The 68,347-nt window shown below is 48.0% G+C and overlaps 16 protein-coding genes across 16 annotated transcripts; 8 read left to right on the top strand and 8 right to left on the bottom strand.

The window, feature by feature from the left end:
• Positions 1-11,255: 11,255 nt before the first annotated feature.
• MYCFIDRAFT_64950 (uncharacterized protein) lies at positions 11,256-12,215 on the top strand (the record flags this gene model as incomplete). The annotated part of the gene is made up of 1 exon (XM_007924504.1): positions 11,256-12,215. One exon carries the CDS (start codon positions 11,256-11,258, stop codon positions 12,213-12,215), a length of 960 nt encoding a protein of 319 aa, XP_007922695.1.
• A 405-nt stretch (positions 12,216-12,620) lies between these two features.
• Positions 12,621-15,560, top strand: MYCFIDRAFT_90454 (uncharacterized protein; the record flags this gene model as incomplete). The annotated part of the gene is made up of 7 exons (XM_007924999.1): positions 12,621-12,968; positions 13,177-13,662; positions 13,726-13,795; positions 13,848-14,969; positions 15,019-15,136; positions 15,186-15,277; positions 15,475-15,560. 7 exons carry the CDS (start codon positions 12,621-12,623, stop codon positions 15,558-15,560), a joined length of 2,322 nt encoding a protein of 773 aa, XP_007923190.1.
• A 281-nt stretch (positions 15,561-15,841) lies between these two features.
• MYCFIDRAFT_41313 (uncharacterized protein) lies at positions 15,842-17,525 on the bottom strand (the record flags this gene model as incomplete). Its single annotated transcript, XM_007924281.1, has 5 exons — positions 15,842-15,959; positions 16,011-16,119; positions 16,171-16,553; positions 16,629-16,689; positions 16,739-17,525. 5 exons carry the CDS (start codon positions 17,523-17,525, stop codon positions 15,842-15,844), a joined length of 1,458 nt encoding a protein of 485 aa, XP_007922472.1.
• MYCFIDRAFT_52889 (Ca2+-binding protein Regucalcin/SMP30) lies at positions 17,495-19,384 on the top strand. Its single transcript, XM_007924380.1, has 4 exons — positions 17,495-18,626; positions 18,681-18,813; positions 18,864-18,948; positions 19,007-19,384. The coding sequence occupies exons 1-4, from the start codon at positions 17,894-17,896 to the stop codon at positions 19,184-19,186; spliced, it is 1,131 nt and encodes a 376-aa protein (XP_007922571.1). The 5' UTR covers positions 17,495-17,893; the 3' UTR covers positions 19,187-19,384.
• Positions 19,376-20,380, top strand: MYCFIDRAFT_82612 (uncharacterized protein; the record flags this gene model as incomplete). The annotated part of the gene is made up of 1 exon (XM_007924671.1): positions 19,376-20,380. One exon carries the CDS (start codon positions 19,376-19,378, stop codon positions 20,378-20,380), a length of 1,005 nt encoding a protein of 334 aa, XP_007922862.1.
• Positions 20,381-20,490: 110 nt separating this feature from the next.
• MYCFIDRAFT_202214 (uncharacterized protein) lies at positions 20,491-21,627 on the bottom strand (the record flags this gene model as incomplete). The annotated part of the gene is made up of 3 exons (XM_007924998.1): positions 21,307-21,627; positions 20,682-21,252; positions 20,491-20,609 (listed from the first exon to the last, which is right to left on the bottom strand). Exons 1-3 carry the CDS (start codon positions 21,394-21,396, stop codon positions 20,491-20,493), a joined length of 780 nt encoding a protein of 259 aa, XP_007923189.1. The 5' UTR covers positions 21,397-21,627.
• A 246-nt stretch (positions 21,628-21,873) lies between these two features.
• MYCFIDRAFT_59730 (uncharacterized protein) lies at positions 21,874-23,978 on the top strand. Its single transcript, XM_007924454.1, has 4 exons — positions 21,874-22,195; positions 22,255-22,458; positions 22,510-23,559; positions 23,610-23,978. The coding sequence occupies exons 1-4, from the start codon at positions 22,121-22,123 to the stop codon at positions 23,913-23,915; spliced, it is 1,635 nt and encodes a 544-aa protein (XP_007922645.1). The 5' UTR covers positions 21,874-22,120; the 3' UTR covers positions 23,916-23,978.
• Positions 23,952-26,913, top strand: MYCFIDRAFT_171536 (uncharacterized protein; the record flags this gene model as incomplete). The annotated part of the gene is made up of 11 exons (XM_007924997.1): positions 23,952-24,133; positions 24,170-24,180; positions 24,205-24,918; positions 24,972-25,045; positions 25,072-25,106; positions 25,148-25,269; positions 25,306-25,452; positions 25,494-26,528; positions 26,567-26,739; positions 26,774-26,828; positions 26,849-26,913. The coding sequence occupies 11 exons, from the start codon at positions 23,952-23,954 to the stop codon at positions 26,911-26,913; spliced, it is 2,613 nt and encodes an 870-aa protein (XP_007923188.1).
• A 30-nt stretch (positions 26,914-26,943) lies between these two features.
• MYCFIDRAFT_41110 (uncharacterized protein) lies at positions 26,944-27,810 on the bottom strand (the record flags this gene model as incomplete). Its single annotated transcript, XM_007924271.1, has 1 exon — positions 26,944-27,810. One exon carries the CDS (start codon positions 27,808-27,810, stop codon positions 26,944-26,946), a length of 867 nt encoding a protein of 288 aa, XP_007922462.1.
• A 763-nt stretch (positions 27,811-28,573) lies between these two features.
• On the bottom strand, positions 28,574-30,695 carry MYCFIDRAFT_11240 (glycoside hydrolase family 16 protein; the record flags this gene model as incomplete). Its single annotated transcript, XM_007924119.1, has 3 exons — positions 28,574-29,586; positions 29,636-30,208; positions 30,389-30,695. Coding segments are annotated over 3 exons (1,893 nt in total), but the record flags the coding sequence as incomplete, so codon positions are not given.
• A 1,441-nt stretch (positions 30,696-32,136) lies between these two features.
• MYCFIDRAFT_82619 (uncharacterized protein) lies at positions 32,137-33,199 on the bottom strand (the record flags this gene model as incomplete). Its single annotated transcript, XM_007924672.1, has 2 exons — positions 32,137-32,988; positions 33,056-33,199. The coding sequence occupies 2 exons, from the start codon at positions 33,197-33,199 to the stop codon at positions 32,137-32,139; spliced, it is 996 nt and encodes a 331-aa protein (XP_007922863.1).
• A 214-nt stretch (positions 33,200-33,413) lies between these two features.
• On the bottom strand, positions 33,414-37,460 carry MYCFIDRAFT_161290 (uncharacterized protein). The gene has a single exon (XM_007924996.1). It carries the CDS (start codon positions 36,831-36,833, stop codon positions 33,465-33,467), a length of 3,369 nt encoding a protein of 1,122 aa, XP_007923187.1. The 5' UTR covers positions 36,834-37,460; the 3' UTR covers positions 33,414-33,464.
• Positions 37,461-38,103: 643 nt separating this feature from the next.
• On the top strand, positions 38,104-44,352 carry MYCFIDRAFT_213939 (uncharacterized protein; the record flags this gene model as incomplete). Its single annotated transcript, XM_007924995.1, has 1 exon — positions 38,104-44,352. The coding sequence occupies one exon, from the start codon at positions 38,104-38,106 to the stop codon at positions 44,104-44,106; it is 6,003 nt and encodes a 2,000-aa protein (XP_007923186.1). The 3' UTR covers positions 44,107-44,352.
• Positions 44,353-44,623: 271 nt separating this feature from the next.
• Positions 44,624-47,128, bottom strand: MYCFIDRAFT_186180 (uncharacterized protein; the record flags this gene model as incomplete). The annotated part of the gene is made up of 2 exons (XM_007924994.1): positions 44,624-44,751; positions 44,890-47,128. 2 exons carry the CDS (start codon positions 47,126-47,128, stop codon positions 44,624-44,626), a joined length of 2,367 nt encoding a protein of 788 aa, XP_007923185.1.
• A 1,123-nt stretch (positions 47,129-48,251) lies between these two features.
• Positions 48,252-49,579, top strand: MYCFIDRAFT_131842 (uncharacterized protein; the record flags this gene model as incomplete). Its single annotated transcript, XM_007924993.1, has 2 exons — positions 48,252-48,577; positions 48,643-49,579. The coding sequence occupies 2 exons, from the start codon at positions 48,252-48,254 to the stop codon at positions 49,577-49,579; spliced, it is 1,263 nt and encodes a 420-aa protein (XP_007923184.1).
• Positions 49,580-49,612: 33 nt separating this feature from the next.
• On the bottom strand, positions 49,613-51,063 carry MYCFIDRAFT_150701 (glycoside hydrolase family 43 protein). Its single transcript, XM_007924992.1, has one exon. It carries the CDS (start codon positions 50,402-50,404, stop codon positions 49,658-49,660), a length of 747 nt encoding a protein of 248 aa, XP_007923183.1. The 5' UTR covers positions 50,405-51,063; the 3' UTR covers positions 49,613-49,657.
• Positions 51,064-68,347: the final 17,284 nt, after the last annotated feature.

The following is a 68,347-nucleotide window of genomic DNA, read 5'->3' as shown; positions in this document are numbered from 1 at the left end:
AGTCCTTACGGCTTACGCGTATCTGCTTTCGCCCTACGGTATACTACGTAGTTCTTAACGAATCGGTCGATATCTCGGTATAGATTAGGCTAGTAGTACTACTTCCGGAGCTAAGACAATATCTTAGCTCGACCGGGATATGCTATTCTAAGAGGGTTGTAAGCGGAACGCATAATCTAGTCGCGTAAATCTTCGAAGTCCGGGACGTAGAGGGCATTTCTAAATGTTGTATAGGGTACTCGCGGTAGAGTTCTACGGAGCTCGTACTCCGAGAGAGAAACGTTCTCGTATAACCGCTCCTCGTTCTATAAAGCTTAAATTAGACCTTTAGTAAAAGCGTCTTCGGCGTATACTGTCGTAAGCTACTATTCGAGCTAGGTAGGTTCGAGGAGGTCCTATGCTTCCTCTTCGCTTTCCTAGTCGCTATCTAAGCTTTCTAAACTCGTGTCTTCGTCGTCCGAGCTATCGTCGTCTCCGAGAAAGGTAGGAGCGGCTATTAGTATAAAGGATGCTACGAGAGGCTCTAGGCTAGTAAAGTCGTCTCCGAGGAGCTCGTATAGTTCCTAGCTAAGGTTATACTCCTTAAGGATAGACTATTCTTTACGCTATAGACCTCGATCTAAAGGCGAGTCTCCGTTACGCCTCGTAAGTACGTCGGCCTATAAGTTTGCTTTACCGGGCGTATACTAAATAACGAAGTTAAACCGGGAAAGAAACTTACTCTAGCGTACCTGCCTACGGCTAAGGATTTTGCTCTTAAGAAAGTAGATAAGGTTCTTATAATCCGAGCTAACCTAGATCGGTAACTTAGAACCTTCGAGTTCCGGACGCTATTCTTCGAAAGCCTTAACGATTGCGAGGAGCTCCTTATCGTAGATATCGTAATTATATTCCGCGGAGGACATTTTCTTAGAGAGGTAGGCTATAGGCAGCTACGCATCTTCTAGGGTCGTTCGTTAAAGGAGAACGGCGCTAGTTATACCGTCGGAAGCATCGGTTTCTAGGCGCGTTTCTTTATCGAAGTCGAAGTACTATAGGATCGGTACGGTCGTAAAACTTTGCCGTAACTAGTCGAAGGCTTCTTAATAGGCCGGTAACTATTCAAATTTAACGTCTTTCCGCGTAAGTGCTGTAAGTAGACGGGCGATTCCGCTAAAATTCTATATAAATCTCCGATAGAAGTTAGCAAAACCGAGGAAGCCCTAGACTTCTTTTACGTTTTATAGCACTCCCTAGTTTAGAACGGCTTCGATCTTACCGGGATCCATTCGAATACCTTCTAAAGAGACAATAAGGCCGAGGAATTTTACCTCTTACTTATAGAATTCGTACTTATCGATATCGATATACAGTCCGGCTTCTATAAGCTTCTTAAGTACCTTTTCGATATGTTCGTAGTGTTCCGCTTTCGTTTTGCTATAAATTAGGATGTCGTCTATATACGCCGAGACGAAGGCGTCTAGGAATTCTTTAAGCGTATCGTTAATATATAATTAGAACGTACTAGGTCCGTTACAGAGTCCGAACGGCAAGACTAGGTATTTAAAAAGGCCGTAACGGGTTCGGAAGGCTATTAACTATTCGTCTCCCTCGGCAATACGGATTGCGTTAAAGGCAGCGATTACGTCGAGCTTAGTAAACTAGCGAGCCTTCGAAAGGCGTTCGAGCGTTTCGTTTACGAGAGGGATTAGGTAGCGGTTCTTTTTCGTTAACGCGTTAAGGCCCCGGTAGTCTATATAGAAACGGAGACCTCCGCCAGGTTTCTAGGCAAATATAACTAGCGCGGCTACTTCGGAGGAACTAGGGCGGATAAAGCCCTTTTATAGGTTATCTTCTAGGTATTTCTTTAGTACGAGGAGCTTATCTCGAGATATCGAGTAGAGAGGGCCGTACGGCGGCGGCTTACCGTCGATTAGCTCGATTTTATAGTCGATACCTAGCCGGTACGGTAGTAGAATATCGGCGTTCTTCTTCGAAAACTAGTAGAGTCGGTATTAATACTCCTTCGGTAGTTTCGTTCTTAGATCCGTTAGTTCTTCGTCGAACTTTCGAATAGCCTTCTCGATATCCTATATTATTATAGCGAAGATCTAAGTACGTTTATCGCGGGCAAGACGCGAGAAGGCAGCCGCGCTAATAGCGAACACGGTACGATCTCGGGGAGTATCGGAGGTAGAACTGGATTCGTTAAAGCAGTGCTTAGCGTAATACTTGCTCGTAAAGGACAGAGATTCGGAGGCCTAGTCGATAACCGGGTTATACTTTTTAAGCTAAGGAAGACTAAGAATAACGGGGTAAGTCTTCGGGAGTTTCGTAAGGAAAAATATAATATGTTCGGTATACGGGCCGATAGTAATAGATAAGTAGCAGATCTAGGTTACCTTACCGGCGGCCGCGATCGTACCGTTAAACATTTCTAACTCCCGAGCGTACGTAAGGTCTTAGAACGTTAAGCCGAGCTCTCTCGCATAGTCGTAATCTATAAACAAGTAGCCGGTTGCGCCGTTGTTAATAAGAGCTATAGTTTTTAATAATTTCTTTTAATTTCCTATTAACGTTTCTACTACGAAAGGCTAGTAGACTAACTCTTTCTCTATAGCCGAGCTAGAGAAAGGGAAGGTAGCAGCAGATACTCTTAGTTTTAGAACGAATAAACCTTATAAGCGACTATATATAAGGTTCAAGCTTTTCCCTAGCTACTCGGAGCAGCGCTAGCCGGTAAAGGCGTATCTAGAGTCGTAACATTCGCAGCGGCGACTCGCTATATCGTTAGCGTATTTAGCCGGCCGACGAGAGACGGGTAGAGGCGAGCAATATATCCTTTTACTCCGTAGTAGATGCATTCTCCTACCGTACGGCGACGCTACTTCTCTTCTTCCGAAAGCTTGCTATTTACTAGGGGTGCGCGTAGACGGGCGCCGAGCGAGGCAGCGCTTAAATCTATCGGATCGGCGGTAGGCTAGGCGCCTAGCGGTATTAGGGCTATAGCCGGAGCTAGTGCTAAAGCCGGCGTCTAAGCTGTCTATAACTTCGACAGTAGCGTAGCGAACAGCGACGTAAAGCGACCGGTATTCGTACGGGCGCCTCCGCGGTTAGCGATAATTTTCGCGAAGTTTCGAGTCGTATTATCGATACGTATAAGCAAGGCGTATAGTTCGGTAATGTTTAGATTCTCCGTATCCTTATCGCGGACTTATAGTATTATTTCTTCGCTAAGGCCGCGCACTAAGATCTACTTAGCGACGTCCGGGGGGTATTCGGCGTACCTAATCTTATATTAGAAGGCGGCATAATACTCTTAGTAGGTCTTGTTTGCTTACTTAAGTTTGTCTAAGTTTAGGCGCGTAGTTTGCTTACGGTCGGGGTCGCCGAAACTAGCGTCGAGGGCCTTCTAGATAGTAGCCGTTATAGTTGTTTCTACATTTTCTAAGAGGCTGCGGCAGGAATCGAGGGCAGAGCTACCGAGCAGAGAAAATATAAATCCGGTCTTTAAAGCTTTAGTCGGATAGTAGTCGGCGTTAGCGAGAAAGCGGATCTTAACCTATATCTTAAATTCTTCGTATACTTTACGCTTGCCGGTAAAGCGTTCGGGGTCGCTTAGCTTCTTACTCTTATTCGAAGTAGGTATAAATAGGTAAGAAGCGGGTGCCGCGGCGCCTAGGCGAGCAGAAGCGAGCTACGACTAGAGGCGGCCTACCTTGTCTTCTTTTTCCGCGATAGAAGCATTCGCGTCGCTAAGAGCCGTACTAAGGCTAGTACGGGAGACCGAGAGGAAACGAGTAGCATCTTTATAAGCCTTAAGCAGGTTAACGAGCAGTTCCGGGTCGGTAGCGTAGGCGTAATCTAGCTGTTCGCGCGTAGCGGGGATTTTATTCTATACTAAGCTTGAAAAATCGGGTACGTCGTTAGGTCTTGTATTTTGAATCTATTCGTCGGGCGTATCTATCTTAATAGAGGCGTTTTTTAAGGCAGTTCGTAATATAAGGGTTAGTAGCTAAGCAGTAAGAATGTATACGAAACTTTGAACTAAACTAAAGGGAGCACTAAATTAATATAGCTACTATCTATATAAGACGAACTACGAAGAAAGGAAGAAGGGTGCCTTAGAGGGAGAGCCCCTTCCTTAGTATTCCGCCCTACGGCCGTCTAGCGCGTCCGACGCGTAAGCGCAAGCACGTATATCCTGCTTGTCCGCTATCTCGTAGCGCCTTTATCTCCTAGCTAACTAGCGTAGCGCGCGTATACGAACTCGTTTAACTGCTCTTAAGCAAACATGTTTCTCCTAGCTCTTCCCTACCTTCCGGTTCCTTCCTACTACTCGGATCTGTCCTACGACTCTATATATCTCGCTTACTGTCGTCCGTATATACGTACGCGTAGTTTAGTGCAGTCCCGTCGTTCGTGTATTAATATATAACGTATTGTTCTACTATATACGGCCTCCGCGGGAGTCCCTAAGATGTTACGTTATACGGCTAAGTAGGCGACCTAGGCGTACTAGGCGTACTAGGCGTACTAGGCGTACTAGGCGTACTAGGCGTACTAGGCGTACTAGGCGTACTAGGCGTACTAGGCGTACTAGGCGACCTAGGCTAACTAGGCGACCTGCTTCGCTAGGGGCCCCTACTGCTAAGGCAACTCAAATCCGACATTACTTTATAGCATAGCGGCTAGCTTATAGGACTTATCGGTGCTTTCTAGGCAGCTACTATAATAGCTAGTTACTATAGTATAGAGAGGTCGCACGAGCTACTATTGCGTATATACTACTAGCTAAATAGTAAACGGTATATAAAGGAGTATATACAGACCTATATAGTATACTAGCGAGTTAAAGCACTAAAGCACTTACTATTTAGCGAGTTGTCTTTACTTCCTATTCCTAGGAAGCTATTTGCTAAGCTTATAATAGACTTTATTATAGGCCTTCCTCCTACTAAGCGTAGGGGTAGCAAGGATGTATATAATGCTATCCTTATTGTAGTAGATCGATTTACTAAAGGCGCTCGATATATCCCGGCGCGTAAGGATTAGACTGCTATTAATATAGTAGAGGCGCTATAGACTAACATCTTCTATACCTATTAGGGAACCCCTAAGGGGATCGTGTCCGATCGTAGATCGATACTAACGTCCTACTATTAGAGCGAGATTTGCTTATAGCCAAGACTGAAGCATCGGCTATTAATAGCCTTCTATCTATAGACTAACGGTCAAACAGAGAGGTAGAATGCTACCCTGTAGCAGTACCTGCGTAGTTACATTAACGAGAACCCTAACGACTAGGTTAACCTCCTATAACTAGCTAAATTCGTATATAATAACAGTATCTACTTATCGACTAAGGTATTACTATATATAGCTATAATAGGCTAGAACGCTACTATACTACAAGACCTACTATCGCTCGAGGCCGAGCGTAAGGAAAGGGAAGCGCGTTAAGTACCGGAAACACTAGCGGCAATAGAATATGTCTAGAAGATACGAGAAATCTATACTAAGATAGCCGAGAAGTTGACAAAGGCTTAAGAGTACTAAAAGACCTACTATAACAAACACTACCTTCTAATAACCTTTAAGTAAGGCGATATAGTTATGCTTAGTACAAAGAACCTCCGTATCCGCAAACACCTATTACCCGATAGCAAAACAAGGCCTAAGCTCGCACTAAGATACATTAGCCTATTCCGCATTCGAGAACCGAAGAGTATATAGGCCTACTAGTTATAGCTTCTACCCTATTACACTATCTATAACACCTTCTATATATCCCTCCTTAAGCTATACTATTAACGCGAAGGCGATAAAGCGCCTACTAAGTTAGAAGAAGTCTTAGCTAATAGTGAAGAACTGTAGTCTATAGAACGCATCCTACAGTACCGGACTAGGAAAGGCAAGAAGGAATACCTCCTAAGGTAGTAAGGCTATTTACCTAAATAGGACTCGTAGGAAGCTAAAGGATCCTTTAAGGACATAACCGAGTTGTTAGATAAGTATTAGACTAGCGTAAAGAACAAGAAGAAGGCTAAAAGCTCGTAATGTTACTATTAAGGCCTAGAATAATGCTACCCCCGGGGTGCTATTAGCTAACTAATTAGAGGCAAGCAATTGTTAGTAACGAAGGACAATAAGACTATACTATTATAGAATCCACCTCTTTACTAGCGTACCCTATAAGACCCTTCTCTTAGCGCCCCTTTTGCTCTTTTATTCTGTCGAGGCCCTAAGGCCTAAGCGATCGACAAGGGCGCGCGCGCGCGTACGAATAATAGTAATAAAAACGATAGCGTCGCGCTACGAGCTAGCGAAGGACAGTGCGGCCGGCGCGGCTATATTAGTAATAGTATTGCGGAGTGTATTGCTATTTAAGAAAGGAAGGACACCGCTATGTTAGTAACAGTATTACTAAGTTGTTGTTAGTTAAAGAAGGAAATTAGAAGTAAGGTAAAGTTAGCGCTAAGACGGCTAGTACCGCTATTATTAACATTACTTGCTATTGTTACTGCGCCTACGGGCATAACCTTACCTATACTACAAGCCTAAGGCACCTTTAATTAAAACTTTAATTAAAAACTTTAAGCCGCCTAAAAGATTAAGCGACTAATAGACTAACTAAGGGCAAAACTATAGAGCTAAGCTAGCCGGGGTCGATCTTGCGGACAATAGGTTACTCCTCGATCTATCTAACCCTTTAAGCGAGGCGAACCTCTACTACTGCACTTATAATAGCCTTTACCTATAGAAACTAGACGAGCTGTGTTTTTAAAAAGATAAAATAAGATTAATACTTAAAGGCTGCCAAACCTAGCTAATTAGGGCTAGCGAAACTACGAACAATAAGAACAATAACCCTCGGAAGCGGACAAACCCTCGGAAGCGGACATTGCTAGGTCTTTTAAGAGTAGACGCAAAGAACTCGGTACGACATTACTTAGAGCGGAGGCAGGGCTGCAATACCTCGTACGTCTACCTGTTATAGTAGGGAAGATGCGCTCGTATTGTAATTAGTCGAAGGCCCTCAATTCTTGTAGATATATATTACTTTATAGTTTATTATATATAGGGATAGCGCAGTTAGAAGTTAGATATTGTATTAGAAGGTAAGGTTTGACATAGTTACATAATTAGGTAGTTAAGTATTTAATTTAGCGCGGGCTAAGCAGCTTATTAGACTTGCTAAGTTAGCGGCAATAGAGGTCGTAGAACATAGATAGGCTACAAGGGCGCGGCCTTTAGAAGGGAAGCGTATATTAGAGCTAAAGAGGCTATACGTAATTAGCATGTAATTAGGCCGAGTGAAGCTAGGGTCTTAGTGCCTTAGGTAGGGCTTGGCGCTTAGCGTTAGGCTAACTCTCCTACCTTCCTCCCTCTCCTCCTAGATCCTTATCGAATACTACCTATACCCGCTACTACCCTATCTACCTACTAACATAACCCTTCTTACAATGCATTTCTATCGATATACTACATTATCGTCGCGTTTTAAAACTAAAGTTAACGTATAGAAGTGCTATACTATTAAATCTAAGGTATTGTTAGTTGTTTTAGCCTTAGGTAGCTATCTACCGGGCGCAATTTGCCTATATCCGCTAGGCGCAATTTGCCTCTTCTACTACTATACTACTACTATCGCTATAGCGATAATTATTAGTATCTTGCCCGCTTATTTAGTCTATTAGAAGGTAACTAAGGTATACGAGGTAGAGTATCTTACTAAGCGTATTATATAGCCTCGAATTCCTCTCTTACTAGTCTACCTCCTACCTATATCGCTATAGGTACTAGCGCCTACCTTAGAGCTACTAATTTTAATAGTATAATACCCTACTTAGTATAATAACTACTAGCAACGTAACCTTCTACTAAAGGACCTTAGCCGAGTTATACCTAAGGGATAGTAACGTCGCGACCGCGTTCCTTAGTATCCTTAATTAGCTAAGAAATAGCGTAATTTAGGTAAGGATTTAAGGCCTTCGCGATACGCTTAAACTATAGGTTTATAATAGTATCCTTAACCTACGGCTCTTCCTCGTTTAGCGCCTTATCGTCTTCTAGGCTATAGTACTGCTCTCGTAGGTAGAATAGCCGCTCCTTTATTATCGCTATATACTTATATATACTAACTAGCTCTTGCTCTTCCGTAGCAGAAGACTTATTAGGAATAAGGACCTTCTTATTACTATAATATAGCTCGAAGCCGTTATCGCGCTAAAGCGACGTCTAGGCGTTAAAATCCTCGTTAGTAAGGTCTTTAATAAGTAGGTAGCGTACCTATAGGTAGCGATATAGAATATACTATTTATAGTAGAATTAATAGTCGCACTCGTTATCGGCGACCTTATCGCTACGCTATCGAAGGTCGCTATTAAACGCGTCGTTAGCGCTAGTATCGATCTCGGGCGTAATTAAGTTGTAGGCGGCGTACAGAAGTAAGGCTATCTAGCGATAAGTTATCGTATATAGATAAAGCGAATAGCTATATTTCTGCGCTATAATAGCGGCGCGTCGATCGAGTACGTTAACGACTAAGTTAAGGTAGATTATACTGCCCTTTAAAGAATAGTAATTTATCTATTGTTTAATGCCGGCGCTACGCTTTAATAAGCTATAGAAATTCTCGAGATTGCTAGTCGTCTTAATCTAAAGAAGAATAGGTAAGTAATTACGTATAAAATAGGCCTATAACCGCCTATTATTATATATCGTAACCTCGATATATTTAAGCCGTTTCGCCTTGTCTTTAGTAGGCAATTCTATTACTAGAAGGATGTCGGCGGCGCGGTTTAAACTATCGATATAACTAGCCTTAGTATAGCGATATTTAAGCGCTTTAAGTAGGTAATTAAGCACCCTTATAAACTTCCTGCCTTTCTAGTACTTATTTAGTAACTTCTCGTAGTAGAATTAGCATAAGAAATAGTCTACCTCTTGCTTACTATCTATTAACCCTCGGAAAGCCGTTTTAACTACAAGCTATTCCGCGCCGCTATCGTCGGTTATAAAGTATCTTGCCTTCTATAGTTTTCGCCGATTTCGACACTATTCCTTAATTTACTTAAAGGCCTCTATAATTATTATACCGTCCTCTCTTAGCGAGTAAAAATAAGCGCAGACGCGGTATGTATTAGAGGAATCGCGGACTATAATCGAGAATAGCTTCTACTTAAGGGAATTCGTTTTATAGGTAGAATCGACGATAGAAACCTAACTAAATTTATATAAGAGGTCTAGACTAGATTCTTTAGCAAATACGAGGTAGCGAGAAGGATTGCTATTAGTAGAACGCTTAATATCGATATGTTAGTAATAATAATTGTTTGTAAACATATAAATTAGTTATTTTGAAAAATAAGGTATCGCGCTAAGATTTGTTCGAAGCCTAATTAGAAGCCGCGGATTGCGGAGATCGGAGGTACGCTAGGGTTCCGAGTACTTGCTAAGTTTGTAGGGTTAACGTATAATCTTGCCGAATTAGGTAAATAGCGAGGCTATACTATTAATAAGGTTTGCTAAGCAAGGTATAAGGCAGGTGCGAGAAATTCGACTTACTTCTTTCTAACTACTCTCTCGCTTCTTCTACCTATATACTCCTACTTAAATCGTTACTACGATATCGTAGATTTAGATGCGCTTTTAACTAACTACGCGCTACGTTATATACGGTCTAGATGTTAAATTTAGCACCGCTAGTAGCAAGAAGGCGCCTACTTCTACCTTCGAGATTGTCGCTAGTAATAAGCTATCGAATAGTAGCCGTTAAGTGCCCTCTCTAAACCTCGGCTTCTACTAACTTTAGAAGGAATATAGGTATCTTCCGCTAGTTAACAACCTTAATAGTATAGTTATATAGTAATAGATTCTTCTTATCCTTAAATATCTTATATCGCAGAGGCCGTACGCGGTATAGCCTTCCCTTGTAATTACTTATTACTTGCGTACTAGGCTAACCTTCTTCCGCCTCCTCGTAATAGATATAAATATTAAGTACAGCTAGATAATACAAAGTCGCTATTATATTGCGCTTCCGCCTCTTTAATAAATTATTACTCGTCTTATTTATTATAAGATCGCGCCGCCGACTATACTAATAGATAAACCTATATTCGCGCCGCTTCTTTTAAGGCATATAATACCGATAGCTATCGCTTACTTATACGTTATCGATAAAGGGCTAATAAGTCGCTTTCTCTTCCGGCGTTATAATAAAGGCTTCTACTAATAGTTAGAATAGCTTCTATCGCTATTCTTCTAGGTTTAGCGGCAACCTAAGCGATATAGACTTGCTATTAAAATAGAGTCTGCTCTAATTAGTCTTAAACTTATTAAATCTACCTTTGCCCTTTTTACGCGCTAGCGGTCTATTATCCTCGCTATTAGTCTTACTAGGCGCGTCTTCTTTATTACCTTCTTTACTACTAAGCGCTTTACTACCGAGCGCTTTACTACCGAGCGCTTTACTACCTTCTTTATTACCTTCTTTACTACCGAGCGCTTTACCGCTAAATCTAGCATTACTAAGCAACTAATTATTATTAAAGTTAAGGTTATATTAGTTTTATAGCAACTAGATATTAATCGAGGTCTCGTCGACTAGTATAGGCACTATATTACTAGCAATCTCCGCCTATAGAGCGGCTATTTAGGCGGTAGTAAGGAGGCCCTCGGCGGCGTCTATTGTCGCGATATAGAGGTCGAGAAAGAGCACGAATTTAGTAGGTTTCGAGGGATATTGCGACGACTAAATCGACCGAGCGGACGAGTAAGATAGCGATAGCGAGGTAGTAATAGTAAGGTAGCGACAGCGAGGTCTAGAAGAGATAGAATCTATAACACCTACTAGCGGGACAATAATGGCTAACTGCATCTAATTTGCGGTAGGAATTGGTGGGTGGCTATGCACCTTGGCAAGCCTATCCCTACTCGGTGTGGCTTGGGTTCTGCCTCATTATAAGGGCAGCCCAAGGCGGCCCGTAACGTTAAACTCTCCCGAATTCTAATCGGCATTGCATTGGATCGATCTGACGCGAGCGCCGAATACTGTAGCTGACAGCTTGAAAATATTCCCATACCACCATCTCTCGCGTCTCACTTCTGATGACTTAATTATTCTTTCGCCCCGGCTCTGGTGTCGCCAATCCTCAGAACGAATATTCAAGATCTTAAGACCCGTATGACTTTGCGATAGCACGACCTGCGCTCGGAGAAGCGGAAGGAGAAGAGATTGAACGACCTATTATTCATACACCTCGGCCAACATGTCGACGACGATAGGCTCCTTCATAGCAGGAGGGATAGCGGCTTGCGGAGCTGTCACGGTCACACACTCCTTCGAGACGGTCAAAATTCGATTACAATTGCAAGGAGAACTGCAGGCGAAGCAAGATGCGCCCAAACTGTACAAAGGTGTTCTGCACGGAGTGCGGGTCATCTACTCGAATGAAGGCCTGAAGGGTCTATTAAGAGGATTGAATTGCGCGTACATATACCAAATGACCCTCAATGGCTGTCGTCTCGGCTTCTACGACCCCATACGGACGACCTTGAATTCTTTGGTCTTGACGCGGAGTCCTTTGAATGCAGCAGACCCGCAAGTCAAGGCCATGCAGTCAGTGCCGATAAACATCGCGTCGGGTGCCAGCTCGGGCATCCTGGGTGCTTTCTTGGGTTCTCCATTCTTCTTGGTCAAGACCCGGTTACAATCATTTTCTCCTTTCTTGCCTGTCGGAACACAACACCAGTACCGAGGTGCTGTAGACGGCCTGAGACAAATCTACGGAGCCGAGGGAATTAAGGGTCTCTGGCGAGGAGTAGGTCCTGCCATGGTCCGCACAGGGTTTGGTTCTTCGGTGCAACTCCCGACCTATTTCCTCGCGAAACGAGTCTTGCAAAGGAACTTCGACATCAAAGACGGCACTCCTTTACATCTGATGTCCTCCACCGCCTCAGGGTTCGTGGTATGCGTAGTCATGCATCCTCCTGACACTGTCATGAGCCGCATGTACAACCAGACCGGCAATCTCTACAACGGCGCATTCGACTGTCTGTACAATACAGTCAAGATCGAGGGTGTGCTTGCGGTCTACAAGGGCTTCTTTGCGCATTTGGCAAGAATATTGCCGCACACCATTCTGACTTTGACTCTGGCCGAGCAGACGAATAAGCTGATGAGGAGATTTGAGGACCGGATAGGAGTGGGCAAGAGGGAGAAGATTTGATATCTCTAGCTTGGCTTGGATCGAGGCCAGCTTGTATGATGAGGAGAGCATTGAGGCAACTGAGCTTCTAAGTACATAGCATGAGCCTGTGAATCTGAGCGGTGACACGCTGACGTATCGCAGAATGTCGCCATCACGCAACATTGTAAGCGCCACGAATTATTTCCGAAATAGTCTTACCATGTGAGGTCATTCATTCATTTAAAATGTCTGAAGATCCTCACAAGCAACTCACTTCAGTTCGTCATTTCCGCTTATGGCTTTACATGTGCAAGGGGTGACCAAATCTGCTGACCTTCCTGGATTTCATACTCTTCACTGAGTCTCAACAATCATCAACATCTTGATGCCCATCGGTGGACAACCAAAACACTATCATATCGCGGCCTACAGTGACCGGGGATCATGGAGTACGGCGCGTCGAGAAAGCGGAAGCGCTATGCCCGCGATGAAGAAGACGCTTGGCTGGAGGACGAGCTTGCGATTCAAAATGCGCATACAGCCACCGCCGTGGATCACGAAAATAGCGAAATGCTAGACGACAGTAGTAGCAGCGATGGCTTCAGCGACACGCAAAGCGACTACGAGTACACCGAGGCGCAAGAGACATTGCCCGCATGTGCGCTGTATGATTCGAAAGTGCCATCTGTCAAGTCTCGCCTCGAAAAGCTTGCAAAGACCGCGAGAAAGATTCTTCGTGAGTCTGATGTTACAACCAAAGAGGTCGAAGTACTCCGCAGAAAAGTGAAGGAGGTTTGTCATGTGCCTCACAGTACCACAAAGGTGATCGGACTAGTGGGAAACGCAGGACAGGGTAAGAAATTCGTTCTCCTCAGGGCAGCAGTCGCTAACGCAAAGCAGGGAAGAGTTCACTCGTAAATTCGATCACGGACATTCCGCGACTGGCAAAAGCGGTAAGGAAACCATCTGAATATGAAAAAACTTCACTGACATGGACCAGCTGGATTTAGGAGAATCTGTGACCTGGGTCGCCACGATCTACAGAGCACCTTTCCATTGGCAAAAGAAACGCTTTGCAGTTCAGTTGAAGTACTTCGATCTTGAAACTATCGGGAAATTACTCGTAGAAGCGGTTGGCGACTGGAAAGCCTACCATTTTGAGGAACACGAAGACATCACTCCGCAAGAGGAAGATCGACTTAGGAATCGCGCGAACACGGCACTGGCCATCTTCCGGACTGTTTTCTGCGAATACCCAGAATTTGAGACTGATGAGGCTGGTGTACAGTCTTTGAATCGCATTTGCTCTGGGACCGCTTCTATCAAGCAACAGACAAAGTCGTTCGTCGATCACGCGGCACAAATCATGCGAACGATCAATGCAGGAGAAGATGCGTTGCTTGAGGCCGATGAGTTCTCGGAGCTGGAGGGACTTCACCAGTGGCTAAGCGATCACTTGGACGAGGATGAAGGACGCGGAGGCCCGGTACTTTGGCCTTTTGTTCAGCTAGTAGAGTGAGTCCAGGAATGCTCCCTGAAGGTAGCTCAGCTAACGATTATCAGAATCGGAGTGAGAGGATCACGCGTTCTCGATCGCTGGAAGATTGCCGATCTTCCCGGTAAGTAGGGACTCTTTTAGAACATATTGGAAGATACTAATGCATTCTACAGGCCTCACAGATAGCAATCTGGTTCGTGTGAACGCTACACTGAGATCTATCAATCAATGCGATTTCCTCTGGGCTTTTGATCACGTTGGTCGCATTGCTACCAATGGAGTCATTGAAGGACTTGCGCAAAGATATGGCAGGGCTTTCAAGGGCAATGTTGTGGCCATAGGAACAAGATCCGCTGAAAATGTGCAAGCAGAATTGGTACGCGCATATGCCAAGAAAGGAATCAAGATCGAAGGCCTGCAGGAGTGGAGAGCTTCCAACCGCGCTTTGACCAAACAGATTAAGGAATTGCAGTCATCTGTCCAGAAGAAGACGAAAGCAGCCAATCGCAACGAAGGGTCAAGAGATGCGCACAGCGAGATTGCGATTTTGGAAAAGGTGAGAGACGACCAAGACGACGAATGGTGGGCCAAGGTCGTTGAAGGACGCAATACTTTCGTCACCCGAGAGCTCCAGCGAAAGTGCCAGCCTCACCTACCCGTTGCCAGTACACTTCGGGTATTCTGCGTCTCGAACGCCCATTACGCCGCGCGCAAGCTCAACAAGCGCAAGGAAAACTTCACTTTATCCGCGGAGGCTACCGGGATCCCAGCACTGCGAAGGCACGCCTTGGCTCTGGCTGCGCCTGAAGCATTTCGCGAAGTGGCATATTTTGTGGATCACCAATACACAGTCTTCATTCGGGGTCTAGAGCTATGGGCAAGCAACCGACTCAGCAAAGGCAGGACAGACCTGATCAAAGTCATCCATCGGCCGCAGAAGGCTATCCCAGGATCTTTTGAGCTGATCTCCGAGGAGATCAAAGAGAAATGCACCGAAAAAGTCATACACAAGCTGCGTCGGAACCAGTTTACCTTCGCTTCCGCAGCTCAGAAGGCTCTCGACACCAAGATTACACGAAAGCGCTGGGCGACTCTGCGTGCATTCATCGTCCGAAATGGGAATCACAAGACTGCCGCAATATCTGAATCGTGGAACGAACTCTTCACGACTGAGGTTCGCAAAGTCATGGAGGACGACCTTTGGTACCCTTTTGTCGACGAGACTTCAAGTCAGATCGACGAGCTATGCCGACAGGTGAATACTACCATTGCGAGTATCAAAGAACAGCTTGAGCGTAAGTTTTGACGTTTATGCGATCATTGCATACGCTGACCGACCGATAGGTGAACCTGCAGCAGTGGGATTACCAATGGGTCCATTCGACGCTGCGCTCCAAGCTCACATAGCAGGCCTACGTCAAGCTTTTGTCACAACCAAAGACAATCTGACAAGAGGTCTACGGTGAGTTCACACTCGTCATTCTGCTGATTCAGTCTGCTGACCGAGATAGATCAATCATTCTCAACGTGATCAACGACGGTCCAGACAACTACTTCGCCCATGCCCTGGCGCCAGCTTACACAAATTGCCAGAACGATAGTGGTAAGGCCTGCTGTCCTGCAGAGATTGCTGTGCTACTTGCTGATTGCTGACGTGATATAGGCAATGGTGTATGTGCTCGTTGGCTCCAGTGCTTAAGCATCCACATCAACCTTCCTGGCGAACAATCTCCTTTTCATCTCATGGCAGAGGCCATCGAAAGTGCTGTCTACGAAGCGGTCGATAACTGCATGGCTCAGCTGCAATCCCAGGTCGACGATGCGTTCGTAGAGATTACGACAGACTGCGACGCTATGATCAAGCGGAGAAGCGACACATTTTCTGAGCAACCGCTGAGGCGAGCGATCACGGAATTCCTGGAGACGGCGATGCCTGAATTCGACGGTATTAAAGCAGAGCTGCAGGCGATCAAAAAGAGATACCCTGCTGAATCAGTAGAGTGGGAGCAGTGGGGCTTGCGATCGATCCTGTGACGCTCGAGCATGACGCATGGAGCAGAAAATGGGATGTATCATGTTCTGAAGCAAGCTGCGTACGTACTCGGTCAAGGGTGGCAACCACCACTCAGGAGGGCCAAGAGCTTTGCAAATGCCACTGGACCAGGGCTCAGTCGGCCACTTTGTTCGGAATGGCCTGAAGCGCGACATGGTGCTCCTCGGTTGTATCTCCAATCCTCTTGTGAATCAGATACAGCACCAAAAGCATTGATCCAGATAACAAGCCCCTAGGGAATTCGAATTAGCTCAACCCAACATGCACTCATCAGGAATCTCACCAATAGGAACCAAACATTGCGTTATACGATGTATTATGGTTATCCATGCTGAAAACGATCGCACAGCCCGTCGCTCCAAACACCTTATAAAACGAGGAGTAGATTGAGACTGCGTATTGTAAGCACTGCCATATTCCATCAAAATCGATCTCACACTCACGAACGACAGGATCATTCGACAAAGCGCCCATAATCCACCACGCAAAAGTCTGCCACGCGCCATCGATACATCCGTAAAATGTCAACAGCGCGATGTAGCCTCCCGCTTTGGCTTGTCCAACGCTCAAGAGCTTCGCGGGTGGCACGCCTCGGTGCGATGCTCGAACGGGCCAGATGCCTCCAATCAGGACAGCGTTCAGGAAAACGAAGAGAAACGTCCAGTTGAGGAAGGCTCGTGTTCTGCGGCCAAAGTATTTGAGATCCAGAGTTTGTCCCATTAGGAGGGACATGCATAGTTGGCCGAAATTGTACCAGAGACTGGCGAAGCCGCGGGTGCGGAGGTCGAAGAAGTAGCCGTTGAAGTCGTTGGATTGGTAGGGTATGCTGATTTGCTCGGTCAGACATCATTTTTCTCAAGTTTTTTTTTTTGCTTTTTTTACTTTCTGGAGATTGACTTACTACCACAGGCCCGCGAAGCTGAATGGGAAGAAGAGGAAGATGAGAGGCTCTTTCTGCACGGCTATCACGACCTGAGAGGTTTCGTTTCGGTCAGCAAGATCATCATGCACGAGGAATCATCTCACTTACATTCTTCAATTCCTGCACAAACGTCGTCTCACGCGGAACCTGTACCCTCGACCCATCATTCCGAATAACCGTCTGAGGACTCACAACAAACAACGCAACAATACTGCCACTAAACATGAGAATAAAAAGCGCAATATACGTCCCATCATTCACCGTCCCCGCCGTCGTCACGGACCAATTCTCCACCGTCGGAATAATCGCACCCACCACCGAGCCCACGAATTGCAACCCGTAAAAAATCGAGATATATCGCCCTTTGTCTTTTTCAAGCGGTAAACTCATCACCAAAGACCCGGCCGCAGTCCACAAGAACGCCGCGGAAATCCCACACGTCGCTCCACCTAGATACACGAAGCCTCGGTTCTTCGTATGGTTGTAGCACCAGAATGATGCGGCGAGGAGGGAATAGCCTACGCCACCTGTCGCCAAAGTCCATTTGGGACCGAGATAGTTCGTTACGGAGCCGGCGACTAAACTGAACGCTGCGAAAAGTGAATACAAGATTGTGTTGGCGTTGTTGCTGGTTTTTGGATTCACTTGGCCGCCTCCGCCCAGTGCTGAGAGGACGTTGAAGATTCCGACGACGAGGAGTTGGACGAAGGAGACTAGGAGGGTTTGCACGATGGGGGAGCGGTATGCGGGGAGATGGACCCCACAGACTGTGCAGCCTGGAGGAGGAGTTGCATATTCAGTCACAGTGGTCGTTGTCTTTGGATCTTCGGTCGTGCTTTGCTGGTCGAATACGGTGGGGGTCTTTTTATCGTCCATGTTGCTGGTAGTCGATGCCATCTGATCGTTGCGCCGTAGTCAGCACGCTGTGCCAAGATTCTTTGACTGTGTTCCAGTCCTCGGGCAAGAGAAAGAGCTATGAAGGATTTCATTCTCCTCCTCATTAAAAAGATCGTCGCTAAATGAGGTGTTGGTGTGCCTGCGGCGGCCGGCGATACGAAGAACCTTGCCTACAGTATCTCCAGCTTTCTCCTCAAGCAGGAAGTTCAAGAAGCTTTTGACCCCCCACACAGATGCTTGTCATATCTTCTTTGCCGGGCGGGCACTGGGCAGGCGAGGTCGGGTGTTTTCATTCACTTCCGAGCAAGTGAGAGCGATACATATCCGATGAAGTGGCCAGTCCATTGATGCACAGAGAGCTGCATACGAAGAGCACGTTGGCTGACAGAGGAAAGAGAGAAAGCACGAACCCGGACGCGGGAGTCTTCCCTACCATCTTCAACGCGGGACTCTTAAGTCTTCAACGCAAGGCTTTTAGCCTCAGGCAAGCAACAAGCAAAATGTCAACCTCACCAGGCCTCCAAGTCTACACCGCACCACCCGACCCCTTCTACGAATGCACCCCTCCCATGGTCCTAGGTGAAGCGCCAATCTATCGAGCCTCCGACTCAACCCTACACTGGGTAGACTGTCTGGCCTCACCAGCAGAATTCCACATCCTAAAAATCTCCCCGGAAAGCGAAAAACCGCTGGGCCCAATAAAACGTCTAATCCTCTCGGACAGCGTGACAGTCCACTTCTTCCGGAAAAACCACCCGGGTTCTTACATCTGTGCATATTACCAAGGCATCGCATTCTTGGACGAAGAGACCGGACGTTTAGATGTGATCAAGGAAATCATCCCGAAAGAGGATCGAAACATTCGAAGGTTTAACGATGGGGGTGTGGATGCGAAGGGCAGGTTTTGGGCGACGGAGATTGATTTGAAGGCTGCGAGTTATGGGGCGAATAAGTTGCCGAAGGATTATGGGGAGCTGTTGGGGAGGCTGTGGAGGTATGATCCGGATGGGAGCTTGCACTTGATGGAGAAGGGGGTGATTTGTGGGAATGGACTTGGGTGGAGTCCTGATAATAGGACGAGTGAGTTTTTTTGCGTGGTCTTGTTGTGATGAGGTTGTGGCTGATTCATCTCAGTGTACTTTCATGATTCTGTCGCGATGGTTGTTTTTGCTTATGACTTTGATCTTGAATCTGGGAGTATCTCCAACAAGAGGTTGTTGATCGACCGACGGAACTCCTATGGGGAGCCAGATGGCATGGTGGTTGAGTATGAGATTGATTGACATGGTGACTATATCAATGCTGACTTTGTGATAGCACGAATGGCAATTTATGGATCGCGATGTATTCCTCGTGGCGAGTGATGGCATTTGATCCAACCGGCAAGCATCTTGCTGAAATTGTAAGGCGTTGTCCAGTATTTTCGACACCAGTCTTAGCGACTAACTATCCTTCTCCAGATCCTCCCTTCTTATAATCCGGCGTGTACAACTTGGGGTGGTCCCAACTTCGATACCTTATATATCGTCTGTGGCAAGGATCGAAGTGCTGATCCCAAGGACAACGACAAAGGAGGCCACATCTACGCATTCAAACCTCCTAATGCCAAGGGCTCTCCGAAGCACGAATTTGCAGGATAATCGCATCGCCGTGTCTTCCGGGTAGGCCAGTTTCGGCAAATCGTTCGAGGTGGATAGACTTTTGGGGCTGTGTTGGGGTGCCTCGTGGATCTTCCGGGGGAGTGCAGCGGTTGCTCTTGGCCGACGGCCAAGCTCGCATACAGACTTCAGCACTGGGTTCGTAGTTCGTAGTCCTGGTCTGCTAGAGAAATGTCTTCAACACCACAACCTCCTTATCCTCTCCACGAATCTGTCCGTGACAAACTAGATCCAGAATATGTCGAGTTCTACAACAAGCATATTATCAACAATCAGCAAGTCCAGTACCAGCCGGTGGAAGCATCTCGCTCTTCTGGTATATTGATTCCTGGCGCAGGCCCGCAGCTTCCCGTTGGAGATATCAAGGACCTCACGTTCCAGCGCGTCGAGAGCGTTGGCCCAGATGTGCAGGTTCGGGTATTCACTCCCGAAGGACCTAAGCCCAGCAAAGGGTGGCCGGTGTGCCTTTGGTTTCACGGCGGTGGCTGGGTCCTTGGAAACATTAATACCGAGAATGTCGTTTGCTCGCATATCTGTTCCAGAGTCGAAGCTGTAGTCGTATTTGTCGATTACCGCACGGCGCCCGAAGATCCGTTTCCTGCTCAGGTCAATGACTGCTGGGAGACGGTACAATGGATTTTGAGAAGCGGGAAAGACGTGCTGCAGGTTGATGTTTCGAGATTCGCAGTTGCTGGGTCGTCGGCAGGAGGCAACTTAGCAGCGGTCATGTCGCAGCGAGCAGTTGAGCGAGGTGGGCCAAAGTTCGCCGCTCAGGTTCTTGTCGTGCCTGTGATGGATAACACGGCTTCTCCGGAAACGAAAGCATCCTGGAAAGAAAACGAATTCACTGCTGCGTTGCCTGCCGAAAAAATGATGTGGTACAGAGTCCGATATCTGCCCAATGAAGGAGACTGGTCCAGCGCCGAAGCATCGCCGTTGCTCTGGAGCGGAGACTGGAGTCGACTCCCACCAAGCAGGGTTATCGTCGGAGAGCTGGACGTCCTACGCTCCGAGGGAGAAGAGTTCGCGGCAAAGACCAACAAGGCAGGAGTCTCGAGCGAATGTTTCGTGATGTCGGGAATGCCGCATCCATTCTTGGCAATGGATGGTGTATTGACGAAAGGCAAGGAAGCCATCACGCTAGTGTGTGAAGGGCTGAAGAAGACGCTGCATTAGTACATTTTGATATCTGTCTGTGGAACCTTTCCCTGGGTATCGAAGTTATGAGTTAAAACGCCGTACTGCCACGCTGCAAAAGTGCAAGAATGCGCTATCCTGTAGCCACATCATCTTCTGACACTGCCTGTATCCTGTCGCTGCTGTCTTGTGTCCAACTTATGCTCACGCCGACTGCCTGCACGACGAGGAGCTTGCTGACTTCTGCCACCACCAGAGAACCATCCACCTCTCCTGTCCTCCGCAGCCCTAGTGGGTCTCGGCTCTTGAACATGCGATTCTTGGTTGTCGACGCGCCTACGCTCCTCTTCTGTATCGCTGTCTTCGAAGGCTGTAGCTGGCGGAGGGTCATTCGGCATATAAATGCCTGACTTCCGATTCGATCGTCTCTTCTCTCCATCGATGCCCTGAAAGTCTCGCTCGTCCTTTCGAAGGGCTTGAGGCTTGTACTTTTCATCGAGGTGTCTCTCAAGGAGGCGAAGGTTCTTGGTGTTGCATTTGAATGCGGCGTCTGCGAGATCACCGACAAAGGGGACGAGTCCAATTGCAAAATCGAGGACGATATTGATCAGCATGCGAGCTTTCAGGCCGTTCGAAAGACCACCTTCAACTTGCAAGCACTTCTTGACGACGAGCAGTGCAAGTACAGCTCCGATTGCATCACCTGCGGCGGGTATGAGGCCAATGACGGACTCCCAGCCGAATCTTATACCGAAGAGGCTGAAGAGACAGCAATCCAGGCGATATGCTCGTCGACGAACGGCTGCTAGGACTTCGGCGTCGCGTTCGGGAATGTAGTCTGGAATCTGCTTCTTGACCTTCTTGAGTTTGCCAGGCCTCCGGGGATCTTCAATCATTGCAAAGTACGGGTCCTGAGGAGCGTTATTAGCTGGAGCCATATGCAAAGATGTATTGGAATCGCTTACCGCTCCGCTCTCGACAGCCTTGTTCTCATACTGCTTCATGTGCTTCTGGAGAAACTTGTTGGCCGCATATTTGCCCACTACCGCGGCCATTGTTGCTGCTGTTCGTAATGCTCTCAGAAGTAAGAATGATGCGACAAGCACGCAGAGGGCGATGGATCTAAATAGCGAATTGAGGGCGGGCGTGCAGACGCGGTGAATGGTGACAGTAGAAATGTTTGGGATGGACGGGGATGGATTGGTATGCGGCGCGTGTTTCACTCTCGCTTGAAACGTTTGCCGCGGCGTCGATGTGGGCGCGGCGCTTGACGGGTCGACGACTGGGCGGCAGTTGCTAAGAATGGCAGATTAGAAGTAACAGGAGCAGGCGCGAGCGGATAACTTATGGGCTTCGTCTCATTATTATGTGTCGGTGCCATGATGTCGGCGAGTGTCACCCGATCTTGTTTTGCTGCAGTGATCGACGTCACATGGCCTCGACAGCTCCCTGTTTCATGCACATGCACATGCCCATTGCAGCATAGCGACGGCTTCAGCAGTGCCAGTGCCATTGCCATTGCCATTGCCATTGCCGGTGTCAGTAGACCCTGTGTGCGCGTGCATGTGAGAGTTGGGAGGGAAGAAGAAGCTCTTCGGAGTCCAGCAACAATTTCATCACGCGCGGAACGAGCCGGCTAGGCATCGTCGCCTGAGTGAAGCGTGGCTCTTGCGCAGCTGCAAGTCCTACTACGCGACCCCGAATCCATAGCCCGCCCGCGCCTTGTCCTCGATACTCTTCCTCGACACCAACACCCTTTTGGGAGAAGAGCTTGGAGACATGGAGGGACGGCTGCGCATGGCGGCAATGCTGCTATTGCAGCTTGTCGGCACATTGGCTGCTGAGATGAAAATCGTTCGTGCACTGCACTGCCAGCTTGACCAGCTGCACACTATGCTGAACCTTGCACACAGGACCAGACAGACGCCAGCAGACAAGTATGCTCCGGCATGTACTCGCGCAAGTCGTGGGGTGGCAGCATCGATCCCTTCATAATGGTCAAATTCATACATCCCGAGAACCTCCCCGACGACCAAGATCCCATAGTCAGCCTGGTCATATTCGAATGGGCCGACAAACCTCTCATTGGAAGACCTGATCCAAATGATTCGACTATTGTGAGTGGAAAGAGCCTCCCTTGACAGATGAAGCCTGACAATTCTTCGCAGGACGACTATCTATGCGATGAAGGCGCCAGAGACGCAGGCCTATGCAAAGAAGCCGATCTCGGATCCTTCATTCTTGCCTCGAATGCCACTGGCATGTCCAAATCCCTAATACGCACCGAAGCCATTCATCTGAAAGAGCCGGGCGCTGTCAATTACCCCATCAAGAGGACGGGATACTACTGCGTGAGCACAGCTGCATACAGTGCTGCCGACTATACTGGCATTGTGGAGTTCCGCAACGCATTCGGAGAGCTTCCTGCTGCCCAAATCGCGAAGCTACCATTCTATGCCGCTTTCACAATTGTCTACGCCTTCCTCGCCATGGGCTGGGCCGTGCTCTACTGGATGAACAGACGCGATATTCTTGCTGTCCAAAACTACATCACAGCCATCGTCGTCTTCCTGGTCATCGAGATGTTCATGACTTGGCTCTTCTACGATTACCAGAATCGACATGGACTCAACGCAGGCGCCAAGGCTCTCCTCATCGTCGTTTCCATCTTGAGTGCTGCTAGGAACAGCTTCTCATTCTTCCTGCTGCTGATCGTGTGCATGGGTTACGGTGTGGTCAAGCCTACATTGGGCAAGACCATGATTTATGTGCGATGGCTGGCGATCACCCATTTCGTCTTTGGAGTCATCTATGCTATTGCATCACTTGCAGTAACGCCCGAGAACGCTGGTCCGCTCGTGCTCCTCGTCGTTCTTCCGCTAGCAGGAACGCTGACCGCCTTCTACATCTGGACATTGAACAGCCTCAACTATACCATGAAGGATCTTATGGAGCGCAAGCAGACCATCAAAGCCGCAATGTACCGCAAGCTCTGGTGGTGCATCCTGATTAGCATCGTCGTCATCTTTGCCTTCTTTTTCGTCAACAGCTGGACCTTTGCGGGGCAGAGCAATGCCGACTTTGTGCCAAACCACTGGCAGACGCGATGGTTCATCTTGGATGGCTGGCTGAATCTTGTCTATTTCTTCGACGTGGCTTTCGTCGCGTACGTGTGGAGACCGACGGCAAACAACAGGAGATTTGCAATGTCGGACGAGGTAGGTGCCTATCTGACGCGACTGCCTCAATATGCTGACAAACATTTCAGATTGCGCAAGACGACGACGGCTTTGAGATTGCCTCGATACGAGATTCCATGGACATGGAAGACGACCTCGAAGCTATGGAAGCTAATGGCAACAAAGCACCGCCCCCATACGATGCACCGAGAAGCGGCTCCAGCTCGCACAGAGATGCATCACCGCTGCCGGCTCCTACCCCTAAGAAGCCCGCTACCTTGCCACGTGAATCATTGGACGGGGAGACCATTTTCGCGCTGGGCGACGAAGACAAGCTCACTGACGACGAAGACGACGAATCGGAAAACAAGCGGCTCACTGGTAAGAGTAGCTAGGAATTTGTCTCGCCTACGACGCTTGATCCCTAGCGTATGTATGAAAGTTCAATTGCTACCTCCATGATCGCTGCCTTGCATATTCTTTGTCCTGGGCCACGGTATACACACTCCCTTTGTCCCACGATTGGCATTCAGCAGGTTCGAGAAGAATGCCTTGTTCCGCATAAATTCAACGGAGAACCCATTGTCCAGCTTCGCACTTCACGGCTGCACTGGTGAATATACGTGTATACAGGACGTCGCAGTATAAGCATCACTCGCCGTGGAACATTCACTTGCTCAATAGGCGACACTCGCAACCTTGTTTATAAACATGGCCTCCCTCTTTCATCCTTCATCACCACTCGACGAGACTGCTACCACTCAGAGCACCAGCACCCTCGAAGTCGTACTACAGAACATCCGATAGCAACCGCTTCTCCTCGAACAGACGTGCAGCTAGCAACCATCACCATGTCGTCCGCCAGCGAGGACTTCGACGCCGAAAACATCTTTCGAGGAAACTCGGCCTTGGGTGCTGAGAACCCGGCCTTTGGCGATCAGCGCAAGGCTGGAAAGAATGCGATTGCGATTGCTGATATCGAGGACGCCTTGCTCTTGTCATCAAAGTATACTAACGCGGAGCTGTCCCGCATGACCGAACGCAGCGAGACCCAGATCGACGGCATGATTAAGCTCTCGATCACTAAGGTGGCTAAATTTCGTGGTGTCGATCGCGCTGAAGTCAAGGGTGCTTTCGACGATGCCCGACTGTCCAACGGAGTCAACTTGCGCCGCTCCCGCGAGATTTCGGTCGTTGGCGCCGTTGGCGACAGCAAGGGTAGATCGCTCTCACCAGCTTCTCAGGGTGGCATGACCGACCGCGTGCAGGAGGACGAGGACATGGGAGGTATGGAGGATGCGGTCGAGGAAGATCCGGTGCAGCAAGAACCAGAAGCAAGCATCGTGACCGCCGAACATACCGTCACGGCGGTGTCCCAGAGCGAGGGCGAGCAAGCTGGTGCTGCCGACCGACTACGCCCTACGATTCCTAGCTACTCGAGCGGCATTCAGCAAGAACTCACCGAGGAGGAGGACGCAGCCTTCACTATGCTGAAGCTGGCTGGCGTGCTCAAGATGGCTTGACGGTATTGCGTGTGGATTGTGTTCAAAGCGAGAGGTTACACAAGGCATTGGCCTGCGCACGGCGTTCGGATTCACAGATGACATTGGCTCCCCGGCTGGCAGAGCGCTCCTTGGAAGCGCGGGCAGGGCAGATTTGAGCTTCAGAATCGAAGAATAAAACTTCTATGGGTACGTTGTCCCACTTCTCCTGCCATGTTCATGAGCTGGTCTGTGCTTCTCCATTCATGTGAAAATGCTGATTCTTGGCACTTGCCTGCTCCAGGGTCTCGCAGCACGCGTTTGCAGCCTTCTTCCCGAAAAGTCGCACTTCTTCGGAAGAAAGGCCTTGCCCCAAACAATTCGACTCGAGACACAAACTTCGTACTTTCAGCGAGACACGCGTTTGCAGCCTTCTTCCCAAAAGTCGCACGTCTTTAGGAAAAAGCCCTTTCTCCAAACATTCAACTCGAGACACAGCCCTCGTACTTTCAACAAGGCACACGACCATGTCTCAGACCAACGCCCGCAGCCTTGCAGACCGAGGCGCGACCCAAGGCGACACATTCGCGAGTCTGATCAATGTCACTAGCAGCCCAGCACCTGTTGCACCTGTTGCCGCCGATGGCGATACCAGCAACGAGAACGCATCTCATGCCATGGATGGCTCGACTGCACTCGATTCTCTCTTCGCCCGTAACCCAACCGCACCTGTGAGCCAGATGTCCCTGATCAACACTGGAGGGTCTATCCGTCGATTCTCGGATGAGGAACACGAGAACTGGCTCCTCCTGGCCGCCGAGAACACATTCGAGGAGCTGATGCTCGAAGGCAATTTGGGAGCGTCCGATGACAAGTCCAAGCGCCTCAAGGTCCGCAACCTGACTGAACGCGCCATCAGACATGTCGCCGAGAAGCTTGGCGTCAATCAACACAGTGTCAGAAATGCGCTCAACCAAGCGCAGATTGCCAATGAGGTTCCACAGCGTAGACATGCTCTGAGTCAGCAGAGAAAGAAGGAAACTCTTAAGAAGAAGGAGGAAGAAAGCAGCGGAAATCAGGCGATGGCTTCGGCACAGTGTCTGAAACCACCTATGGCCACAAACAATGCGACCTCGAATATCCCGATGCTATCACTGCCTGCACTAAACAGCGCTGCGTCGGGCAGCGCTTCTCCCAACCTGCCATATTATGGCCAAGGTCTGGGTCCGCTGTTCTCGACTCCGACTCCGAGCTTGGCAGGTCTGATTCCATCGTATCAGCCTGATCAAATGACTACAACTCAAGGTGCTTGGAGGCCAGTCGAGACCACCTCAGCCCAAACTCCAGCTTCTTTTTCTTCTTCTTCCTCTTCAATGTCGGCGGACACTGAACTGGAGCTGTTTGGTGAGATTGTGGAGGAGGAGGAGGAGGAGGAGGAGGAGGAGCAGCGCGAGGACGTCATCGGACCAGGTCAAGAGCCATTGACGGCGGAAGAGGACTGTGCAATGTCCATGATGAAGCTGGCTGGTGTTCTTCGTATCAATCATTGGTGTGGAGATGGCAAGTGAGGTACATGTCTCGCTCTCCTTGTTCTGCTTGGAAGTCCGATGCTGAGATTCGCACATCCGCGCTCTTGCTCTTGCCTTCGGTAGCTCCCGCATCAAAGCGCGTAACACTTATTATATACATGATAGAATTGCCAGCAGCCAATCAAGTCAGACTGCTCAAAATTGGACGCGTCCCCCTGAGAGTTGCTTGACCACATTTCGGAGTGGGGTTCGTTTGGATTTGGTCCTTCTTCGATGAACTTCGGTTCTAGAGGACTGGGTGGCTTTGATGGTCATGAGAGCTGGGAGTGCGGCTTCTCTTTTGTCGTTTTGTGGGACTGTTGAACGATCCTTCCCATCGATGATGTTCCAGCATAGCAGCTGCTTCGGGCAGCTCACGGCCTCGCAATCACCTCCCCATGCATCATCGCAAACACGCCATTCTCATCATTCGTCCACTTCGTCCAAGCCAAAGCATACGCATCCAACTCCTCCTGTGTAACCCCAAGCGCCCTCGCCCTCTCGGCAAACGCCCCATGCGTACACCGTCCCGGCCAATGCCCCCCATAATCCCTCCTCCCCTCAGGAGTGTGATAACTCCACGCCGAATGCGAAGCCCAAATCCTCTCTCGCGGCACACCGGCCATCACCGTCCAATGCTGCAACCTCCTCCCGGCATCCGTCGCACCACCATTAGCCGCATGAACCCGGATAATCGTCTCAAAACACCTCTCCAACATCGGATACTCGGGATAAAATCTCGCGCTATGCAAATCCCCTTCTCGCATACAGAGCACGCCGCATTTCTTCTTCGTCACCCGAATCAATTCGCGGATGGCTGTGACACGATCGGGAAAATGCGCCACAGCCTGATGCGTGTGTACGACATCGAACGTCTCGTCTTCGAAAGGCAACGCACACACATCGCCTTTCACGAATGCAACATTTTCCACCCCGCGCTGCGCAGCGTACACTTTGCCGCTCTCCAGCACCGCGCCCGAAACATCGTAGCCCGTGACATGGCCTTCGGGCATCATTTCTGCGAAATCCACCGTTATCGAGCCTGCGCCACAGCCGACGTCTAGCACTTGCAATTTCGCATTCTCCTGCAGCATCGCGCGCAATGTGGGCATCATGTAGGCACATTGCGCGCTGGCTTTTCCTGTGGCGTGCCCGGAAATTCCGCTTGGGGCTGGATTGACGCCGAAGCCATCCTCGCCGACGAAGCACTGGTCGGAGGAGGCTTTTGATGAGGCGGCCATGATGATTTTGGGCTTGGGCGGAGGAGTACAGATGTTTCCCATGATTATTGATAGAGGGGGCTTATAACTATCATGATCCCTTCGGAGCTGAAGTGGTTGTTGGAGGCGGCAACGTAGCGACACCGACTAAGCAGCTCAAACCAAATACGCTTTCCTGTGACGGCAGATTTTCGTGCGAGATTTCGCCGGGCGGAGAGCCATGTCTCTCCTATTTGTCTGTAACATTTTCTACAGTAGTGAAGAGGTGATCAATAATAATCGTCCGGTACTACTTACTGCAGGTGGATGTTTTTGATTGAGCGGGTCAGCGGAGTATTCTAGTCGTTGCGAGCCGAACTTGGCGAAATTGGCAATTCTCTTCCAACCGCTCATCATCGTCGTCATCATCATCGACCTTTGTCTTCGAGGAGCAGATTAGAAATTAACCTTTGTCGGCTTCTCCGTTCAGGATCAGAGCTCTTTGAATAGCAACATGCATATCTTTTTTTTTTTTGAGTGCGCTGACTCAGTCGGTTGTTCTGCGGGATGTATAGAAATAATCTTTTGACACTACACGTTACGGCCAAGCCCGAAACGCCATAAATACACAAAGCCTATAATTATAATATTATATCAATGTTTTCGACGATGATGCCCTTGCATTCTTCCCTCGAATGGATCTTGTGAGCATAGCATATATACCTTACAGATATGTACACTTCCACACACGGCCCGCGCTAGTCAAGCCTGATATCCAATCTGGATCCGATCAAGACTGTTCAGACGAGCATCCATGCATGATGCTGTTCATGGGCCAAGAGTATCCAGCGTCTTCCCATTTCGTATAGTTGGGATTGTTGTACGCTTCGGGATGTCGTGCGATGTAGTCGGTTGTCTCATAGCCGGGCGGATCGCACGTCACCATCTCTTCGCCTTCCCTTTGATACCACCTAACATAGTCGATTCGCATGATCGTAGGGAACTTGAGGTTTGCTTGATCGATATTGACCCAGCCGTGCGAAAATCCGAGATTCAGGATCATCGACATCGGTTCTTCTGTGACGAGCCGTGCTTGCACATTTCCGTTGGGCCCAATAGCACGACCGTCGAAGCGCATCATCTCATCGTCTCCAACCTTCCATGCGACGAAGGCATCCTTCCCGCTGCCCGGTTGGTATTCGAACGAGTACTTTTGGTACTGTTTTCCGTCGTACCATTGGTTGTTCAGCATGGTGGTGGTGGAGATTGCCTGTTGATATGGCCCTCCAGTGTACGTATTGACCATACTGAAAGTGTAGTTGGGTGTCTCCATGAAGTCGTAATTGGGATAGTAGAAGACATCGAAAGGTGCGACTTGGTAGGATTGAGTGGCCACACCATAGCCTTTGCCACCCCAGTCTGCACTGACTTCGATGATATCGATCTCAGGCGCACCGCGGCCTGTGCCTGGAGTAGGATGGTCTTCGCCATAGCAGACACAATTTGGCAGTCGTTGACCAGGAAGCCAACTCGTGCCATCGGGAGACGATTGATTGGGCGTGATGCCGCTATCGCAGCTGTCATATGTGTACGGCCACATGCCGTCGGTAGTTGCGAGGAAACCTGGACGCCCAAGGTTGCCCATTGTCCATATGCCCGGCCATAGTCCATGAACTCCCGCAGGTCCTGGCAGACTGACGGAAACTTCGAAGACACCGCCCTTGAAGCACAGTTGGTTCCAGGTGTGTAAAGCACCAGAGCGGTAACCTAGTCCATGATTTTGGAACGCATCAAGCTGAAGCTGTAGAGTGCCATCGCCTAAAATAATCAGCATCAAGCTTTGATCATCGAAACATGCCTTACGAACCAGTATTTGCAGCATCCGGATCGTACCATTCCAGATCTTGTGTCGCTCCGTACCACATATCTGGTGCAAACCAGTATGGATCGTCTCCGGGATAGAATGTTCTGTTTTTGGCGTTGAACTCGTCGCTGAAGACCAACACGAGGTCATGGCCATCAACGCCAGTCTTCCTCATGGCGGATGCTGGGGTATCATGATCGATGAGTCCAGATCGGACATTCTGGATGAGCGGATAGATATTGTCGTTCACATGGGCCCAAGACTCGCCATCATCGCCGTAGCCGTAGCCGTACATTTGGTCCAACGGAGTATCATAAGTGTACGGGATGAGACTAGTTCCGGTGAATGACACAACCGGTAGAACCACAAAGATCATAAAAAGGCCGGTGATCAGAAAGATGACACCGATTGTGTTGACGATGTTGGCTCTGGAGAAGCGATCTTTGAATGTAGGCTTAAATTGCTTATCGTCGTCCCACTTGGGCATGTGCATGTCATCATCTTCCTCTTGTTGATCCACGTACAACGGGAAAGCACATGGAGCGGAAAGTCGGTCGTCAAGCCAGAAGAAAGGCACTTTCTCGGGATCCGCGTTATGGATGAATGCAGGAGTGCCAGCTCTTCGCACCGGCGCAGCAGCGGCATCAGGTCCGTGCTCAAGATCCTTTTCATCATTTCTTGAGCGCGGCTGCGGGCTGTCTGGGGCGATTTCAAGCGGAGTAATGTCTTCTGACACCATTGACGCTGATAATCTACGCTCGTCCTTGAATGGATTCGACAGACGCTTAGCCAAGTCTGAGGATGATACTGCGTTGCTTGGTGCCAGATGCGATGATGAGCTGGATGTCGGCGATTGTACGGTCAAAGCTGACAGATCTTGCTGCGATGTATTCGCCGAGTTTGATCGTGTAGCGAATGGATTTGGGTAGCGGGAGTAATCAGATCCCAGTTCATGTACAGTTCTTGGCGTCGAATGCGAGAGTGTTGACAGTGAATGCATCTGCGGGATTCCCGGGACGCGCAGATGAGGCCGGACAGGTGTCTGAGATGGCGCGGGAACAGGCAGTGCGGCAGCAGGCACATGGCCTTCAAGACCATGTGGAGTGGCCGGTCCTGTTGCTGAGCCAGCAGTTTCCGCGCTGCTATTCCGGCTTCGCTGTTCATCACTCGAATTCGAGGGACGTGGATTCAATGGCGAAGGAACGGCAGGTGCATGAGGCGAGCGAGCGCCATCTTGTTGCTGACGTGGAGGTGATGGCACGGGAACGTCGGTTGGCTGCTGCCTTCTGGCGATGTTCACCGACTGTGGCGGACTCGTCCTCCGATGCCTCGAAGTGGTGCGTGAAGCTTCGCGGATCGTCTGCGCCGAGGCTTGGGCGTTGAGATGTGCGGACGAGCGTCCAGCCTGGTGTGACTGCCTCTCGTCAACGCCATCATGTCGCTGTGGAGCCCCCAGAGTTGGCCTTAATCTATGCTTCTGCAGACGATGTCGTTGGGATGGAGCCATCGAGGTTCCGACACTCCACGGCTTCCAGACAGGCCATGCAATGATGTCGCGCCAACGAAGGCCAAAGCGAAGGTGGATGCTGGAAAGCGGTGGTCAGCACGCGCGAGGCATTTGCGTGGTCTGGTCTAGGTTGCGATGCAGTGGCGGATGCGGCAGTCGCAAGCGTTCGGGGCAGGCGGAGTGTCGGAAGTGTCGATTGGAGGTGGAGGGTGCAGAGCAGAGTTCAATGCCCGTACAGGAAGGCGCCTGCTGGAGCTCAACGGCAGCTGCAATGCCAATGCCTGTTCAAAGATGCATGAGCGTACAAAGGCCCGGACAGGACAGGAATGCTACAGAGAGGACGACGGCTACAGAGATGTCCAAGGCGAATGCGCGCGCGCGCGTTTTCCATGTGCTGCTTTCTCAGTTGCTGCACCATAACATCACGAGCATGACTTCAACGTGAAGTGAAGCTGGGAGAAGTCGATATGAATCTGCGAATACTTCTCGTGTGATTAGTGGAATCGTGCTCGAGCGAGCTGGTCTTGCCGCCCGCCCGCCAGCCATTGTCTGCATCGTCAGAGGCGTGCAAAGTCTTCTTTGTGCTCGCGCCCGTGGAATTTCAAAGCTGGGAGACGATGGGAAGTGACGTTGTGCAACAGCTCCGAGTTGCAGGAGTCGCCGCACGCGGTAATCCAGCACGCGTTGATATACAGGGATGGCACGGACGTTAAATTGAAGCTTTTCGCCGATGGCGCCATCGCCGACAAGGATTTCTGATTACATAATGCTCCAATCTCCTGTCTAGAGTGACGAATCTTTCCTTCTTTCTCTCATGCGAGCGCTAGAGCTGTCTCCCACTTGTCAGACTCAAGCGTAACAGTCCTATTTAACAATATTTCGAGATGACTTGCTTCTATATCTATGCCTTTCAGCTCCGGTCTCGCTGCATCTCGCAAAGAATCAGTCCAGGTCTCATCTGACGCTCCCGCCTCATCTCGCCCTCATCCCGTCACGCTCATGTATGCTTCATCGTTGGACATGGTTGCTTCGTTCCTATGCCAAATTCCTCCGCCATCATATTGCGCAGCTTAGCATTCCATCTCTCCACGTCGGCCATCACATTCTTGCAGCCATCTTCCTTCATAATGCTGCCGCAATCGCAAGCCTCGCCCCGCCGAGCCTTTTCACAGATCGACAGCACACCAGGCGTAATCTTGATGATCTCAAGCAGCTCGTTGAAGCCGTCCTTTTGCTTTTTCCGATGATTGCAAAGCACCTTCAGAAGCTGTTTGCAATCATTAAAGAGGCCTTGTGGAGTGATTCCTTTGTAAGCATGAACATTGTCGCTGAGCATATTTCTGGGGAACTCCAGACTAGCCAGACCTTTTGCGTCTTTCAGTTTGTGCAAAGCTGTAATTGCGACTGTGCTGTAGTAGATGGGCGAAAGGAGTCTGATCTGCTTGAGATGCGCTCGCATGCTTCCGATTCCTTCCAGAAAGTCTCGAAGGCCCCGATGGTCGTCGAGCTGGAACACATTGCTGCCGTACGCGATTGGTGCTGCCTCTGCTAGCATCTGCTTGTTGACTTGTAAAATCACATGTGCGCTCGAAGCTTGACCTGTCCATGTACCAAATTTGGAATTCCAAGTCAGCCCAGGATGGCTTTGGTGCAGAGTGCTTCTGACCGCTCGTCGAGCACGACCTTTGGCCTTGTAAGTGGCAATCCTGACCGGACGGTGCTCCCGAAGCAGCTCATCATATATCAGATTGCGGATCTCAGGAGGCAAATCCAGGAAGCGGAAATGATCGGTCACTGGCTCGAGCATAAGAACATGACGACCCGCGAAGGAGCCTTCGGTAATGGTGAGCTAAAGCGTGGCAGTCAGCGGCGCGTCTTCGGTAGACTCTATCAAGCATGGGCGTTTATAAGCGTACAGGAGTGAGCTTGAATGCATCTTCATGCTCAATCTTCACAAGATGCTGAAAATTGAGACTGTCTTTGCTGAACGTAGACATTTGGGCAAGAGCGCCTCCAGTGACGAGCCTCGAAGACGTCGACCATGGCTCGTAGCCAGACATGTTGTTAGATCCTTCGCGCTTCTTGGAGGGTGGCCGAGGCGCCATGTTTGGTTTCGTGGATGTGTCGTTGCTGAATTGTAGCATGCTGTGTTCGGTGTGACGGGAGTTTCAGCCAGCTGTCAGGCAACTCTCTCCCTCCCGTCGCGTGGCAGCCTTTCACGCGCCGAAGGAAGGAGCGACGACACCCAACCCCGACGGGCGTGACACTTGACATGTTCAATATGCTTCGCTATGCTATTCAAAAACACTGCATACATCGTTGTGATTATCCTCTCACCTTTCTGTAAGAGGGCGGCTTGACAGTTCTTCTAATGAGTTTACCCCCATACACTGGACCCAGGCTTGCTGCAGCAATGACAGCAAACCTCCACCAAAACCCAGGACTCGCAATGAAATGCAGCTCAAAGTATCCCTTCAGTGCAGGAATGGATCCAAAGTACGCCGCCGCTGTGCCCAATATGCTGAAGATCATAATCGGGTGCCAAGTCGTGATTTCGGCGGCGACCATGACAAGCTCGTTTACAATGAGTACAGTATAGCTGACGCTCACCATCTTCTTGAAACCAGGAGTAGATAAAGGTTGATAGGTAGGGTCGTCCAAAGGTGCGTTCTTGTTGAAGCCGGGCATGAGAAGTTCTGAGCCGCCCTGGATTATGAGGCCTTGGTAGATCGAGATCGCCACCCAGATGAAGAATGATCGATACGATAGACTTTTGCCCAAAGTGAGCTCCTTGTAGAGCTCTGGGTACAGATTCGCAAGCCCCTCGTCAACATCTTTGTCAAGAACCAGACTGAAGACTGGCGCCATGGTGTATACGGTCGCATAGCCAACAAGCAGCCAGTCTCGGTAGAGAGCGATTGGCTCAAATTTGGAAGCTATGCTGAAGACAGTCTGGCAGATGGAGATGATGAGCCCACGATGCATGACGAACTGCGCCAGTTTAGCACTTCGCCTATAGCTGTTGCGCCCATGCCAGACAAGCAGTTTCGTGAGATGCGCAAATTGCGTGATGCTGAAGTCGGCAGCCAAGGAGGCCTGCTTCCCTTCCTTGCCTACGATACCGACGCCAACGTCCGCCGCTTGAATCATGGAGACGTCGTTACCTCCATCGCCGATGCAGGCTATACGCTTCTTCGTGTACGCGCGGATGAGGTGTGCAACGTCTGCTTTCTGGGTCGGAGAGCAGCGACAGGCAATGACGGCAGGGAGCTTGACAGCTGTAGTGATGAAAGCGTCTCGATGGTATTGCAAGAGCAATGCAAGAGACTGTCCATCGATCAGCAGAGCTGCATTGGCCTGGCTTCGCAGAGGGCTCAAAGCATCGAGAGCAAGGTTGCGGTTCTTTAATCCTGCAATGGTGTGTATGGTCTGCTGCCGAGACACGAGCCGAGAAGAGACCGCGACACACCGCGCTGTTTCCACTTTATCGCCAGTAAGCATCCATATCTTGATTCCCGCATTGCGCAAAAGCTCGAGACTTGGCTTTACTTTCGGCTGAAGCTTGTCTTCTACGCCTGTCACACCAAGAAGATCCAGATTGTTCTCCAGGTGCTGCTTCACGACCTCTGCCATGGCAGCATCACGACCGACAAGCGACAAAGAGGCAGCAGAATAGGCAGCATTGAATGCCGCATATTGCCGAGCTGACATCGATTTGCGCCCTACAACGAGCGTTCTCAAGCCCTCACGTGCCATGTTACCAGTCTCTTCATCTAGCCAGTCGTTGGAGGCGACGATGGATGTCATGACAGTATCGGCACCCTTCTGCAAGAACACAATTTCTCCTGCTTCATTCCCATTCTGAGCACCGCTGCGGAGAAAGCGACAGATGATGCCCATTCGTTTGCTGTCGCTCGTGAATGGAAATACGTTCAAGATCTCCACTTTTACCACCACTCGATCGCTGCCAGTGTACTGTAGGGATATGCTTTTTCGATCGCGGTGCGAGAGCCGAAGCCCGACTTGTTCAGTCCACTGCACGATAGCAATCTCATCCGGAGATGATGCCTGGTAGGATATCTTGGGTGTGCCATTTTCGTCCTCTTCAGTCGTTGGCGTTACGTTGTGACATAAAGCCAGAGCGAGTACGAGGTCTCGTACACGCAGACCAATTTCGCGTCTTGTCCGTGTGGCGCCACTCAAGGAGCCAATGCCTGCAGACGGCGTAAACAAGGCTTCTCTTTCGGCATCATCTGCGACCTCAAAAGCTTGCTTGACATAGCCACTGACTTCTTCCATTGCTTCGCCACCATAACTCACAGTCCCGACATGGACTTTGCGAAGTTCCATCTCATTCCTGGTCAATGTACCGGTTTTGTCGCTGAGCAGGTACTCAATGCGGCCCAGATCTTCGGGTATCGTGCTCGTTCGAACTATTGTGCCTGGTATTCCAGTATCACGGTGAATGAAATAGGCGTAGACACTTTTGCCCAAGTCCAGGTTGACACGGAGTGAGATTGGGACAATGGTACTGAAAAGGATCAAGAATCGCATGGCAGCAATATACCACTCGTTCTTGAAGCCTTCGAGGGCCACGAGGATTATGCTCAGTGCCGCTGTAAGTAGACACAGAATCTTCACCAGGCTGTTGATCTCTAGCTCGAGCAGTCCCGTTTTCGACCTCGACGCAGATGTGGACAGGGCTGCTCGGGTCTGTGAGCCTGTATAGACCACTAGAGCGTGCACCGTGGTCGACGAGGCGATGACTGTGTTTGCCCATGCGGTGTTATCAATCGTAAGTGGGCTTGATTGTCGGCCTAAATTTTCTTCTCCTGTAGCTCGCCCATTGGTGATGAGAGGATCTCGCTCTCGTCGCTCTTTGGCTTCCAGCTCGATCGTTCCGACGAAGTCATTGACTCTCTTGTCAGGCTTTCCAGCTGTCACGCATAGTCGCACATATTCGCTGGGACTGAGGTTTTGGGCAACTGGCGTCGCAAGGCGCAACTTCCAATCGGTTTCTCCGTCAAGCTGATCGGTGCGAATAAACGCTTCGCCCCCACCACTAGGGTCTGAAGTTGTGGTCTCGTTTTCAAGACCTTGGCCTGATGATGCCCGGGCCCTTTCTTGAGCGTCAGAGGAAGCTGCTCCTTTCCCAAGATCTAGTAGCGTCGGATCAGATCTCCTTTGCTCGGTCATTGCTTCTTGGGCAACGACTTCAGTGCTGAAGCTCTTCAAGATCACCACGTCGGCTGGCACTCTCTGGTCTTTTCCAAGGACCAGCACATCTCCAACTTTGAGGTCTCTTGACGGCTTCATCATCTCTGTAACGCTAGTCGAAGGCCTCCCAAGCCCTTCAGTTCTATATTCCTCATCCTCGGTCTGCTGCAATCTTGCATCGTCGTCCATTGGGACACGCCTGCGCTTCCCTTTTTTCTTTTCCGCTATGCTCTTAATCTTTCTTTTTTTGCTTGCGGTGCTTCCATTCAGCTCGTCCGCCCCAAAGTCATCAAATCGTAATACTTTATATGCTTCGCTGTTGGCTTCGTTATCCCTCTTTCTTCTGTTGATATCGTCGTAAGCTTCCTTGCCGAGAGTAATGCTCAACACAAATGCCAATGGTGCAACATATGTGCTCAGATATCCTATGCGCAGTGCGGGTATGATCTGCGACAATGCCACCAGCAAGAAGTACATATTGAAGAAGAATTTGAACTCGTTGAAGAGGGTTCTCGGTAGAAAGCTCCATGGTGTGTATTTCGCATTCGATATAGCATTGAAAGGGAATCGCGAGGCCTGCTTTTGCCCGACTGCTATCGATCTGGTCGCCGCTGGGTCATGCTCGTCCTCCGGCTCGTCGGCGTCTGCTGAAGATGGGAGGTGTATAGAAGTGGATCGATTCACCAATGGCAAGAAGGACAGCAAGCCCTTTTTCGACCGCGAATGCTCTCCAAAGCCATACGAAGCCTGCTGTGAGGTGCTCCTTAGACTTCCTTCGTGTGTCTCCTGCAGTAAAGGCGCATCATCATTCTGACTTTGGCCCGAGCTGGCTGCACTGATGCGCTGACCAGATTCTTCGTGCAACTCATACTGATCGCTATTCACTGGCCGCCGTCTCCCACCAAAGCGCAAGTTACGCAGTGGTATGCGGGCGCCAAAGTCATAACTGATGCGAGCAGAACCCGGCTGCGTGGATGGTGTTGTTCTCGCTGGCGCAGTTGTCGTGGTCTGCGGATCTAGCCCATGAAGCACGAGATCCTCCTCCGAGTCGCCATCGTCGTCAAAGGGATCGTCCTGGTCGAGGGGTTTGTGGTATCCATTCGGACTGGTCATGCCTCATGTCATTGCTTAGGGGTCGGAGGAAGGTATGGTAGTGTTGTACACGCTGCTGAGTATCGGGGGTGAGAATTCGTGGGATGGTGTCGCGAGGTATGGGTAAAGATTCGCCTTTGTCTGCTGCCCAAGTCTCCTAGTCCCAGCAACGTCGCATGCACAGTGTGTCCACCACGCTCACGCTCACATGCAATTAAGGTATTCTTTAATGCGGACTCCGGCGGCACATGCGCCACAAGCTACGGCTGCAGATCGCGCGTAGTTCCCTTATGGCCACCCTTTGCCTCCCACAAATCACGCCTCCTGGCACTCGTGTTGTTCGTCTTTGATGCTCGTAAGCACCTGGCGACACGACACGCATTGGACATGGCCTGTCCTTCTTCATAGACACACATCTGTATTATAGGTAAGTCGGTGCTATCTGTGTGCATGCACATGCCGCATCCGACAACAGAACAGGGATTCCAAAGATACCTTCGGCGCAACGTGGCTTCCCTGCCCGGGCCAGAAACACCACCAGAACAACAGCTTGCATTGCCAGATATCCAATACCGTACTGACGAGGCAATGCGCAGATTCCGCACCTTACACGCTCTCGAACAATAACCCCGCGGCCGGGGCGGAGGCTGTCACGATGAGCGACGATGCATACCCAGACTTCGGGAGTGCCTGGACGTCAGCACCCGCGCCAGCATTGTCTTCAGCTTCCAACTCAGACCCAGCCGCCGTCGTGCCTGGCGAAGGCGCATGGCACCCAGCCCAGCGACCCGACTCTAATGTGCGCCACGCAAGGACGATACGCACACGCACAGCCTCCGAGCTCGAACTTCACGATACCTTCCCGCAACCCACGACCGAGAAGCCGAGCTCGCAGCCGCAAGCAGAGTCGATGGAGCATGTGCAGGAGGATGACGGCAACAGGGCTGAATCGCCCAGCCGAAAACAAAGCATCAGCGTGCTGACCAACATGCGCCAGACATCTCAAGTGGTCGCGCCTGAGCAGATGTCACAATTACCCAACACGGAAAGCGACGCAGAAAGCCTGATGAGCAGACGCGCTAGTACTCAGGGACCTGTTTTAGACAGCGACGATGAGCCTCTTACAGCGATTGATCAGATTGAGGCCGAGACTCCCATATTCCGCCAGGGAGAGTCTGTGCCGGCGCAAGAATTGCAGCTGGAAACAGATATGCCTGACTCGCCTCATGACCACATGTGGATTGGTACTCCTGGGATGCAGACGCCTGTTGCCACCGATTTGAATTTCGAGACCGAGATCGCCAAGTCTCAACAACGACTACAGGAGGCTGCGTTGGAGTACGAGCACCAGGGTGAGGTCACGGCGATGGAGGAAGCTGTGGACGAAGCTCCTAGTGCGCCTCTACTTGATGATCCGGAAGCTCCGCCTACCGTTCAAGATACGAGACAGGACGCGACAATGGAAGTCATTGGGGAAGACTCGGTTTTGGATGATTTCGATGGGGCTGCTGCTCCAGGACAACCAATAGCAAAGTCTAGACCACAGATTGGACAAACCGAGCGCAGTTTCACGACCAACTTTACAGAGCTCCCCAAAAAAGAAGCGAGAGAGGAGGTGCAAGAGATCAAAACAAGCGTCGATGACGGATGGCCAGCTGCTGGCGATGATAAGACGTTCGGAGACCTGCTTGACGATGAGCATTCGACGCCGGTTCAGACGGCCTCGGTCCATCCTTTCCCTCCAGTTGACGCGGTCAGCAAGCCATCATATGATGCCTGGGGATCCACCGCAAACGAAGACGCTTTTGATTTCCTCGGGGGGCAAGATGTGACTGCGACTGCTGAGAGCCAACACGTAAAGGGACATCGGCGGAAAGACACATGGGGTGGATTGGGATCTGACGATATGTTCGGAGAGCTCGTGGGAACATCAAATACATCAATTGAGGAGTCTAGTCTATCGTCCACAATCCCGGTAGCTACCGCCGAGGAAGCACCTACAACGGCCGCACCAGTGACCGCTCTGGCCGATCAAGTTGACGATGACATGGCTGCTGCATTCGCTGCGGCTTTGGGCGACGATGATTTGCTAGATGAAGTTGCTCTTGACCCCTCATCGTTCTTTGGAGACGACGACGATGGTTTTCTGGAGGATGAGTTGCTCTCGGAGTCTGTGCCTGCGCCGCCTTTGCAGAATGTGCAACAGGTATCAAAAGATCTGCAAACAAGAGCGGGTTCGTATGTTCCTCAGACAGCTCAGCAATCTGTGCCAAGGGCACCACAGGCGAATTCATATGCTGCAGCCCCCCTACAGCTGAGCCAAAGCCATGGCAGGTCTGCAGGCACGCCGACAACCGGATTGTACGATGTATACAACCAAGGCGCGCCGATACAGCAGCCACCGCAGCGACCCAGTGCTCAATCAGCACAGAGCTTCGTGGACAAAGCCAAAGGTGGCTACCAATCACCATACGACCTTCCTATGGATGTTCTGAAACAACCCCGGCAGAGACCGCGGCAAGCACCCTCGACTTCGCAAGCAGCGCCCACGCCACCGCCGAGAAGCAGTAGCGTGTCCTCGCAAAATGAGCATCCACTTCTTGCTCGACCACCTACTGCAGGTTCGCAGCCCGTCAGCTTGACTCCGCCTTCGAGCTCAGGGGTTGTGCCTAACACAGCGATGGGAGGTGCAGTCGCGCAAAAGTCGACCCCAAGGACGAGCAACGCAAGTGGCTTCTTCGAAGACCTTCCAATGACTGCCAAGCCGCGAGCTCGTCCATCTGGCGCTTACACGCCTCAACCACAGACAGGATTGCCGCAGCAGCAGCAGCAGGCTCTTCGTGGCCCGGCACCGCCAGTACAACCACTTCAGAGACCTCAAGCTCCCCCGACACCTGCACAACAGCCCTATCCCGGCTTGTCTCAGCCCGAAAGGCTCCCGCTGTTACCAGATCAGCCCACTGCACCGACACCTATCCAAACGCCTTCTGCGCCACATGTGAACCAGCGATACTCACCGAATAGCCTTCCGACTCCGTCGCAGGCTCAGAATCGCTTCTCTCCGGCGCCGCCCAGCGGTCAAGCTCCACCAGCAGCATCGCGATATTCTCCTGCGCCAGCTGCGCAAGCGGCCGCGAAAAAGTATGGCCCTGCACCTTCGACAGTGACTCCTACTGCATATCCTGGGATCCAGCATCCGCAGTCCCACGCATTTGCGCCGAGGACGAGCAGCCCGCTAGCATACCATGAAAAGCCACAAGCTGCACAGGTCAACGAGTTTGTCCGCAGCGCACCTTCACTGCCATCGTCGCCTCCAAAGGCCAGTGGGGGCCGTGCTTCGCCAGCTATCATGTCTCCTGAGCGAGCAACCAGCTTAAGCTACTCTCCAATTGATCAGCGAGGACCAAGCGCGACCATCATATCCTCTCCGCAACGACCACAGACACAATCATCTTCTGCAGCCGTCATGAAGGTCTCGAAGTATGCTGCTCAAGGGCCTCCCGAGCAAGTGAGTATTGCAGGCATCCAGAGCTCAATGCTATCATCAGGAACCGGCCCTCATCGTACTTCGTTCCTGCCTCATCGACGTCAATTCTCACGAGACCTGAATGTTGTGCCGCCAAGTGATCAACGTGCACAGGATCCTTTGCAGCGATGGAAAGGCCAACCGATCTTTCACTGGGGAGATTCAGGTGCAGTCATCAGTAGCTTCCCAAAGCAGACACCATTCTACACTGCCGGCCACGGCCTTCCAAGCATCAAATGCACGCCCGGATCCATTAACGTGGAGCAGGCAACGACTTTCATGCCCATAGACGATATCAACGCAAAGTTTCCTGGACCGCTGTCGCTCAAAGCCAAGAAGAAGAAGGATGTCGCCGCTTGGATGACGACAAAGATTGAAGTTCTTGAGCAACGAGCACAGCACGTGAGAATGGATTTCGAAACAGCGCCAGATCTCAAAAAGCGAGCAGAGGAGAAGCTCACGCTTTGGAGGATCATGAAAGTCTTTGTCGATCATGACGGAAAGCTTGAAGGCGACAAGAAAATTGAGGATGAGCTCCGTGCCGTTCTGCTTCCTAATCTTAGCCAAATGAGCCAGGTTGCACAGTTGCAGAGCCCGATCGCAACAATGCAAGGTGGAGATGCTGTCCAAGCAGACTCTGTGGATAAGGCGGTAGTCTTCCAGCTTCGACAAGCTCTACTCGAAGGACAGCGTGAGCGTGCTGTTTGGCTGGCAGAAGAAAAGAAAATGTGGGGTCACGCAATGCTTATTGCCTCGACTCTCGGCCCTGAAATATGGAAGCAGGTCATTCAGTCATTCGTGCGAAGTCAAGTCAAGACCGTTGGCAGCGATGCGCGATCCCTAGCCGCACTGTATCAGGTCTTTGCAGGCAATGCAGAAGAATGTGTTGACGAGCTTGTGCCTCCAAGTGCGAGAGAGGGTCGGCAGATGGTATCCAAGACTGGTAGTGCCATTGCTTCAAATCCACTGGAAGGTCTTGATCAATGGCAAGAGACTCTTGGCTTGATCGCGGGAAATCGCACGCCAACAGACGGGCACTCTCTGCTCGCACTCGGAAAACTGCTTGCAGGCTATGACCGGGCCGAGGCCGCGCATAGTTGTTTCTTGTTCGCCAGACAACTGGCCAGACATACTGGTAACGACGACGCCGAAGCGACCTTTGTGCTGATTGGTGCGAGTGGCTCGGAGCTTGGCCACGATTTGGACGCTGTGATCTTGACCGAGATTTACGAATGGGCTTCTTCGCTATCGATGCAGCGGCCAGAGTACATTGCGCATCTGCAGAGCTGGAAGCTCGTGCACGCGCAACAGCTTGCAGCATCAGGCCTTAAGTCTAAAGCATCGAACTACTGCGACCACATCACGACGGCCTACCAATCGACTACCAAGCCATCGCCATATTATCACCCAACCTTCACACAGACTGTCGCAGATCTCTCGGCGTTCCTGTCGCAGACTCCTCAAACCGACGGCAGAGGCCTGCTCAGCAAGGGCGCGATGAATAAGGTGACCTCAAAGACCTCCAGCTGGTTCACAAAGTTTGTCTCTGGTGACGACGATCAAGATTCCAATGCTTCTGGGGGTGGTCCAGGCAGTGAGGTGTTCGGAATGGTCAACGGCGAATCTTCGGAGCTCAGTCGCCGCGGCTCGGGAGAGGGACTTTACAATGCGATGATGGGCGGCAGTGCCGCACCTCCATATGCGCAGCCTCCCATGTCAACACCTTTCCCGCAGCAGCCTTTCGCACCATCTTCAGCGCCAAGCAAGTATGCTCCCTCAGCCGGAGCAGTGAATGGTAGCAAGTATGCACCTCTTGCTGCTGGTAGTATGGGAATGCCTGCGGGTGAACCACACCGCGCTTCGTCCGAGAGGAGATATGCGCCTGCACCATCACCGCGGCCTTCTTCGGGGGGTCTGGACGTGGCTAGGCCAGAGGCCAATAGAGCTGTCTCTGACTATGGAGTGCCATACTTGTCCGACTCAAGAAGAGGAAGCCCTCAGTATTCATCCGCCAGCTATGAGCCGAGACCTGCACTTGCGGAGCAGTCAAGAGCGAACACATACCAGACGATCGCACCTCGTCAGTCTGTAGCACCTGCTGTGCAAGGATTCGATTCTCCCGTACCGGCCTTTGATACTGAAGAAACGATACAAGGTCCTGAGGACGGAGGATATCAGCCGCCAAGCAGCGCAGAGAGCAACCAGCCTTCTCCGAGCCTCGGGTATGAACCGCCTTCGTCGGGCTATGGCTACGAGCCGCCCAGCTATCAGCCTTACGAACCAGAGCCCGAGGCTGAAGAAGCAGAGGAGAAGCCTAGACGGAAAATGATGGACGATGACGACGATGACGATCTTATTGCGCGCGCTGCAGCTGTCAAGTCGTCTACACCAGCTACCAACACTTCGGCAAACCAGTCATCCACAATGTCAAAGTCGGATGCAGACCGCATCGCCGAAGAAGCCTTCCGCAAAGCTGCCGAGGCAGACGCAGCACGCGATAGTGCGCCAAAAGAAGGTAAAAAAGGTTGGTTCGGAAGTGTTGGCCTGGGCGGCGGAGGCTGGTTTGGTGGCAAGAAAGACACGTCAATGCCACATTCAGCCCCGAATAAACCCATCAAAGCAAAGCTTGGCGAGGAAAACTCTTTCTACTTCGACAAAGATCTGGGCAAGTGGGTGAATAAGAAAGATCCTCAGTCTGCTCAGACTGCAGCGGCTGCTACACCACCTCCGCCAAAAGGAGGCGCAAGCAGAGTCACGAGCGCTGCAGTGGGACCTCCTTCCGGCCCACCAAGCAGAGTCACGTCTGGAGTTGGCCTTGCTGGGGCCGCACCTCCTCATCCCCCATCAATCTCCGGTTCTCCTCAGCCAGGTCAAAGTCTTCCATCAGGTCCTCCCTCGCGAATTGGCACTCCTGCGGGCGGGTCTGACTCTGGTGCGATGCCTTTGAACCCTGCGATCGCAGCCCTAAATGGAACTGGACCTGGATCCAAGCCGCCGAGTCGACCTCCTACAAGCATGTCCAATGCCAGCAGTCTGGACGACTTGCTTGGCGAGCCCACGGCAAGAAAAGCGGGCGGCACAGTCAAGAAGAAGAAAGGTGGTCGATATGTCGATGTCATGCAGGCGAAGTAACTCGTCATGACCTATTGTTCGATTTATTACAGCATGGCGTCGGCGTTTTCGAATCGATACAAATATGACCGGTCCATCGACCATGTCAGTCTGGTTTTGGGTATGGTGAACTTCTCAGCATGGAAGCATGAGTTGGACACATGATGCCGATCTGTAACACAGTAGCTACGCATATTAATGACACCGTCGCTCACGAGCGGGTTGCGTTTGGTGAGGAGCAAGTCATGTCCTCACCTCTTCGACTTCATTCAGAGTGCATTTTTCTTCCATATTTCAAGAAGACGTTTTCGAGGGGCTGTAATGGACTCGATCCTAAAATTTGAGTCTCTTCACCCGGCAAAAAGAAAGAAATGTGAAGATTTTTAACACATGCTCATTCCTTGCTACACTTATGCATGCATTCTTTCCTCATCTACATCCTCCATCCAACTCATGCAAAATCCTTCCGAATCCTTAAATGCATCATGCATCTCCTTCTTATCATCAATCAAAATATGCCTTTGCCTTTTTTCCGAGATCAATATTCCATCAGCCGCAACTTCTTCCCAACTTCTCTCCTCTGCTGCGCTTTCTCACTAGGTCTCTCCGCAGCCTCATCTTTCGCCTTGAGTGCTTGTAACAGCATGCCTGCATCAAAGAAGCCATCTGTATCACATCAGTCAGTATCATCGATATTACACCTCAAAAACAAAAACAAAACTTGAATGTCCGAGGCAGAAGAAAACTTACATCCACCCATATCATCCTCATCAGACGCAACACTACTACTATCAATCTCCACACCTTTCCCCGCACTCCCCCCATCCACCATCCTCCCCCGACTCTTCAACCTATGCCCTCGATGCGGCTTCAAATCCTCGGCCTCTCGCGCCCGACTCGCGCTTTTGTCCGTCGCCGTCCCGCGTCGATACGTCTGTCGTAAAAGTCTCCGGATTTCCAAAAAATAAGATTCCAGCGCTGCGATGTATCTCGTCGTTTGACGGTGTTTGCTACTCGCGCAAATGGAGACGCTGCCGTCTTTGATGATGTAGCCGATTCCAAAGCCGTCGCCGGAAGTCGGGCCGAAACCGAAGTGGCGGAGAGAGGGGTTTCCGCAGTTGGAGGTCGAGAGGATGGTGTTGTTGATTTTGTCCCAGCCCGGGTCGGCGAAGATGGTGGGGAGGATGGCGTGTTCGCGGTGTCGGCTGGGACTTTCCGAGTCTTCGCTGGTGTAGCTGCTGCGTTTTGGTGAGGCGGCGATGCTGTTGGGGTCGCGGTCGGACGTGGGACTACTCCAGCCGTTGGTGCTGGCACCGTCGCCGGTGGTACTTCCTCCCGTGAGTTCTGGATCGCCGTCGACTTGGCGTTGCCAGAGACACATCAAGGCGTATAAGTGTCGATCGAAGCCTTGGGCTTTGGCACATTCTTTGGTCAAAGCGGCGTGTTTTTCGCAAGCTTTTTTGAGCGCTTCGACTTTTTTCGCCGGAGGATTCTCTGCCCAGAAGGTCCGTACGAATTCTACGCTTTCATGTGTGGCGGATCTGATTGCTTCGGTTCGACCGTGGAAGAATGCTTTGGTCATGGCTGGTTCGTAGACGGACTCGATCCGACCGTACATACCGTAGTATGCGGCCTGGAATGCCATTTGCACGAAGGCGTCTGGCGAGAAGCCCATGGAGGTGATGAAATTCTTGCCGTACTCGCCGAATTCTAAAGTCTGGAACTCATTCTGCTGGATGAGATCTGCGAGCCTGGTCTCTGCAAACCGTAAGGCGGTCGTGAGCTCGGAAACCATGTCCCACTCCAGCTTGTGTGGTGTGGTGCTCACATCGCCAAAGCTCTTGGGATCTCGTTTCGATGGATCGGGAGACTGTGATGCCCATAGTGATGGTGCCTGGCCGTTGATGGTACGTGCGAATCGAAGAATTGTATCAGTGTAGACGTCGGATGCGAAACGAAGCACGGTATGTCCATCAACACCAGTATGCTCGAAGTTGATGCCTGCACTGCCGTTCTTGCAAACAATGATCTGAAGCTTGTCGTACCATCGGTTCGTACATGTACCAACTTGGACACCACGCTCGATTTCTGATGTACCGCATAGCATATTCATGCATAGTTCCGCGCTGGTCTTCGGCTCCGTATAGTCCAGACAGAGGATGAAGAGTGCCGAGTCGACAATATTGAGGCAGTCGCTGTTGTTGGAGCCTTCATCCTTGCTAATGAGATCTCGCAAGCTGGACCAAATCTTCCGGTTCTCGGTGCTGAGCACACCAAGAGCTCCTTTCGCTTGGCTGTGGATTGGAGTCTGCTCGGCATCCTCTGTAATGACTTGAAGATTCAGAGCCACGTCCTTCTCGGTCATGATGAGGTCGTTGTTGTCATCGAGGGCATCGAACCAATAGAATTGTCCACGGCAGAGCACGACGATGTGCTTCGCAGTTGGGTCCTGGCCGATCTGACAACCGCTATCGGTCGGTATACGGGCGGTGCCAAACAGTCGAGAGTACTGGTACATGTCCAAAGGCTGACCACGGATCATGTCCGGAGGTAGCTCTTCTTTCCTGACGGCACGTGCGAATGAAAGTGCCGACACGACAAGCGAAGCGGCTCTCGTGACCTGGTTGTTACGTGCTGGTGTTGGATCGTCCTCAAGCAAGAAAAATGGATTCAAATTAAGCACAACAGGGTTGTCAAAGTTTAGATATGAATCGTACCAGAACTGCTCGATGTAGTTGCTCTTGTTGGCGGAATACTCTTTGAGCTTCTCCTGAAGCTGTGGGCCATCTGTTCGGAGGAATTCCCGAACGGCACGCTCACTGTCGGCATGTTCACGTGCATTCTGAAGAGGATCCACAGACTCAAGATATCGTTTGCAAGTCTGTTCAAGGTCCGGGATGGGCAACTTTGGCAGCTTGTCCTGAGCTGCGAAGGTGACTCCCGGTCTGGACTCCGGGTTCTTGTGCGATGCCAACGGATCGGTTTGCTCCTTCGAATAATTCTGGGCCACCTCTTTGGCATTCTCCTGTGATCGTTCTCCCATGACGCCGGAGTCTCGTCTGTTTGCCTTGGCAATGCGTTCGTCGATAGACGGCAGGGTCCTCACTGGAGACATGATGAATGTAAGCATCTGCTATGGATCAAGAATGTAAAGGAGAGACAAGCGTGGCGATGGACAAGCCACGCAGGGTGGTGCGGTAGAAGTAATGGCAATCGTGATGATAGTAGTGCGGCATCGAAAGGCGCTTAAGCGTTGGAGGACATGCCTTGGCCGGCCAAGATGGGTTGAGAATAGGCAAGTGGTTAAAAGGAGCAGCTCGGGGGTAGATATCAAGCACGAGAGCCCCGCAAAGGCGTAACAGGCTGAGCCAGGCATAGATACATTGTAGAGCTCCAGGCCCGGCTGTGGTAGAGGCTCGTGCGGCTCATGATGATTGCACGTGGGATGGCCGTTGCACCGAAGAGTGCGGGTGCGGCACTTCACGCAGGTCACCGGAAAGACAAGGCGCAGACTGACCTGGTCAGAGGCTCTCACGCCTGGCTTTGGCAGCTTTGATGCCTCTCCTCTCAGGCGAAGCGAAGTGGATGCGGAGCCGCTGCGGAAGGGCTGGAGAGGCTGACTGCTTTCGACGAAGCGCTCCGCCAAATGTCGGGTTGTCCTCTCGATATACTGTATTGTATATGGGCGGACGACAGGAAGTCGTGGAGTGCTCGGGGGTCGGAGGCACTAGAGCTAGCTTTGCAGGAGGGAGGTCCGGCGAGGCGCCAGGGTAAGGTAGGGGTAGGGGAGGGGAGGGGAGGGGAGGGTATGCAGCTGTCAAAGCACGCCGCCGCCGCCTAATGGGAATGTGCTGGGGGATGGGATGCCGGTGAGATGTGGTGAGCGGAAGGAGCAGTCATGGCGAGGCTGGGCTGGGATGCTATATGGCGGGCCCAAGACAACAGCCGAGCAGTGAGTGTGTCGTCGAGTGAGGCACGTGACCATGTCATGTTCTTGCGGCGCCTTTCACCCGAGCGAAGCGAAGCGAAGCCAAGCCAAGCCAAGCCAAGCAAGCCCTTCCACCACCACTTTCCCTGGCGGCCATGACCGCGCCCAGACGTCCACAGAAAGCACACGCATATCATCATCGGCATCCCGCTACACCGCGACACATGCATGCCGATCGATGAACGCGCTCACCGTCTTGCCCGACTTTGACATCTCCAATCACGCCCACATCCTGCCGTCGCTCGAGCGCGCCCGCATTTCCACCTCCGATGTGCTCACCCTGGACGCGCTCCAGGTCGCCAGGCGCGCTCATGTTCCGCCCGGCGAGGTGAAGAAACTGGCGGATGCGTTGGTGGACGCTTTGCACGTGGATACCACATCAGCACGTGCTTCACAACGCGGCGATGGCGAGCGTGGCATGATTCCCACCTTGCACGACCATCTGGACACAGTGCTCGGAGGCGGCATCGCTCGCGGCCACTTGACCGAGATTGTCGGTGAGAGGTGAGGACATGGTTGATTTCGTATGTCGCGTCACGTGCGTGCCATCTGACCGGTTTGTTCTGCAGCGCTGCGGGCAAAACACAGTTTCTCTTGACTTTGCTCCTGGCAGTACAGATGTCTGTGACGACGCCTGATTCGACACCCCGCCACGGCACGGCAGCTCTTTACATCTCCACAGAAGCCCCGCTGCAGACGACCCGACTGACGCAGATATTGACGAATCATCCCAAACTAGTCGCCTTGCCGCCCGCAGAACGGCCTTCCCTCAGCAACGTCCACAGCACCCATCTTCACGACCTGGAAGCACAGGAGCACATCCTGCGATATCAGGTTCCCGTCGCCATCGAGAAGCACAATGTTGGCCTCCTTGTCGTCGATTCCGTCGCGGCTAACTACCGCGCTGAATTCGACAGAGGCGGCCCGGGCAGAAAGGGCTCTGAAGCACGCGCAAAGCGCAGTGCACAACTGGCCAAGACCGCCTCGTTGTTAAGATCGCTCGCTCAGAAGTATGATATTGCAGTGGTAGTCGCTAATCAGGTCGCCGATCGATTCTCAAGCACAGAGCCAGCGCTCGCACTTCCCCCTCAATCAACGCAAAGCACACGACCAGGATCGCCACTCCCGCCATTTGCACCGACTCAACAACGCTCGCACCCCAACTCCGCTGGCTTGCTGTCCCACGATGATCCTCTTGCTCTCGATCATCAGCAAAGATTCTTCACTGGCTGGGGAGACGACCCATCTGTGACCAGTCTGAAGACGCCAAGCCTGGGTCTGACCTGGACTAACCAGCTCTCTGCACGCATTGCTCTTCTGAAGCACCCCATCTACGAAACCAAGCCTTATGCTCCTGGAGATGAGCGCAATCTAATTGGTTGGAACCGCGCCATGAAAGTCGTATTTGGCGCTTGGTGCGCAGAAAGCACCACCACATTCGAGATCTGGGAAGGCGGGATCAGGACTTCCACGGCTGCGCATGCAGACGCTCTCATTCCGACCTGATGCTTACGTATCCTGGGTATCGTAAATTCAACTATGCAATATGACGCTGGCAGTGACTCCAACAAATGCTCTCAGATATTACGCCGGCACGACTTTCCGTCCTCTCGCATTGATTCTCGTCACGTACAGAGATCGTCTGCCGCCGCCAACTCGATTGCGATCCTCATATCCGTGCAAGACGATGTGTACACCGTCCTCTGCCACACTGGCACCGCCGGGTCCGATCATTCCTTGCGTTCCAGTCACATACAGCGGTGCATTCCGTTTGTCGAAAGGTCCCAGAGGGCTTTGGCTGGTAGCATAAGCGACATCGTACTTGTCCGTGAGCCAGCAGTTCGATGAGAAAAACAGCACGTACACGCCGTCGCTGTTCTTAATCATGTACGGCGCCTCAACAAGTGGCCCGTCCTGCAAACCATTCTCGATCAATTGTACTGGACCACCAATTTTTGTCGTTCCGTCCGCCTGTACTTGCTGGATCATGATCGGGGTCTTCTTTATAGGTGCCCGCCCGTTTCCGCATGATCCGCCATTACCTAATGCGTTTGCGTCGACTTTGTAAAGAGCATAGTGGTTGTTGCCGTCCCGGAAATATGAAGCATCCACAGCACCGCCTTGATCTGTCGGACACGCAAATGGTTGATCGGTGTTCGAATTATAAGGTCCTTCAACATGGTCCGCTACAGCAGTACCCACACAATGGAAACGTCCGTTACCAGCGGTCTGCGTCACGGCAGAATAATACATCAAGAATCTGCCATCAGGTCTTCGACTTACGGAAGGAGCCCACACCTCCGGACTATTTGCTTGTACCCAGGGACCCATCTTGCCGAGTGCATCCTTTCCAGTGACTGTCCAGGAGTTGAAGTCCTTCGAGGTCGCCAGCTGAACTTTGATATTCTTGTAGTCATGTACCGACTGCGAAGCAAATGCATACCAAGTATCTCCAACCTTGATGATAGACGGATCTGCGAACTGTAGCAGAGTCAGTCATCATTCTGCTCCTCACAGTGCCATCGAGACATTTCCCTTACATCAGTGCTTATTACGGGCCTCAAATTGCCTCGCTTTTCGAGCGGCGCAGATAATGCCAACCCCCCTCCCAACAACCACACAGCCAGTCCGACTCGTATCGCAGCCAGCACCATCTTCGCCGAACGTGACCGGTTCCTGCAGCAGCGTGGGGAGGTTGACAAATCCCACGACTGCAAGTGGAGAACTTCTTCTTACCCAATATTCCTTATTTCGACCGCAGATTCCTGATGTCTAATAATAATAATCTCCGACCTTCACGATAGACTCAGGAATTGGAATTGCGTTATGGGTCCTAAAATGCAGAACAAGGGAGCAAAGCCAGAACACCGCTTCACGAACTCCGGCGGCGAACGAGACATTATATAATAACAAGGAGAGACTTGTTTTCCTCCACCTGATGTCTGAGATGATGATCAATAATGCAAGTTACCAAGGAAACATATTTCTTCAGCACTGACGTTCCAAGTTGTCACAAGGATTCCCTTGGCATATTTCGGCTTCAACTGGGATTGTTTGACTCTGCGCAGCAGGCTGGAATCATTTTATTAAGCAGTCCCTGTGATGAGATCTTCAATCTACAATAATGTATCATAGGTCATGCATGACGATGCAACTGTTGGCGAATGATGAAAGGGTAGTAGACGCCATAATAAAACAAGCAAGTATCCGTTCCCATACACAAACACGCAGCTCGACAACAACCACACCTACATACATATGAAACGCATTCTTCTGACTTACCGTCATGTTTCATTATCTCCCTGGAATATTCCCCGGATGCCGGATGACTGACTGCACGATGAGCCCAGCCTTGGCGTCAAATCAGAACTTAATAAGCGCTTGCATCCGAGAAAGTTGGACCCTGGAAAGGATGTGCTGGCTTCACTCACTCATTGTCATTACTTATTACTCTCCTCCTTCTTTCTTCTTTCGCTGAGATAGCTGTTATCTTAACGGGAAAAAAACCCCGGTTCCGCCTCGTCTAATCTTCCGAAGTAGCAGGAACTCTACTTATTACAGAGTGTCTTAGAAGCCGAGACAAGACTAGATAGTAACGATTCTTTCGTAAGGTACGTTCTATAGAAGTCTTAATAACAGACTTTTATAGGAAATCTATCTCGATTAATTAAAAGTTAATAAACTAGAAGGAAGCGCTTCGGCTTATTATATAAGATACTCTATACTAACTATTTATTAATAATAAGCTCGAGGATATCTAGCGAAGTTATTTTATTATTATTAAGATCTAAGGAATTCTTTATAGAAGCTATCTAGTTAAGTTAACTTTTAAGCTTAATAATAAAAAAAGGAAAAGATTAGTATACTATCTCGTAATTATTTTATTAACAAGGATAATAATAGAGGAAAGAGGTTTGTTTTTTTTTTCGTTAAGGAATAATATAATAATTATACTAGAATAGGCTAAGGGTAAAGCTTTAGTATACTACTAGTATATATAGTAAGAGAGGTATCTTAGAGCGAGAACTTTCTTTACTTATTATTAAGCGAGACGTTAATAGAGTAAATTACGTTACGGAAACTTTTTTACTAATCGCGACGATCCTATCGATAGGATCGCTTAGGATCCTTAGGATCCTTAGGATCCTTAGGATCCTTAGGATCCTTAGGATCCTTAGGATCGTACGTTAAAGATCTTGTCTAATAGGATCGTCGCGATCTAGAAATTCTAGCAAATCTAATCGCAGTAAGAATTTTATTCTTTACCGTCCGACTCGTATATCGAGTCGGGCTCGAGTCGTCGCATATGCTAGTACTAGCATTTAAATTACATTTTCTATCGGATCTATATATTATACGATTATATTCGCTAGTTAACGAACAAAAAATAGCAGCAAACAATTAGAGACGAAGGGAAAACAGTTAAGAAGGAAGGGAGGACGAATAGAAAGCACTATATACTAGGGCAGAGGAGGTACTAAAGGCGGAAGATAGAAGAACCCCTAAGAGGGTATATAGGATAATAATCTTAGAACTCCTTAGAGGACTAAAAGCAATCTATAACTAGGCAAGCTACGTAATTACAAAGGTAGCTAATATAGTCGTAGCAAAGATTACGAAGAAACAATAGGAAACAAGCCTAAACTACCGTACCTAGGCAGTAGTAGCTAGTTAGGAGGCGCTAAAACCCCCGAGGACAGTAGTTAGAGTCTATATTACGGACCTATAGGAGCAAAAGGAAATTTAAGGACTTATAGGGAAAGAGATTATAGAAAGAATTGCAGTTAAAGAGGTAATTAGGGCTAGGAACGAAGGAAAAGGGGTAATCAAGCTATTTATAGTATAAGAGTAGGACAAAAAGAAGCTAGAAACACAAAAAGAATAGATAACTAAGATAGGGAAAACAGTAAAGGTCTCCTAACAGTAATTCATAATTATAGCCTATAGTATAATAAGAAGCTTTAAGGAAGAACAGGATATTAAGAGCCTATAGAGATAAAACTAAGCTATATACCTAGGCCTAAAGATTACAAAAGTAGTATAGATTAAAAGGAAAATCGAGGAGACTAAGAAGCAGTCTTCCCTAATTATCTAGGTAGGGAGTGTAGAGTAAGCTAATATAGTACTAGACTAGGGATTGTTCTAGGACTATAAGAGATTAGAAACAGAGATACATAGAAGTAACTATAGGATAATATAGTGCTTCAAATGTCAACACTATAGACACTTAGCAGCTAAGTATACAAAGACAACTAATACCTACTCCTATTATATAGGGGATTACTAGGTCAAAGAATGCAAAGCATATAAGGGAGAAGCAAGATGTATATACTATACTAAAAGACACCCCTTTTAGGCGAAGGAATGCCTAGTAAGAATATAGGTAGCGAGGAAGGCAAAGGAAGCTAGAATCAATACACTAAAAAGATATATAACAAGCTAGGGCAGCTAGGTATAGAAGCAACCTAGCTAAGTGCTATAAAAGAGGTCTAGACAAGATAATAGGTTCACATTTAGGGCCTCACTAGCACAAGAGAGTTACTAGCAACTAGGGAGACTAAGATACCTTAATATTATAGAAAAGGAAGTAGGGCAGACAAAGCTTAGTTAAATATTAGTCTAAAGCGAGGGAAGACTAAAGGAAAACTTATAGGGAAATGATATAGATAAAACCTAATAAACATTACAATATTACTAAACATTATATAGTACAATATCAATAAGAGTAAAGACAAGGTATAGAGGAGCTTCCTTTAAGTACTAAACCTAAAAGAACATTACATTATTGCAATCTAAGAGCCCTAGCTCAACCTATATATAAAGAGACTAGCAACAGTTAAAGACCTAAGATACTACCTAATTATCTATAACTAGGGAGCCCTAAGGACATGCATCTATATTAGCAAGGAGATAGATATAGAAACCTAGCAGGCTCTACTATAGGAGGATAGGGACCTAATATTAGTTTAAGTAGAGACATCCTAAGGTACACTCTAAGTCTACTATATATACAACCTACTACTAGACTTAAGAAGTAGTACCTAACTAAAAACCCTAGAAAGACTATCTAGAGTTATCTAGGGGAACACCTACTAAATCCTACTTAGGGATTTCAACCTCTACTACCCCCTCTAGGGCTTAGACTTTATCCTAGCTTACTACTTCCTAGTAGGAAGACTAATTGATATATTAGAGAGGGAAGAAATAGAAATTGTTACCCTAAAGGGACTAATTACTTAGGAGGCAAGAGGAAGTAGCAGCATACTAGACCTATACTTTATATTACATTAGATTAGGAATAGGATTATAAGATGCAGGATTAACTAGGAACTAGAAGAATCATTAGACTACTTCCCGGTATAGATTAAGCTAAATGTCTAAGCTAATTAGGAAAGGGAACTAGAGGAGAAGCTTAACTAGAAGGGTACCTAATAGGACAGGATTAGGGAGGAACTAGAAAGGGACTAAAAACTAGAGGAACTCTTAACAAAGCACCTACTAAGGCTAGAGGACATTAACAAAGCAGTAGAAGAACTAATAGGAATCCTAAAACAGGTAGCTAGAAAGCATACCCTAGCAAAGAAACATTCACTATACTAGTAACTATACTAGACTAGTAAGTATATAAGGAAGGTTAAAGTAGCAAGGAAGGCTAGGAGGCAGTAGACACAAACCTATACCTAGGAAGTATAGGACAACTATAATAAAGCCTACTAGGAAAAGAAGATTTAGATTAAGAAAGACAAGATACAAGAATAGAGATCTATAATAGGAATAATTACAAAGAAACTAGAGGAGATATAGAGGATAGCCAAATAGGCAAGGAGACCTAAACAAGATAAGGATATACTACTACAATTCCCGGATATTATAGACTAACAAGGACAAATGTAGACTATAATAGAAGGGAAAGGAAGAGCCCTAGGCTAACACTTCTTCTATAGAAAAGTACAAGCAGACCTATTAGATATAAGGGAGATAGAACAAGAGACCCTACTGCTAGGCATACTAAGAGATACCTAGGTTAAACCCGAAACCATTAAAAGGATCCTAAAGAAAATTCTAGGCAATAAGGCACTAGGAGAAGACAAGATCTATAACAAACTTCTAAAAGTATATAGGAAGGGGTTAGCCCTAGTACTAGCTAATATCTTTTTATAAAGCCTAGCACTAGGACACTACCTAAGACTATTTAGGAAGTCCCTAACAGTAGTGCTAAGGAAGCCCTAGAAGGAAGACTATATATAGCTTAAGGCCTATAGACTAATAGCCCTACTCAATATAATAGGCAAGGTACTAGAAAAAATTGTCGCTAAAAGGCTAACAACCTTTACCGAGGAAAGGAATATCCTTCCTAAAGGCTAGATAGGAGGAAGAAAGAAGAGGTTAATACTAATAGCTATAGAACTAATTATAGAACAGATTAAGCATATCTAGCACTATAGTTAAAACTAGGTAGCAACCCTCCTCTCCCTTAATATCTTAGGAGCCTTTAATAATATCTCCTATAAAAGGCTCCTATATATACTCAAACAGAAAGCTATACTAAACTGGATAGTCTAATTCATCTAGTCCTTCCTATAGGAAAGATTAATATAGCTCATTCTAGGCAAATTCAAATTAGACCTAATACTAACTAAAAAGGGAATCCCCTAAGGATTAATACTCTCCCTAATCCTCTTCCTTATCTTTATAGCAGACCTACTCCTACTCCTAGAATTAAAAAACACATTAGTATTAGGGTTTATAGATAACACGAACATCCTAGCCTAGTCTAAGACAATAGAAACTAACTATAAGATCCTAGAAGAGAAGCACTAGGAGTATAAAAAATAGGCAAGGAGGCATAGAGCAAAATTCGCCCTAGAAAAGTACTAGCTTATCTACTTTAGTAAGGCTAAATCAACCTATAATATAAAGCAATCAATCACTATCTAAGGCTTTAAAACCTAACTATTAGCAGAGCTTAGGATACTAAGGATCTAGCTAGATCTAAAACTAAATTAGGGACTATAAGTAAAGAAGGCAAAGTAGAAGGCAGATGCTAACATACAATCTATTAATAGGCTTATAGCCTCTATATAGGGGGCTACATTCGAGAAAGCTAAAGTTATATATAAAGCAATTGTTAAGCTAGCAATGCTATATAGAGTACAGATATAGACAGCCTAGAAGAAAACACTAAAGAGAATTGAACAACTAGTTAGTAGGTCCTAAACCTAAAGCCTAAAGAAAATCCTAGGAGCATATAAAACTACACTAATAAGGGTAGTAGAAATAGAATTAGGGATCCTACTAGTCAAACAATACTTTAAGGGACTAAGACACTAATATACAGTAAAGACAATGGAATACCTAGCCTAATAGACTATCTATAAGGCAATAGACAAGATAAAAGCCTAGTGTATTAGGACTAGGAGGCGAGATAGACTACAAATAACTCCCTAGAAAGTTAAAGACCTAGAGCAATATAGAGTCTTAACAAGAGAAATGCTAGAGAAAGAGCTTTAAGGACTAAATACAAGGCCAAAGGAAGACAAACTAAAGGGAGAGAAACAAAGCCTAGCAGAATTAATTGCTAGACACCTATAGGAGTAGGAATAGAACAAAACACAAGTTAGACTAGGAACCCTAAAGGCACTAATCAAATTTGGTTAATATAACTACTAGCTCTATAAGGACCTAAATAGGGCCGAGGTAAGCCTAGCTATCTAAATCAGATCTAAACATATTGGATTCAGATCTTACCTATTTAGAAGAAACGTCCTAGGAATTAAAAGTAGGGCTTACTAATATAGCTACTAATCTTAGAACCCTAAGTATATACTACTAGTCTGCCCTTAATAGTTAGAAGGCAGAAGTGATTAGAGACTAAAAGCAATAGAAAGGGAATACGACAAGCTAATCTAGAGTAAAGAAGACCTAAAGAGGATAGTAAAGTAGATTATTAAACAGGGATTTATACAACAATTCGTACTAGTAAGGGAAACTAAGGAGTAGATAAGAAGGAGGGAAGAAGAGGGGGAAAGAAGGGCAGGGCAGCAGGTAAGGTAGTTAGAGGGTAACAACTATAACACTAGTATACCCTAGAGGAAGGAGAACAAGGAAACAAGGAAGATTAACACTTATAAATAGGACAGGAGGGAGGTTTTTACCAACTAAGTTAGTTTCCTACCTAAAACAATATATAGAAACAGACCTGCATAGGCCGAAAGGCACTACAACAGGCAAATGAAATATCTATCTATCTATATTATACGATTGTTGCTTCTACTAATATCTAACGTTTATACGCATACTCGGGTAACTACTAGCATTTGCATACGTCTACTATGTATACTAAGTTAGTACCGACTTAGCGACCGACTCGTATAGTATTAATAGATTTCGTTATATTATATAGGGCATCTATTTATTACAGTTAACAAGAATATATTCTATTCGTCCTCTACGGCTATATTAAAGCGATATACCTCTATTTTCTTTCGTTTGTTTCCTTTCGACTTCTTCTTCTCTTTTACTATATATCTCCTAATTCTTCGATCCTACGTCTCCTCGTTAAATGCTATCTCCTTAACTTTGCCGCCGTCTGCCTCTATATCCGCCTACTATATCTACTCCCCTTCTTCTAGCCCTAATACATCCCTAACGCGATTACTTACCGCCGCGAATAAAGTCTTGTCTATTATATAAGACTAGTTAGAATACCTGCTATTCTTATAGTAATTAGCGCGCAATCCTTCCCTATTGCTATTACCGCGGTATATCTATATCTTTAGTATTAATTGTTTTCGGTTCTATTGTATTCTATTGTCTCGGTTATACTTGTGCCGTTGCCTCCCCGTACCGAAGCAAACGGATTAGTAGCCTCCGTCGGCTCCTAATCTATCGCTTAGAAACTACTCTATAGTATAGGTAGTCTAATATCGTTTTTCTTAGGTAGGGCCTCTGCCTCCGCTAACCTATCTATCGCATTGTCGCCGGCTTTAAGTTGTTTACTTAATTGTTGCCCGGTAGACGCTTTAGGACCTATCGATTATATTAGTAGGTAAGAGAAACACGGCGCTCGTAGACTACTCTTACTATAGCGCTCGATCGATTCGCCTTTATCGTCGGAATCTAAAACGACGTCGATTGCTATAAGTGCATCGATGTCGTTACGTACGCTCTTAAAGTTATTTATTAATAATTTAGGGGTATCCTATACTCTGCCTATATACCGTACGTATATCTTCTACGCTTTCGACAACCGAAGGTTACGAGTAGCTTAATCCGTCGCATTCTACGTAGTTATCCGATCTAGGAACGGCTAGTATATTAACTTGTAATCTAGGGCTAGCTAGATCGCTTTACCTCTAACTTTAGTTAAATGCAACTCTATCGACTATCCGGTTAGTATTCTACCGAGTACCGTAGCAGTAGACAATATTATAAAAGGGGTAACTTTGTAGTAGTACTGTTTGATATGTGTCTTCTAGCCTCGCCGATCCTACCGGAGTAGTATACCCGCTAGATATTTGTATATAAGCTTACTAAGGTAGCGCGTAGCATATATCGACCGTTAGCTATTATCTAGTAACTATACTATTTTAGAGAGGGTCTTACTAGTTTCTCGTCGTAGCACTCGAAGATTTAGTTATCGAGCATCCTCTTAGCGTATACTATCCTTTTTAGAGTATCGGTTATTGCGATCGGTGCTTAGTTTATTAAGGTCGATTAGATATAGGTATTAATATAGCCTCGCTCCTTTCGTATAGCTTCTCGTAACTATTCTAATATTAGTCTCGATACTATTATATCGGGATCTCTACCGACTACTTAGACTACGTCTCTCGACGGTATATAGCTACCCGGCTATAGCACTATTATACGTAAAGCTAGTAATCGATCGTAGTTTTTACTATATACCTCCTTAATTGGTTCGTCTACCTATACTAGGGTTTAAGTAGTAGGAAACATCGTCTTACATTCTCTAGCCCTAGTTAACGTAATAGCGAACAGTTTACGACGCGTCTCGTTATATAAGATTTGCTCCCTTGCTTCGAGTAAGCCCTTCTTTCGATTTAAACGTTCTTTACTAGAAGTCGTTAAGCCTTTGTCTCGCTTCTTACGTCGTTTTAATAGCTTTGCATCGTCGCTCTAATCCGCCCTATCGTCGCCGTACTTCTATTTTAGCCTTGCCGGATCTTTGCTATTCTTGCCCTTATACTAGTTACGTTAGTCCTCTATTACTATGCTCTAGTATACGTTACCTTTATAAATTTCGATCTAATACTAGTCGCTATATATAAACGAGTATCCTCCCTGTTTTCTTCTTCGAATCTAGTATCCCTATCCGACTCTATCGAGTTAGATAACGACTTAGTTCTATATTTATCTTCTTCGTAGTTACGACCTATCCTAAGTGTACTATAACGAGTAGTAGTATTATTACGAATCTAACGTAGTATATATTAGACTATACGCGTCTTCGTACTTATTTACTCTACGAAAAGGGGGGCATTAAATTGCGGTTTTATCTTCTACTCCTATATAGACTGCCCGAGTCGCCGTCTATAATCGCTTATTAGTCCTATCGGATATGCCCCGCTAACGCTAAAGTATAATCGTAGCCTATAGACTATTCGCTATTTTCGTACCTTATCGACGCTAGCCTAATTCGGTCGCGAGTCGGATTCGGGAACTATCAATCTAGCGCTATTATTAGTCTAGCGGTAATTATTATAGTCTATACCGACGGCATATAGCAATACTATCGACATTGCACTAAAGTAATCGGCGCATTTAGACTATTTATTCCTCGCTCGGTCGCTACTACGGTATATATAGATATATGTTCTTTATCGGTAAATTAATCGGCGTTAGCTAATCCGCTAGGTCGAACACACACCTTCGAAACCGCCTCGTAGCATTACGGGTTAGTTAGAACTATCTCTATCGGCGTATTTAGCTAATTCGAGGTTAATAATACCGTAGAGGCCCTATACTCGATAGATGCAATTCTAACTAGATTAGCTAGAGGCATATAATCTACCCTAGTACGACGACTGCTAGTCGCAGCCGATTTAGCCTTTCCTTAACTATCGCGCTACCCTAAGTCCGCTATCGCTATAGCGCGATTAGGGTGCTTAAATATAGGCCGAGATTAAATAGATAAAGGAAGAGATCGCGGCGCTTAAGACTACTATACGTAATATGCTTACTATATATTAGTATATATCTAAGATTAAAGCGTAGTGCTTATCGTAGTCGGGGCATCTTGCCTTCCGTTTAATAAATAGATTAGTGCCTATTACTATTAGAGTAGGACTTCTATATCGGACTTAGTGAAATTAATTATTTATCTTGCTTTTCTGCGTTTATATTTACGCTCGTTCTGCCTCCTTAATTTGCCTATAGATTGCAAATCGCAGCTATAGGCCTCTGCCTAATATATCGGATAGACTAGCCCTCTACTATCGCTCGTTATTAATTCGAACGTGTCTATATTAGTCGCTTATCTAATATAAGGCGTCGACGCCGGCTTCGAAACTACAATCTACCCGCAGTATCTTAACTAATCGTTCGAGGTCTATGTTATCGACTCCTACTAACGCGCGGCCTCTAACTATAGGCTAGCGATAATCGAGTTTATATAGTCGATATATAGGTTTTACCTTCCCGTTCTACTCTTATACTATAACTATGCTCTACTATACATTATTTAGTACGCGGTACGGCGGCACCGCTCTAGATCCTTCTAGTGTCGCTAGTCTAGTATCCGTAGATATAGCAATTTCCGCGTAATCGCTAGTATCGCCGACTCTACGCGTTATTACGCGTACTGTTTTTCGTCTTGTCCGTCGGCGATAATTAGAACAAATCTTATATACTAGGCACCTAAACGTAGTCTATCCCTCTACCGTACGGATCTGCTTTACTGCCTTAGGGAACTCTTCTTCGTATTTCTCGTCTATTAATACTAGGTCGTATAGGTAACCTTACGTCCTTCGGCGTTCCGGTAATAATAGTAATCGGAACGTACTACTAATCTAACTAGACTCCTAAATTAACCTCTCGACGCTAGCGTAAAATACGTAGTATATCGACGGCGATTGTTAGGGCTAAAGAGGCTATACGTGATTGGTATGTAACTAGGCCGAGTGAAGCTAGGGTCTCGATGCCTCAGGCAGGGCTTGGCGCTTGGCGTTGGGCTAACTCTCTTGCCTTCCTCCCTCTCCTCCTAGATCCTTATCGAATACTATACTGATTCACTACTACCCTATCTACCTGCTAATATAACCCTTCTTATACAGTATTCGATCTACCCTTTAAGGGCAGCAGCTAGATAGTCCTTATTTCAAGCTTTTAGCGGTATAGCTACGAACAAGACTAATCTAACTATATTGCGCCCGAAGAACGGGACCTACATATACTACTCTATCGAAGCAACCGTACCAATTATTAAGCAAGGCCTTCTATACGGCCTACTACACTAAGTCAATCGTACTAGACCGATATCTACTAATTCCGCTACATCCGCATCTTAGGGGCTAACAATATATTATTAGTGTTACCCCCTATTACAATAGCCGGTTTATTACGAAACAACAACCGTGCTGCCGCTAGCAGCGCTAGCAACGACAACGCTAGTGGCATAGCGCCTACTAAAGCGCCTACTAAGGTTCCTGCTAAAGTGCCTCCTACTAAAGGGCCTGCTACTAAGCCTGCTAAAGAAGAACCTGTAATTCTAGGTAACGATCCAGAATTGCCTGTTAACGACATTCTCAACAATATTGTTAATCGACGATATAGCTAGCTAGCCTTTAGGCCCTAGCTAGTAGCGAGACTTTAAGAAGCTACCTAAAACAGGCTTACTACCTTACGCTAAGAACAACAGCTAAAGGATAATCTCCTCGAAATTCGTCGCCTACAAGAAGCCCTAGCAACTAATACTGAACTAATAGTAGGGCCTTCCTCTCTATCTGTTTCAGTCTAAAAGAAGGATGCTAAACTCAAGGACTATACCGTATTTAATAGCTCTAGTTGGAAACAATACAACGACTACATCCGTAACTGTAAGCTTAACTAACGAAATGTACTAAGGGCCCTGCCAGACGACTATTCGCTAGTCGTCTATACTATGCAATACATTAATAGAGACCTAAAGCGTACCTAGGATGACCACTTTAACTCCCTTACTAATTAGACCGCTGTTTAGTAGCAAACCTACAAAACCATTATGCTAGACACCCTTAGAAACCCTATACTAAGGCAACAACACGCTTAGGACCAGTACCTTCGGGCTAAGCAAAAGACTAATCAATTAGCCCGTTCATTTGAGGCCTATTTAAAGACCCTCGAAGACGATTTGCTAGCTAAGACCGACTCTATCTAGATTTCCGAAATACGCCCTAAATTGCGATAGGAATTGGTCCTTAAATTAGACCGCCGTCGCGTGTTCGAATAGACTAATCTTACACGTATTTAATTCATAGTCGAAGTCGAAACTACTGAACGAGCTGTCTAGCTCTAGCAACGACTAGAATTAAGGATCCGACCTACTAACAACCGTAGCAACCGTGGCCGCGGAGGAAACCAAGGTTCCTACTAAGACAACAATGCTAACAATAGGAATAGTAACAACGACTATAGTAGAAGCCGTGGCCGGCGGCTATACAGAGGAGGCCGTAACAGGGGCCGTAGAAGGGGCTCGTATCCCTATAGTACTAATCGCTCGGCTAACAACAGCGGCAATAGCTATAGCAATCCCCTAACCGGACTAAAGTGCTTCAATTGTGACAGCACTAGCTATCTACTAGGCTAATGCGACAAACCTAAGGACTAGGCCCGAATCGACCGTGCTACCGCTAAATACCGAAAGCACCTTTTAGTAGCCAACGCTACCCCTATAGGCTAACCTTCGAAAAAAGAGTAAGCGCCGCACCAACTGTTAGCCTCGTACGGCGTAAGACTATCGACATTGTGCTAGCTATTATACGTACCTGTCTTATATCTGGGCCCGATACCAACTATAAAACTAAGGTTACGCTAGACCTAGGAAATTCAGTTAGTGCCCTTATCAGCCATCGCCTAGCTAAGCAATTAGACCTTCGGCAACTGCCTAGGACTAACCTGCCAACCCTTGCTTAGTTTAATAACGCTCGGCACTTGACCTATAGGGCCTATTATGTCTATATAGCCCTAAAGGACGACCTCGGCAATAAGCGCCTACTGAACTTTACTGCCTATACGGTAGACATAGACAGCCTCCCATCTGAGATTGTTATTAGCAACCCTATTCTTAAGTACTATACTATAGTTATAGACTTAGGCAGTTAACAATAGCGATTTGGAATCGCTAGGAAAGAGGACATTAAACACATTGATGTCAGCGAGTGCCCTAATAATATTAGGGTCCTGTTTATTAGCAACCTAATACTAGCCTCCGCCTTAGCTAATCCGACTACTGACCTACTCGGTAGTAATAACGATGAACTAGTGCCCCCTAATAGCATAGATCCTGAACAACTTAGGCGCATACTAGAACCTATTCGAGAGACCTACATTGATGTGTTTAAACACTACTTGGCATCGACATTGCCTATATTTAAAGAGACAGACTATAAGATTGACATTATAGAGGGCAAGGAGGTTCCTTTTAGCCCCCTTTACAACCTTAGTAAGCGAGAGCTTGCTATACTACGTAAGTACCTAGAGGAAAACCTAGCTAATAGTCGCATTCGGTATAGTAACAGCCCTGCTAGTGTACCAATCCTATTTGTTCTAAAGAAGGATAGTAGCCTGCGGTTATGCATTGATTACCGTAGACTTAATGCTATTACTATTAAAGACCGCTGTCCACTTCCGCTTATTAATAAGACCCTCGATCGCCTTTCTAGTGCCTACTACTACACTATATTAGACATTAAGGACGCCTATTACCGCATCCGTATTCGCAAGGGCGATAAATAGAAGACAGCCTTTCGCACTCGTTATAGCTATTTCGAGTACTTAGTTATGCCATTTAGGCTAGCTAATGCCCCTGCTACATTCTAGTCCTATATTAATCGGGCCCTTTCGGGCCTATTGGACTATCTCTATATAGTTTACCTAGATGACATCCTGGTTTACATACATTTACCTAATATTGTAGAACACTAGGCCGTAGTGCGTAAGGTCCTCGACCGCCTACGAGCCTATAGACTGTATTGTAAACCTTCCAAATACACCTTCGCTGCTAAAGAGGTGTTATTCCTTAGCTTCCTTATTTCAACTAAGGGTATTAAGGCTAATCCTAATCGGATCAAAACTATTACTAAATAGCCTGTTCCTACGTCTATTAAGGAACTTTAATCGTTCCTCGGCTTCGCCAATTTCTACCGCCGCTTTATTAAGGGCTATTTACGGCATGTAATGCCCCTAACTAAGCTTACTAAAACTAAGGCCAACCCAACTAGGGAGTTCAAATAGACTAATAGGGCACAAGCCGCTTTTAACGGCCTAAAGCAACGCTTTACTAATATCCCCTTACTGCACTATTTTGTACTAAGCAAGCAGATCCGTATTGAGACTAACGCTTCACAGTTCGCTATATCGGCTATTATATTATAGCAATTAGATAAGGACTATTACTAGCACCCGATTGCCTTCTTTTCACGAAAGATAATCGATATAGAGCGTCGCTACGAGACCTACGAGTAAGAGCTCCTAGCTATTGTTAAGGCCTTTAAGCATTAGAGGCACTATCTCGATGGTATATAGCATACTATTTAGGTCTATACAGACTATAACAACCTCCGTAGCATTACTAAGGTTACTAGGGTTATAGGTCGACAGGCTAGATAGGCCGTCTACCTCGCCGGGTTTGATTTTAATATATTACATCGGCTAGGCGTAAGCAACCCTACTAATGGCCTATCGAGGCGACCTAATTACGATAGCGAGACCCAATACATCAATTCTTTATTTCCAACCCTACAGTATAAGATTGCTATAGCCCGTATTATTAATAAGCAAGCGCAGGATAAGCGGCTTACCGGACTCCGCGACGGCTTAAAGCATATTAATGCTCTTGCTATATTAATAGTACGTGTTAAGGCAAGAGCTAAGGACACAGATAGGAGAAGTTATAATAACTCCCTAGTCGATATCGCTATATATAGTAACAGCGATTAAAGCACTAATACAGTTAATCCGGCTACTAGTGCTATTAGATACATATAATACGTACCTCGTTTAATAGCGAGGGTACTATTAAATGACCTTACAAATAGGGATAGTCAATCGTTTATAGATAAGCTATTACGGGCTTAGTAGAGGGACGCCTTTGCTACTAAACGTATAGACAAGCTTGTGAGTAGGCGAAAGACTCGATCTAGCAAGAGTAATTAGTCGATCGACGACAAAGGTCACTTAAGGTTCAAGGGCAGATACTATATCCCCGCTAAACATTCGATCCGATAAGAGCTTCTTAAGCGACACTATAATAGTGAGCTTGCCGGTCACTATAGTACAGAGAGGTCGTACGAGTTACTATCGCGCATATACTACTAGCTAAATAGTAAGCGGGATATAAAGGACTACGTAAACACGTATGCCGTATGTTAACGAGTCAAAGCACTAAAGCACTTACTATTTGGCGAGTTGTCTTCACTCCCTATTCTAAAGAAGCCTTTTGCAGAGCTTACAATAGACTTTATTATAGGTCTTCCCCCTACTAAGCGAAGAGGAAGTAAGGACGTCTTTAACGCTATACTAGTCGTTGTAGACCGATTTACTAAGGGTGCTCGTTATATTCCTACCCGAAAGGATTGGACGGCTATTGACCTAGCTAAGTCGCTATAGAACAACATCTTCTGTAGCTATTAGGGGACCCCTAAGGGGATAGTCTCCGATCGAGGCCCGACATTTATATCTTACTATTAGAGTGAGATTTGCCTATAGCTAAGACTCAAGCATCGCCTATCTATAGCATTCTATCTACAAACAGATAGTTAGACTAAAAGGCAGAATGCTACCCTGTAGCAGTACCTACGCAGTTACATTAACGAGAACCCTAACGACTAGGTTAACCTCCTATAGCCTACAGAATTCGTGTACAACAATAGTATCCACTCATCAACTAAGGTATTACTATACATAGCTGTAATAGGCTAGAACGCTGCTATACTACAAGACCTATCGCTCGAGGCCGAGCGTAAGGAAAGGGAAGCGGGTTAACCTGAGATACTAGCGGCTATTAAGAGGGTTTAAAAGATGCGAGAGATTCACGCTAAGATAGCTAACAAACTAGCAAAGGCCTAAGCATATTAGAAGGCCTACTATAATAAGCACTACACGCTAATAACTTTCAAGCAAGGCGATATAGTCATACTAAGCACTAAGAACCTCCGTATCCGCAAACACCTATTACCTAACGGCAAAACAAGGCCCAAGCTCGTACTAAGATACATTAGGCTATTCCGTATCCGAGAACCGAAGGGCAATAGCTAGGCCTACTAGTTATAGCTTCTACCTTATTACACTATCCATGATACCTTCTATATCTCCCTCCTTAAACCGTACTACTAACGCGAAGGCGATAAAGCGCCTGCTGAGTTAGAAGAAGTCTTAGCTAATAGCGAAGAACTGTGGTCTGTAGAACGTATCCTAAACTATCGGACTAGGCAAGGCAAGAAGGAGTACCTATTAAGATAGTAAGGCTATTTACTAGAATAGGACTTATAGGAAGCTAAAGATTCCTTTAAGGATATAACCGAGTTGTTAGATAAGTATTGGACTAGCGTAAAGAACAAGAAGAAGGCCAAAAGCTTATAATGTTACTATTAAGGCCTAGGAACAATGCTACCCCCGGGGTGCTATTAGCTAACTAATTAGAGACAAGCAATTGTTAGCAATAAAGGACAATAAGACTATATCCGGCGCGCTACGACGCGTCAATCAATCAATCGTATACTCTTTTAAGGGTTCTACCTCTTTACTAACGCGCCCTACAGGTCCCCCTCTTGTTCCCTTATTCTAACGAGGCCTCGAGGCCTAGGCGATCGGCGAGGGCGACGTTACGCTTATAGCGGCGCGGCCGGCGCGGCTATGTTAGTAACGGTATTGCCGAGTTGTTGTTAGTTGAAGAAGGAAATTAGAAGAAGGTAAAGTTAGCGCTAAGACGGCTAGCGCCGCTATTGTCGACATTACTTGCTATTATTACTACGCCCGCGGACACAACCTTACCTATACTACGAGCCTAAGGCACCTTTAATCAAAACTTTAATCAAACCTTTGATTAAAACTTTAAGCCGCTTAAAGGATTAAGCGACTAATAGACTGGCTAACTAAGGGCAAAACTATAGAGCTAAGCTAGCCGGGGTCGATCTTGCGGACAATAGGTTACTCCTCGATCTATCTAACCCTTTAAGCGAGGCGAACCTCTACTACTGCACTTACAATAGCCTTCACCTATAGAAACTAGACGAGCTATGTTTTTTGAAAAGATATAATTAGTTAACACTTAAAGGCTACCAAACCTAACCAATTAGGGCTAGTAAAACTACGATAGTAAATAATAGTGCTTGTAACAACAAGAACAATAACCCTCGGAAGCGGACAAACCCTCGGAGCGGACATAGCTAGGTCTTTTAGAGTAGACGCAAAGAACTTGGAACGATATCACTTAGAGCGGAGGCAGGGCTGCAATACCTCGTACGTCTACCTATTGTAGTAGAGAAGACGCGCTCGTATTGTGATTGGTCGAAGGCCCTCAATTCTTATAGCTTTATGTCCCTTTACTTTATTGTATATAAGGATAGCGCAGTTAGAGTTAGATATTGTATTAGAAGGTAAGGTTTAATATAGTTATATAATCGGTAGTTGCGTGTTTAATTTAGCGCGGATTAAGCAGCTTATTAGACCTGCTAAGTCAGCAGCGATAGAGATTGGAACAAGACCGGCTACGAGGGCGCGGCCTTTGGAAGGGAAGCGTATGTTAGGGCCAAAGAGGCTACACGTAATTGGCATGTAACTAGGCCGAGTAAAGCTAGGGTCTCGATGCCTCAGGCAGGGCTTGGCGCTTAGCGTTAGGCCAACTCTCTTGCCTTCCTCCCTCTCCTCCTAGATCCTTATCGAATACTATACTGATTCACTACTACCCTATCTACCTGCTAATATAACCCTTCTTATAGCGATAGGCTAAGGCCGCGGGTAATACCGCCTATTAAATATTAATTGCGAGGTAGTTAAGTACGTAGCATTCTCGAAGGCGGTAGTTATATATATAGCGTAGTAGAAAGTCGACGTTAG

The sequence above is a fragment of the Pseudocercospora fijiensis genome (genome assembly GCF_000340215.1).
Source record: "Pseudocercospora fijiensis CIRAD86 unplaced genomic scaffold MYCFIscaffold_2, whole genome shotgun sequence".
Lineage (NCBI taxonomy): Eukaryota > Fungi > Ascomycota > Dothideomycetes > Mycosphaerellales > Mycosphaerellaceae > Pseudocercospora > Pseudocercospora fijiensis.
This window is presented reverse-complemented; position numbering and strand designations above follow the sequence as displayed.

Excerpts from the sequence above, each read along its gene's own strand:
- MYCFIDRAFT_52889 (XM_007924380.1), top strand. The coding sequence starts at position 17,894 with ATGCACAGAGAGCTGCATACGAAGAGCACGTTGGCTGACAGAGGAAAG. Across the intron at positions 18,627-18,680 it reads GAGTCCTGATAATAGGACGA|TGTACTTTCATGATTCTGTC; the intron begins GTGAGTTTTTTT and ends GATTCATCTCAG. Across the intron at positions 18,949-19,006 it reads GCAAGCATCTTGCTGAAATT|ATCCTCCCTTCTTATAATCC; the intron begins GTAAGGCGTTGT and ends ATCCTTCTCCAG.
- MYCFIDRAFT_59730 (XM_007924454.1), top strand. The coding sequence starts at position 22,121 with ATGGAGGGACGGCTGCGCATGGCGGCAATGCTGCTATTGCAGCTTGTC. Across the intron at positions 22,459-22,509 it reads ATCCAAATGATTCGACTATT|GACGACTATCTATGCGATGA; the intron begins GTGAGTGGAAAG and ends AATTCTTCGCAG. Across the intron at positions 23,560-23,609 it reads GATTTGCAATGTCGGACGAG|ATTGCGCAAGACGACGACGG; the intron begins GTAGGTGCCTAT and ends CAAACATTTCAG.
- MYCFIDRAFT_161290 (XM_007924996.1), bottom strand. The coding sequence starts at position 36,833 with ATGTACTTCTTGCTGGTGGCATTGTCGCAGATCATACCCGCACTGCGC.
- MYCFIDRAFT_150701 (XM_007924992.1), bottom strand. The coding sequence starts at position 50,404 with ATGGGTCCCTGGGTACAAGCAAATAGTCCGGAGGTGTGGGCTCCTTCC.